Genomic DNA, 72,089 nt, shown 5'->3' with positions numbered 1-72,089 from the left:
GTTGTTATTCTCTAATCATCTTCCACTCCAGTGAGCTTTTAACTGGTGAACCACTGCAATCGGATCATTAAGTTGAACCGGATCAACTGATTCTGTGAAAAAGATTTGCTAAAAAATAATGTGTTCACGAATAGGGCATCACTACTTTTCTCATGAACATTCCAAGGGTTTAGGATTGATGCCATGATTTTCAGTAAATAACGACTTAAATTTTGGTCTGTTCGTCAAACAAAAATATCATATGACTACAGAGGACTTGGCATATACCACACAAATCATATGGACTACATTCATGGTACTTTTTTTGTGCTTTTGCATCCTTTTTGAGACTTGAAAGCTCCAGTCCCCATTCACTGTTATTGCATGGAAAAGAGCAACTAGAACATTATTCAAAATTAATTTTTTTGTGTTCCACAGAGGAAAGCCAATCAGGTTTGGTATGAAATGAGGACGAGTAACTAATGACAGAATTTTCATTTTTGGGTAAACTATCCCTGTAATGCATTAAGAGTGTTTTGCAGGAAATGCTGTATGTATTGCATTTGTGCTCGTCATGTTTTATAATAGCACACATTTCTGATTCCTTATTTGAAACTGACTCCAGTGTTTGTTTGTGCTGCACCTGCCATCTGGGCTGTTAAGCTCATGCTACCATCTTATCAAAATACAAATATTGCTACACCGCACGTGTACCTACATCTACGCTTTGCAGAATGTAGCGAAAGAGTGTGAGAGAGAGAAAGACAAAGATAGGTCTATAAGACAGAGAATAGGTAGAAATGATCCAACCTGACCTGCCACGTCCTTCCCTTGCCCAAACCTCTCACTCCGCCCCACCCTGTCGCACACCACACCAGAACCAGCGAGTGAGAAATTACCGTTATCAAGCTTCTTACATAAGCAGCCAGGGACACAGTCAATTGTTGCATAACCAGAAAAAACAGGGGAGGATCTAAAGTTGATTCAGACCACTGGAATCTAGCCAAAAGAGTTCTGAAATCATATTTATCTCTTCTAACCATCATGACACCATTTCACCACCATGACACTGTTCACAAACCAACCATACACATGTACAATTGATTCAACAACCTACAGTATATAGTGGAGCAACTGGTGATTCTGCAGTTCAATGAACCCAGAGTAAAACTAATGACTCAGAGCATGAATATTCCTTAAAATGGTCAGATGAAATCAGTCATTCTTTTTTTATATAATTTTTTCCCCCATATTTTGTTTAAGAGAGCAGTCTTAGTTAGCACCATATTGGGAAGTTTAAATCAAGACTCGATTATTGGCCAGAAAAACAGACGTGCAATTTTCCCTGGTGTGTGGCAAGCAACATAAAACAATGATCACAATCACACTGACCACTCTCTCAACCATGTCAGGTTTGTGAAAATCACTGTTATTCTTACAAAAGAAAGTTTTGCTAGAAGAAAAAAGAAAGATTGGTAAATGTGGTTTCTTATGGGGACTATTCCAGTACACAGTTTGAAATGCACACCATTAGCTTGTGTTAAGGACACATAATTTTAATCAAGAACTATTAAAATACTAAACAGCACACTACCAAGATAATGCCAAGATATCTAACATGCAACAACAAAATCCTTCAACTTCTGTCATAAATAGTCTTCTGCTTATATCGAACAATTAAATCGCTATGGACAAACTTACCATTTAGCAATGAAACAGTGAAGTTTGTCATAGTTCACCCATAGTTCATAGGAAACTTCACCCAAAAATGAAAATTATGTCATTATTTATTCACCCCCTTGTAGTTCCAAGTAACATGCTGTTATTGTTTTCCAAGGAACATGAAAGAAAAAATTCTGAAGAATCTTCATGCAGGTCATTTCCATATAATGGAAGTTAACTGTGACTATGGACTGTCAATTTCCAAAAAGGTAAAAAAAACAAAAAAAAAACAAGCTGTGGTAAAGTACCATAAAAGTCATCGATATGACTCATGTGCTATATTCCAAGTCTTCTGAATACATTCAGAGGTTATTTTGTTGTTTTTTCATTATATTTGGAGCTTAAGAGATGTGAAGATTTTTCACAACTTATTTATTTATTTATTTTTTTTTTGTTTCACAGAAAAATAGCATAGGCTGAATAAATAATGACACAATTTTCACTTTTGGGTGAACTAACTCCTTAAAGGTGCCCTAAGTAATTTTTCCCCATTAAAAAAAAATTACTTCTAAAGAAATTAATTGTAATTTTGAAATATATGTATAAAATCATGACCACCCACATGAGATGAGGACTCTAGTCATATTAGTAACCTTATAAAAGCTGTTTTATTCTAAATGGGAGAAGGGCGCCCTCATGGGGGCTGCCATTTTAGAATTTTAGAATACTGCTCACTTAGTCTCAGTAACCGTCTTGTTATTGGACACTTTCACTCTTGGATTAAATTAATCATGGCTCACTGTGAATAGTGAATTTCTACAATGGCATCTGTAACTGAAAACTATTGATTTTGAATGATGCTGCATCCACACCACTAGGTGTCATGGTCCAAGCAAAAAGTTACTGAGTTCACCTTTAAAAGATAAGATTCATAAAGTCTCATAAACTATGCAGTTCTTGTTGTCAGCTTTTGCTGTGTTCATACAAACGAATGAGAGCATGTAAAGTGACATACACAGCATGAGTTATGCAATGTCCTTGTTGAGAATCCTATTGACATGCTAAGAAGCGCAAGAGACTTGCAATTTTCTGAAGGTCTCCATGTATTAATTCTATAGGACCCTGAAGTCTGAGGTTCTCTCCCAGTCGGTAGCTGAAGAGCCTGGATACGGTATGTAGATTGAACAAACAAAGCAGGCCCAGTTCCAAGGCAGCCTGCCAACAGAGGGGGAAGGGACGGCTCATACACAGATGCAGCCTTTACAAACACACACATACAAAACTGCCCACAGACCCTGCCCTCTCCCTTGCCCGTGAAACTCTGTCTGAGAGCCACTCGTAGAACATTCTAAGGCTGAACAGAACTAGCTGTTAGAAATTACCAGCTGTAGGTTAAATGTTGAGCTGTTTCTCTCTTCTAATCACTTGCTTGTTGCTTCCAAAGAACTTCCATTAAAGTTCCTCATCAGTGGTGCTTGCTTAGGCAAACATCACTATTACAATCTGTCATACTTTTTACATTACCCAGACAAAACTTTTGGTGTGTGACCTGTCCCACACCGTTTGAGCTATGGCTGCGAATATGATCTTAAATCGTGCAACTTATTGAGGCAGAAAAATGCTTTCACTTTTCCAAGCAACCTGACTTCAAGGGATGGTTCACCAAAAAAAGAAATGTATTATTTACTTACCCTCATGTTTTTCCAAACCTGTATGACATTCTTTCTTCTGTATAAAAAATATTTTTGCCACATAATTAAAATGTACAGTGTGTGTCCATAAAGGACAATAAAACCATAGCAGAAGTAGTCGATATGACTCGGCACTATTTAACAACTCTTCTGAAGGCATACCTTCACTTTGTGTGTGTGAGAGAGACTGAAATTTAAGTTAAATCAAATCAAATCTTTGAACAACTCCTGTATACAGATCCCAAATCAAATATGGCGACTACTTCAATATCATCAATCCTCACTGTTTCTTGCATCATGACATCATCATGTTTAGTCACAAGGTGCACAAGAACCAACAAGGTTTGATGTTAATGTAGTTGCCACAATGATTTGACCTAATAGTGAATAAAGACTTAAAGCTGCACTCTGTAGTTTTAATAAAAAAATAAAAATAAAAAAAAGAACTGTAATTTTAAAACATATGTATATAATTATTACCACTCAAGTGAGAAGAAGACCACAGTCATATAAGTAACCTTATAAAAGCTGTTTTATTCTACACGGAGAGGGTCCCCTCATGGGGGCAGCCATGTACGGATCACATGACCAGCCAAATACTACTCGCTTAATCACAGTAACCACCCTGTTATTGGACACTTTTACTCAAGTATTAAATGAATCATGGCTGACTGTAAATAATTAGTGAATATCTATAATTGCATCTAAAAACTATTGTGTTTGAATGATGCTGCATCCACCCCACTAGATGTCACTCTAAGTCCAAGATGATATGTGTGTGTATATATACATATAAAGTGCACCTTTAAATTTTGGTCTGTTCATCACACAAAGATGTATGTATGCCTTCAGAAGATTTGTAATATAGTGCAAAAATTTTATGGACATTTGGGTGCTCTTTTAAGCTTTAAAGTGAGTCACTTTTAACTGCCATTGTATTTCAAACACTGATTTCGACAATATTTAAAATATATCCCTTTGAGTTCCACAGAAGAGAGAAAGTCATATGGGTTTAGACAACATGAGGGTGAGGAAAATATTACAGAATTTTCACTTTTGGATGAACTATCCCTTTTAGATTTTCTCATTGTAAATGAAAAAACAGGTAAAGAAATCCCATAGACTTCTATTGAAAAGAGTAACACCCAAGCAACCATCCAGTACACCCCAGCAACCGCTTACCAACAGCATTGCAACCACCCAGTAGCAAACCCCTAGCAAACCCCAAACAATGCCATAACAACCCCAAACAGCCTTGCAGCCACCTTGCAACCACCTGGCAACTCCCTAGCAACCAACCAGTGCAATGAGGGTTTTGTCAAAAATGGATCAAAAACTATATGGCAAACTCACCATCAGGGCATTGGATGCACATACACTGTGAAAACCTTGATAGAAAGCAGCAAACTGTCTGTAGATGGCCTTATTAAGCAGGAAATCAATGTAGAGCTGGACATATTCTGTACAGGAACAAACAGATCGATCATTCAGCAGTGGGAATAAGACAATGAGGCAATTCATGTTAAAAGGGAAAGTCCTGTCTCGCTCACCTTTTCTGTTTAGGTTGGTTACAGGTATCTTGTCCCCTGCTGGTTTCAGGTTATATGACTTGACCACTCCGAGTTCTTCCTGAAAAACCTAGAAACAAAACTTCCAGAAATAACCTCAATTTCCACCCTCTGCAAGATTTATCTTCTAGTTCAATAAGACAAACCTTCCTATCTATGAGATAATATAGAATGAGCGAGAAATCTGACAAGGCAAACATTGAACAGTTCAAGTTTAGTGTAGAAAGTAGTCTGAGAGAGCCCCACACCTGAAAGGTGGTATAGAAGTCCTCTTCAACATTTCCTTCATAATTGAGGAGCTCCCCAAGTCCATGAGCAAGATCCTGAAAAGTACACAGAAGTGTTAACATCTAACAACAATTTATAGCTTTGTATATGCTGCATGCTTTACATTTGTAATTAAGACTACACAGCAGTATCAGGGACTCTTTTAAATGTGAGTCATAATAAAACTACATTCATGAAGCAGAAAAAGTATACAGTTTTTTGAAAAAAGTATACAGTGGAGTGCAAAATCTTTAAAATCCCAGTCAAACCTGGAAATAAACAGAAAGTTTTAAGATTTTAATAATTTAAAACAGAAACTTTATGTTGTAAAAATTATAAGTAATATGTTATAATTATCTAATAAACATTTTTAATAAAATATAATAACATTTATTAATATAATACCTATAATATTATAAATATTCTAATTATATTTAATAAAATATTGTAATATTTTATTACACATTATCCCAAAAATAAGTAAAACTTTAACCTTTACTTTGCTGTGCAACATAATTAGTAATGAAAAAAATATACTAAATTAGAAAAATTCAAAATAGAAGCATTTTTACTTGTGGTCTCAGACTTTTCAACCACAATCCCCCAAGTAGGTTACAAGTGTCCCAAGATATGTAAATAAACATTGGTGATGAGAGAGCATCAAATTGCTCTTCTGACTTACCACTGTTTTATGATATAGGGCTGCACTTTACAGACAGCATTTCATTTTTGTGCAAATATTTGTGCTTCTGAATTGGTTATTTTGAAATGTTGCTATACATAGGCAATACATATATATATATATATTGTTTGTTTTTGTCTCTCCCCCCTCCCTTATATATATATACTTAGTTCTAGATTGAATAGAGTTGTACATACCCATTCAACACACCCTCACACACACACCATACACAATCATGTAAAACCACCTGTATATTCTACTGTTATTTTGTAAATGTTCTGTATCCTTGGCTTTGTATCCATGTCTTGTCCTATTATGTGTCTTGTCCTATGTAAAAATAATAATAATGCCTTAGGAGGGCACTTCGAAGGGAGAACAATTGTGACAGTCACGCTGTAAGATTGTTTCAAACTGAATTTCCAATCAAAATGACTTTGAGCACCAAAATAATAATAAGAAGAAGAATATCTGTGCTTCTGCTAAAATAATAACAGATGAGATTTGAAAAGATGTTTGGGCTGTTTTGCTTTTCCATTTTGAGAAAGTAGCTTAGAGCTTCCATGTTCACATTACCTTTGGAAAAGGTTTGAAACAAGGAAGCAAACAATGCCCAGAGGCAGTTATGTAAAGTCTGGAGAAAGCCAGAGACTATTAAAACAAAACATCTGGCTCATTTAAATCTGACTCTGCAGTAACAGGAGAAAGAAAGGAAATAAACAAGAAAGCTGATCTCAACTAGATAAAGATGTATTTCAGAAATACACTCAAGCTAATGAACATTATATTCCAGCATACATATTGCCTGTCTCTTTATGACAGTGTGTTACAGAGTGACAGAGAGAAGAAACAGCTAATCTTGGGCGGCCTCTGTTGGACAAAAGAGGAAAAGTGCAGACAGATCTTGGAACAAGCAACTACATGAACAATTATAATTTTCTTAAATGTCCACAATAAACATATAAAGCAAATAAACAATAATACCTGGGTCTTATTCATGCATTTAAATCAATCTATCATGATTATGCCATAGGTTTTTAAAAGGTATCTCTTTCTGTGATCTTACTAAGCTTAATAAAATTGCATTTTGAAATTGAACCATTATAATAAATGGGCAGTTGTAGTGATGTGTAATTTTCTGTCTACTAAACAAAACAAAAAAAGCAATTTGTTTTTATCTCTTTTATTTTCAACATTTGACCAGACAGGAAAAGAACAGATTCTGTCTATTAAAAAAATGATAAATTCACATCGTCCTGCAGTGTGACTGGCCTCATCGTGAACTGTAATATACAGAAATGTTTAAAAATGAAGAAATATAATTTAAATATAATGACATTATCTAATGCCAGAACATCCATATCGTTTTGTCTATTCAACCACTACCCAAATAGTAAAAGTAATGAGAAACACTATTGGGACATTTTGTACCAGATTTTTACTGGAAGCAGGGCATGAAAAACAAGCATTTGAAGGGTTAAGGAGTTCAAATGAAACAAAATCACACTACTTCAAAAGCCACAGTGAGATTCACAGGACAGTTTTATCAGCAAAGCTCAAGGCCAGTAAAACACTATTGCTGCTGTCCACAGAACAATTCACCATCATTAATCTCAAAGATGACAAGACAACAGGAAAGTGTGAGCCAATGATGGCTGGGTGACACCCTGGAAGAGCAAACAATAATCCATGCGCTATTTTTAACCCCAGTGACTCAGCTTATTATATGGCTAACTAAACTACAATTCAATGTGTCACAATTCAATGTGCTTCATTGACTGATGCTCAGACAATTCTGTAAAACACACTGAGGATAAATGACGCTGCACAGAACAAGCATTAGTTTACCATATGTTAGAGTAAAATGATCAGTATTTCACACACATCACTGCAAACAGGTTTTTATCATCTGTATGTGGTAGATATACAGTATCCTGCAGTGTGACAACCTATACTCCATCTAAAACTATATTAAACAGCATGTTTGCAACTAAACATTTCAATATTTTCGTCTTAATTTCCAGTCCTTAAAACAAGATAAATTTACTTGAAAAGCAAAATTGTCTAAGATAATAAGAATTTTTTTTTTCTCCAGAAAATGTCTTCAATTAAGTTCATTTTTCTTACCCATTACAAAGTTGTTTTACTTTAAGCATAAGCCTCACAATTGTTTTTAGATTCATGATAAAAAAGAAAAAGAAAAGAAAAAACAATCTGTCAATGAGGTAAGGAAATTAAACTTAATACGAGACTTATATTCTCAGGATATTCTGGGTTGTATCTTGTTTTAAGGATGTTTAGATATTTTTACTAGAAGATGAGACAAAAATACTGATAAAAAAATAAATTAATTCTGCAGTGTATGGGCATAATATGTTGCCAAATGACAGCTGGTGGTTTGCCTATCAATGGTCTTAGTGACTGACAAAAGCATAAGCATAAAGATGTAAGAAAGTGAAGGAATATTACGCCATGTAGTGTGTCACAGCTTGTGTACATACAGGCATTATCTGCTGGAGGTCGTCCAGGGTGAGGGTCGCCATGCCGACGGGGGTGTCGAGTTCACATGGCATAATGGGCGGGGTCAGCAGCTTCTTGTAGACGCAGGGAGGGAAGCGGATGTCCAGTGTGATGCTGTTGTACACAGCCAAGCCCATGAGCTGACAGAAGAGTTAAGTGTACACAGCTGTGGAGATTCACTGTCTATACACAGACCAAACGCACACGTCCAACCTGTTACTAAACGACCTTGTCCAAAACTGAAGCCAGCTGCCTTGTTGCCCAGACAATCAGTCAATTACTTCACAGGGAGTGTTTTTGTATAAAAGCACCTTTTAGGAAAACTCATTTTGGATAGCCTTCAAAGGCATCCCATCATCACATCTATTGATAAAAAATATTAAATGTTAATTTAAAGTTCACTTATTTCAACTTCCATTCCTTGCCATTTTAATTCTTTCAAACATTTACCAATTAGGAACGTGGGATATCATAGGCAGCATCTACAGTATGCTGCCTTCAGAAATCTACCAGTAGACAGTATGCTATGCAAACACAGGAATTAAACATGCTGTGATGCCTTCCTATCTCTGTATACTTCCTGCAAAGGCAGCATTTTTTCACGTTTTAGAGAGACAAGTATAACTGAGAACATAAAACTCTCATGTTCATCTGCTTCTATATTCTAATTTTTCAAATAAATGGTCTCTGGAATTCTATACATCCTCTCACCCTAAAACCATATATTTCTGGCTAGCAAGAGTACCACAGGTTCCTGAAGTAAAAATTCCATTCATTTTCTCTATTGGGAAATTTTTAATGATAACTTATAAACCTTTACAGACAGACCTACCAAGAGCTCCAGGGTTATTAATCAACGTTATATTCTTCTGTTGAAGACACAAGTCTGTGTTTCCATTTTCATTTTTTTTTTTTTTTTTTTTTTATATTGTTCAATAGAAGAATTTCTGGTGAAGAACATCGGTTACACATGTAACCTCGGTTCCCTGAGATGAAGGGAACGAGACATTGCTGTAAGCACTATGGGGAGTCCTTCTTAGATGACCTTGTTGAAACTCTTATTCAATCACGGCAATCCTGTGATTGGCAATGGTGTCAGAGCACTGCCCCGCCCCTTCGGGCGCACAGTTGGCCTATATGCGGGTGCTCATTCACCATTTCTTCAGAATTTTCTGACTGAGGGACAAGAGTGAGTCACTCGTATTATGAAACTCTGAAGTAGTAGCACGGCCAGCTTTCGCAATGTCTCGTAACCTCGGTTCCCTGAGATGAAGGGAACATGTGTAAACGGAGACGTTCCCTTTCGATTCAGTTCACTCAACATTGCTGTAAGCACTATGGGGAACGATATCCCATCACACCACACTACCTGACATTACACTCCCAGAGTTATAACACTAAATACTGTAGATACATTCATAAGGAGTCACAGGCCACAGGCCAAGGACTTATAAGTCATATTAAAATGTATATGAATAGTCCCACATGGCAGACACCAGATGGAAACTAATGTAGTCTGGGATCTATATGAACCATATAGATATACACAGTATGGATTATTAACCCTCTCACAACAAGGTTGGAAAAGTAGGTTTTATTTCTTATGGAAGTGCTTATGACTTAAAAAGAAGCAGTTCAACAGCATATAATTAGATGGCTGTGCTGATTATAGTTGGTAGCCCACCCGTAATAAGGGCTTGGGCTCACCTGCTTGAAAGAAGAAGTGCTCTATACAGAGAAGACTTGTGAGGAGATGGTGCCACGCCCAGGTTATAAAACCTTGCGAACGTGTTTTGTGAGGACCATCCTGCTGCCAAACATATGTCCTGTAAGGACACACCATTTGTCCATGCCCATGAAGAGGCCATGCCTCTGGTTGAATGCGCTTTGACACCAATAGGGCAATTCTTGCCATGTGATTCATAAGCAAGGGCGATCGCATCAACGATCCAGTGAGAGGGCCTTTGTTTGGAGATGGACATTCCTTTTGTGCATCCTCCATAACAAATAAAGAGCTATTCCGACAGCCTAAAATGACGGGTGTGCTCAACATATGTATGCAATGCCCTCACCGGGCATAACATATGCATAGATTGCTCTTCATCTGAATTAAATGGTGGCAGAAAGAAGGCTTGCTAATGAACCATCTGAGCCCTGAAGGGCATTGATAAAACCTTAGGCACATAGCCTTTTCTAGATTTAATGGTGTCTTTTGACAGATCTGGACCAAACTCCAGGCATGAGCTGTCAGTCGACAGCGCCTGCATATCACCCACCCGTTTAAATGAGGCCAAAGCCAATAGGAGTGCGGTCTTTAAGAAAAGCACTCGCAGCTCAACACATTCCAGTGGCCTAATGGGGAGTTTGTGAGTGCCTTCAGCACCAGATTCAAGTTCCAAGTCTGCACCATAGCAGGGCGAGGGGGGTTCAAACACCTTGCTCCCCTAAGGAACTTTATGACAAGATTATGTTTGCCTATCGAAGAGCCAGCATCCAGGAAGTGGTATGTTGAGATAGTCGCTACATAAACCTTGAGCATTGATGGGGTAAAACCAGCATCCAACTGCTCTTGAAGGAATATAAAATTCACCGGGTCTTTACCTCGTAAAGAGCACAAATTTGCAAACACGTGCCATTTAAGTGCAAAGAGGCATATCGTGGATGGTGCTTTAGCCAGTAAAATGGTATTCATCACCGACTGAGCCAATTCTGGCTCATCCGATGTGCTCCGTTCAGGGGCCACACATGTAGGTTCCACAGCTCTGGCTGGGGATGCCAAATCATGCCTTGTGCTTGAGAGAGAAGGTCTCTCCTCAGCGGTATTTCCCATGGAGGGCCGTCTATTTCTATCATCTCCGGAAACCAGGACTGATTGGGATATTTTGGCGCAATTAACAGAACTGATTCCATGTCCTCTCAGACTTTGCTGATGACAGAATGAAGGAGGCGCACCAGAGGAAACACATATTTGCATTTTGCCGGCCATTTGTGAAACAGCACCTCCCCGCCCAGCAGGGCCTGGGACATGGAGTACCAGAGGGGATAGTGGGCATTCTCCGTGGTGGTGAATAGGTTGAATTCCGCTCTGCCAAATATTTCCCAAATCCTCATCATTGTCTGAGGATGAAGTCTCCATTCCCCTGGTAATACTCCCTGGTGTGACTATGGATCCACTCCAAAATTCAGACGGTCCGGGACATGTGTCGCAAGCAATGAGAGGAGATGACACCTGTTCCATTGGAGGAGGAGTTGTGTCATGCTCCTTAATTGTGGCAATCAGACTCTGCCCTGGCGATTTATGTATGCCACTACTGTTGTGTTGTCCAAATGAATCAGAATGGGGAGATTCATAATGTCTAAATGAAAAGCTCTCAAAGCTAGAAAGACAGCCAGAAGTTCTACGCGGTTGATGTGCCACACCCGTTTCGCACCTGTTCAGGTGCTAAAAGTCGGGCATCCATCACACACACCACCCCAACCTGTGTTGGATGCCTCTGTGGTCACCACTTTTCTTCTGAAAATTTGACCCAGAATAACACCATGTTGGTAGAAGGCCGGCACTGTCGATGATGCTAGAGCAGCCAGACAGCGGCGAGTCACTGCGATGCACATGCACCCGAGGCTCCAGGCACGATGTGGAATGTGTCACTTGAGCCAGTACTGGAGAGGTCTCATGTCTAACAGACCTAACGGTATGACGGCGGATGCTGCCGCAATAAAACCCAGTATTCTCTGAAATGACTTCAGTGGCAATGTTTTCCCCAGTTTGAACTGAGACAGACACCGAAGAATGGTCTGTACGCACTCGTTCGTGAGGTGTGCACTCATGCTCAGGGAGTCGAGATGAACCCCTTAAGGAGATTTGCTGGCTAGGGAAAAGTGTGTTTTTCGCCCAGTTGACATTAAGACCCAGATTTTTCAGATGGCAAAGCAGTAAGTCTCTGTGTTCGCTTAGTAGTGCCTCTGATTGGACTAGTAATAACCAATCGTCAAGGTAATTCAAAACATGCAGAATGAGGCGAGCACCGCATCGATACATTTCATGAATATGCGGGGAGCCAGAGACAGAGCGAAAGAAAGGACTTTGAATTGATACGCAGTTCCCTCGAACGGGAATCTCAAAAACCGCCTGTGGCACGGTGCAGTTGGTACATGAAAGTACGCATCCTTCAGATCTACTGAAGCAAACCAGTCCTGAGGATGGATGTTCGATAAGATCTGTTTTTGAGTTAACATTTTGAATGGGCACTTCGCAATTACGTAAATCATTTTGTGAGAACGATCTTTGTTTGTGTAATACACACAGAAGCAACATTTTGTCAACAATGTCCTGTTCCCAATGAACAGTATTGGGAGGAGGTGAGAAACACTGTGTGCCTCGAATCGAGCCTTCTTCGGCTCTAGGCCATGAATAATGGCAAGCTCTGGGCTCCTCTTCACTGGGCTGGGCATGTCGGGAACGTTTCTGCTGCCCGGCCATGGTTTTTCCATCCGGCGTGTTTTTCACGCTGAGACGGCGGATACTTACGCTTGGGCCACGGTTTGCGTGGCTTCACTGACAGCTCAATTGTATCTTTTGGCTGCGCTGGGGTAGCGAGGGATGGATTCTTTCGCTGACCAGAATTAGATCGGGAGTGTGCCGGGAAAGGGGAAGTGCTACTTCTCTTTGGCAGAAAGTGTTTCATTGCTTGAGACTGCTTTTGCGCCGCAATGAAGCACTCTGAAAAGCCTTCCATGGCACTGCCAAAGAGACCGTCAAGCTTTCTCTGCGTCACGCGTCTCCGTGAGAGTTAGCCAAATATGCCGATCCAGAACCAAAAGGTTTCTCATCACTTTGCTGATGGCCTGAGTGGTAGCTTTCGTGGCTTGCAGCGTAAATCTGTAGAGGTGCGGAGCACTTTGAACAGCTCTGAATTGGAGCCTTGCTCATTCATTTGTTTAAGGAGCTTAGCTTGAAAAACCTGGAGCACTGACATGCTGTGGAGTGCTGAACCAGCTTGGCCCACTGCTGTATAGGCTCTTCCAGCCAGTGCAGACATCAGTTGACATGGCTTGGAGGGGTGGGCAGGTGGGATTTCAATCCCATGGCAGTATTATGGCAGAGGTGAGCTGTGACTGCCTGTTCCATAGGAGGAAGCTTTAAGTAGCCTTTTTCATCAGCGTGGTCCACTTTAGTGAGGACGGCAGCACCTCTGACCTGAATGCGCGAAGAGTAAGGTGCATACCAAGTCTTTGTGAGCTCCACATGGCCCTCAGGGAAGACTGGTGCGCTCATCCGGACCGCGGTCTGTTGACGACGGCCGGTTTAAAAAAACATTCATGCAGGCGAGACTTTTCTGGCTCTTCTGGAGGGGACCACTGAAGACCGAGCTCTTCAACCGCTCTCATGAGAATGCAAAGAAGCTCCTTGTCCATGGCATGTGCACGTTCTTCACCCTCGCTGGGGGTAGAGGCGGCAACATCATCTGTGAACCACTCGCCTGAAGCTGTGAGTGACACAGCATCATCCCCATCATCAGAGCCACCAAACGTAACGAGGCAGTGCGCTCAGATACAGGGCAGGAGCTCATCACGTGCATATTGCACAGGTGAGGACGTTAGATCAGAAGTTTGAGGGGCTTGCAGGGCTTGCGCTGGCACGAGATCCTTCTCTAATTCTTCGACAGCGATGTGGAGAACTCTTCACTGGAACACACAGGGGAGCGAAAAGCCTCTTGGTGCAGGCACTGAGTACAGGCGACAAGTCATCCTGTTCGCGTCTTGCTGAAAAGTTCCGTCCGCTTTAAGTGTATATTGACGGCAAAGCAGAAGGGGTTCCAAGACGAAGACGAAGTTCGTAGTCTTGAAAGAAGAAAATTCTGAAGAAATGGTGACTGAGCGCCCGTTTATATAGGCCAACTGCGCACCCGAAGGGGCAGGGCTCAGACACCATTGCCAATCACAGGATTGGCGTGACTGAATAAGGGTTTCAACAAGTTTCTAAGAAGGACTCCCCATAGTGCTTACAGCATTGTCGAGTGAACTGAATCGAAAGGGAACTACACTACATGATCGTGAAGGGAAACGATCCACCAATCAGATATTTGCGGTTAACAAAGCGCGCCAAACAAGTTCTTCAGCGATTTCCCATGCACTTCCAAGACCCACTGTGAATGATGCAATCAAGTCGGTCTTCCTACACTCTCAAACTACTTTTATATTTGCATATATCTGAATATTTCACACTAAAATTAAAATGTATTGTTTATACACTTATAGTCAACAATTTCAATCAATAGTTTTTTATTAAAATTTAATTACATCATTCGCAAAGCACAATGGAATTGTAGTTCATGCCCTCATCTTTTTGTCTAATTGTCAAATACTTTTTTGCTTCAAATCAAAGTATGTAATGTTTAAATTCACCTCGGAGATGATTAGTTTGGTTCATGGCTTAAAACTCTTTTATGAAGGATTTTATTAAATCTAAATGGTAAAAAATTGATGGGAAAAATATTCTGGAACCAACATGGCTGAAAAAGGGCACTGTTGAACTCTATAATAAGTAGCAAATGATCATTCTGTGACAAACTTAAATTTATTGGCTATTTATAAAAGGGTGCCCTTTGATATGCCCCGCACCAACTTTCTATTTTAATAGGAAATACAACAACACAGGAAGGAAAACTGTGCTTATCAAGCCAACCCACTTCATGGGGTCTTTAATGTTCTTCCAATTTGATATGCCCTTCAATATTTGCTAGTATCTTGACAATATTGCTACAGTATCCCCTATTAAGCTTATTACGCAACCTGTAGCCTACAGTAGCACTCTAAAATGCATGGAAGAACACCCAACAGGTGTACAATTCATTTAGAGGAAAATGTGAAGAGCCCTGCTCTTAAGTGCTTTCAGTTGAAGCCAACAACTCAGCTCCATGTGCTCTCCATATGTGTATTGAGGGCGATGGAAAAAGTCCTCTGAACAGGGGGGAGAGAGAGAGAGAGAGAGAGAGAGAGAGAGAGAGAGAGAGAGAGAGAGAGAGGAGACAGAGCAGACAGTTTCCATGAGGACTGCAGCAGTGAAACAACACAAACCGGGCCCAGGCTGTTTCTAACTAGACAAAATAAAAGAATCTTTATTTCATAATTTTTTGCTGATGTGACACAGCACTTCTGTGCTGCAGAGCTGGAAAGAAGGGAAGAGCAGAGTGCTCAGGCAAAGGGCTCTCAGTGTTTAAGGCAGAGGGCGTACACAGTGGCCAAGTGCTGGACTGGCACCCAAATGCGTTGAGAAGTCCGAGCCAGAGGGGACAATTAGAGGGGTAACGGCAGGACATGGCAGGTTTTGGCTGCCACTGTGTCTCTCCCCACACATCCCCAAGAGCACCAAATGGAGCAGTTTACGGCTGACATGGAGCGGTTTTACTGTTAACGAAGAATACGTTTTTGTTAACTGAAATAAAATAACAAATAAAATCATTGGAAAAAATGAAACAAAACCAAAATAAAAATTACCAAAAATGTGTTTTCGTTTTTAATCCACAATATATAAAGCCTTTGCAAAACCATCTTTATAGAGCGCAACAATGCTCGCCCACTTTTTCAGCAATGTGGGCATGAACTACAATTCCATTGTGCTTTGCGAATGATGTAATTAAATTTTATTAAATATATATATATATATATATATATATAGTGACACTAGACAGCCCAGGAACATTTCATACAGTTAAGCGTATTTAAATTATATCAGTTAACACATTAACTTTGGCAGCCCTAAAATACAAAAACTAAAATAAAAACTTAATGTACTAAATAAATAAAAACTAAACTAAAACTAGAAAACACTGATAAAAACTGAATTTTAAACTAAACTGAAAAGACAAATTAAAAATAAGACAGAAATAAAAGACATATTAAAAAGTAAAACCTATAATAACCCTGCTGACACATGCCCACTCACAACGCCAAGTCTTGCACACTAATCACCAAGTGACACTGAAAACCACATAGAAGCAAGAACTATATCTTTGCATCTTTCATTAGTGTCATATTGCATTATAAGCCTGCGTACTTGACATTTGCAAATGACATAGCATGAAAAATAGCCCATGCTCCATTTCGGATCATCAGTGATACAAATAGCACAGATTGGTAGCAGAAAATCCATTTCTCACCACTGTTTAGAAACGGGAGGACGAGAATGAACCAAATGGGAGCTGGCTATATATTTATAAGTTATTTTAAGTTTGTCACACCCACACGTGACCACCTATACTGTAAAACATGCAGGCAAATTAAAGGATACAGCTCCAACCAATCGGAACTCAGAGTAGTTGTCACATTTCCAGCTGCTGAACCAATGACACTGGGACTCTTTCACATATGTGAACATGCCTGCAAATGAAACATAGACACATACAGACAGTTAAATCAGTGCAAGATCAATGGTTGAATCTAAATAAATAACCTGTATACTGTACATCAGGGGCATAACCACAGGGAGGACAGGGTGGGCAGCCCGCCCTAGGGCCTGGGGTGAGAGGGGGCCCGCAACAGTCAACCAAAAGGAACCATAAAAAAGACTGCAGGCCTGACAGGCGATGAAAAATTATGAGGTCCCCCAAGGAAGAGGCCTGACAGGTTCTTTGCACTAGGGCCCGTAAGATCCAAGTTACGCCACTGCGGTACATACTGTATATAGGGTAACATATTTGTAATATCATGATGGAAGTACCAATAACTGTCTGTACCAATGAGTATATAAACTAAAGAACAGTATAGAAACAATAAAAAGAAACTTAAGTTACATTATTAGATTATAACATTATTAGAAGCAAATTCAATACCCAGCGTGACGCCTCAGAAATACAAACCAAGTGATCGACAAAATGTCCAAAAAATTTTGTAAGGCAACAGTAATCATGGCTTTGTTCTTACAGCAGCTATATATTGAGAAAGCCCTGGCACAAGACTGCAGAGACTTGCACTATTTGTCCTGTTGGTTCTTACCATAGTCAGTGTGAAAAATCTGTCGAATCAGGAGAAGAAACCACTCTTTTGTGAGTCCACCCATGTCCAATCCCGCTTCCCCAACAAACGTCACTTTCAGTTTTTTCTTCAGGTCTGCTCGCTTTCTCGAAAGCTATTACAAAAAAGGAACACATTTATGGTGGGGCCATTTTTCCAAATTATGCCTTAGCCAGACTTAGAACTTTCCAGAACAAATAGTACATGCTTTTTGGCTGAAAGCACTCTCAGCATAAGAAAACAAGAAGTAGATGGTACTACTTTGTTCAGAGCACTGTAGTGCCAAAAATCCCTACACATTCCATCCAAATAGATCTCCTATGTTTCCAAGGAGTGCTTGGTAACATCTCCAGGAACAGACAGTGTTCAACATACACAGATTTGGACTGCACTGTTACCTCATCCAGTGAGTCACTGACCAGCTGCAGACGCCTAACTTTAATGTTGAGAAACAGCAGACTCATATCAACCCTCTGCCTGCGAGAGACCTTGTCCACCAGGGTTTGCTGCATCAAAAATGGAGAGGAATGCGTTTGTCAATCAACATTCCCATGCTACAAATGCATTTATATAACACAGCCGTGTCTAAGTTTTAGTCTGTGCCTCTAGAGTTTTTAATTTTAAGTCACATTTCTTACTGTTTTAACATCTTAGATAGACCTAGATGTCCGTCTATTTGAGTATATGATGAAAACTCAGACAGCAAACTCTTTCCCAGTGCTTTCAGGACACTACATTTATTCACCAGCCACGTGTCTGTTCATTCTACAGTCTAGACACATATGTTTGGGAGAGAGCCATAGGAATGACCGATTAATGCTGCTCCACCCATCCAAGGATTGCTATCAGAACATACTCCCAGACGAGATGACATAATCTCGCACACAGAGACATTCTGATTAAACTTGATGAATCTGAAAGTGGGTTTAGTCTTTAGTAAGAGGCAAATAATGTGATTGTGTTTAATTTTGGGGCAGGTGAATTCTCACCCTTGCCATGCTAATCATCTGCTGCTCAGAGTCTCTCTGGATGATGGCCTTCTTCACCACCGTGGACAGGATGAAGGGGAACTGACAGAAGGTGAACCTGAGAAGATTAAAGTCAGAAATGCTTTGGACTTTGTTCAGAAAGGAAGCAAGAAACTATTTATTTAACATATCCAACTCAAACTGTTCATTGTCTGTAGTCCGAACAGCAAAATAAATTATAAATAAATAAGTAAATAAAACACGTTAAAATATTAATTTCCAAGATACAAGATACATCCATATGTGGTTTGATGTCCAATTAAAATCGTTTATTTTTTTTTTGGAATGGAATCTGAATGATCAAACTTTTGTTTGATTTAGGAGTTGTTGTTTTGTTTTTTTCATTTGGCACACCCCAAACGCATATGTAGCATCAGACAAAGTATAATATTGTTTCAGGCACAATAAAATGCCTCTGTTACTGCCTCATGAGTTCAGCAACCCAGTGAGATGTAATTTTTCCGTTATCTCTTTCCACATTAACAGCTAATCTCAGTTGTTGTATGAGGAAGTATCTTGGCATTAACCTGATGCTTACATCATTACTAAAGCAACCAGCATAGATATATCAGATTTTGATGAAACTGTCTGAAAACATCAGATCAGATTCCATTGCTTGCTAAGTGAGTGTGAACAGTCAGTCGATACAATTGGGTTTGTGTGCAGTGTGAACTAAGCCTAAGTATTTCTTTGAGTTGGTATCACAGCCAAAATGTTCAGAATCATATTTTGGCTGTCGTACCTGTTTGAATTTCCATGAGCTTGCCATGTATGGTAATCCTCCATAAAATCAATGTGGTCCAGCGTCAGGTTGTAGAAATCAGAGAAAGGAACGATAGGGGAAGAGGAAATGCTGTTTGCCGCATCTGTTAAAATTAAGGACACACCAAAATCTATGTAAGAATATTTTTTCAGAATCTGTTTGAAAGGACTACAGGAAAGTATTCTCTAGTGGTCTCACAGTCCAACACAGTTTTACTCACTGAGCAGGGAGAGGACTTTAGTGGCTGAGGGAATCCACCAGGAACATTTGGCCATGGGCGGCAACTCTTCTGGCTTGGAAGGAAATAGGCGGTTTGTGATGAAGAGCTGCAAGCGCTCCACCAACTGTTTGAAACGCTTCTGAGGCAGCCTGAAAGATTAAACATCTCATAAGCAAAAAAAATAAAAAATCATCTGTATTCACTTCTTATTGTGAGAAACCAGCACTTTCCTTTTACTCTTACTGTATTTTGTGTAAAGTCCCTTTCAATTATTGTTGTGTGTTGGTAACCAGTTAATAACCGGTTAATTTCATTCCGATTATTTTTTTATGAAACCAAAGTCTAAATGGTTTATCACAAGAAACTTTCATTATTACACCACTTCCTAAAAAAATTAGGCTTCTCTCTTCTTTCTTTTGATTTTGAAGGAAACTGCATATCTGCAAAACTGCATATAATCACATATTTCTTTGCCTTTTTGCATGTTGTGGATGTAGCCTTCTAACATGCTGAAGACCTTTTAGACCACTATATATAATGACTACATATACATGCATGGTTAATCCAGAAATAAGGAAAAATACTGAGGAAAAAGTACATTTAACAGTTGTTTCAGAGTCTCTGCTGAATTATTGTTAAATATGATGCATTAATACAGATATGATGCTGCCTGGTTTGGTTCTTACCGAGAAGTAGATCTGTAATTAAAACAAATAATTAAATAATTATTAAAAGTTTAAAATCAAATAATTCGGCCCGCATAAGATGACATTTAGTGCAAACACGCCCAAGCATTGTGTGCATGCATGCAGGAGATTTAGGTGGCCAGAAGTATTTTTTAAATATTTTAAATATTTTTGAGGGATATCCTTAATATTAACAATTCATTTATAAAAATATATTATTTTATATACTGTAGGCTATGATGTCTATGCTAAAAATTCCAGAGGAACCAGAACGAAAAAAATACAGTTTCTGCTCAGAACATTTCGTTCTTAGTCCCTGGTTTTAATACAGCGAATAAAAGAAATAAAAAGATCAACCTTAAAAATCTAACATTTAAAATTATTATTATTATTATTATTTATGAATGATATTTAATAAGCCAATAATTCAATGCACTAAACACATTGTGGTCGGTACAAACTATGTTGATCCTTGTTGCAAGTGAACCGGAATTTAATGTAGTCTGTGTAAGCTTCTTTTACCTTGCATAGTTTTCTTTATAGTTTTTGTTGCATGTTACGCACCTAGTCCATTCTGACATCAGTTTAATTTGGCTAGCTTCCACCAAGTGACAAATGAATATGTGCCAAAATACTGTAGCATTTCATTGGACACATAACATTTGATGTCAGCAACAAAAGATATGGGACACTTTTTATCCTCCCTCTAAACCCTAGTTATTTTGCTACCTTAACTACGCATGATTATATGGTTAACTGCATTTATTTATTTGCATTTAGCATTGTTTTCTTCCCTGATGTCTGACCTTTTTGGGAAAGATCTGAGAACCCCCAGTTAAGAGCTATTGTTTTAAAATACAAAAAGCCAAAAATCCAAATATAATAATAAATAAATAAATAAATAAATAATAAATGTATGACATCTTTCAAAAGAAATACAAAAAAAAAAAAGGCTAAATAAAGTTAACATTTTTCTTTTGTGAATTGCACTGCAATGCAGCCAGACTCACTTTTTAAACCAGTGCATCAGGAAATGGTGGTCCGCTTCAGCCAGGGCTGCTATTTGCCTCAGTAAGTGTGCATAGATAACATATGTGGCTGAGCTGGTGTACTGAGGGTTCTGCGACACAGAGAAACATTTCAGCATACTTCAAAAAGGAAATATAACTTTTTGCTTAGAAGCAGAGAAAGAAGTCTGGCTTTTAATAAAAAGTGGCATTGCAGCGGAAACCAGCTCTTTTCCTCTCCAGTATGACCTCATCCCTTCCTTTAGGCACAGCGAAGGCAAATAATCCAGAGGCTGCCTGACATTAGTGGCAGGCAGATCAACCCAAAAATTGCCTCAGCTTTTTAATTTCACCATATCCTCCAGAGAAATGCCTGAACATGAATAACATTAAATGCTAACCTTGGAGAAGAACGACCTCAGTACATGCTTCTGTTTATGAAAATGTCTGATCCCCACCGCCACAGAAAAAAAAAAATACATTTCTTAAAGCTGAAAACCATAAACGAGCCAGAATCCCACCACCCAACTCAGTTAAAAGAAGAGTTTACCCAAAAATGAAAATTCTGTCATCATTTACTCAACCATGTCATTCCAAACCCCTATGACTTTCTTTCTTCCATAAAACACAAAAGGAGGTTTTTTAAAGAATATTCTGGCCACTCTTTTCCATAAAGTGAATGAGGATTGGGGCTGTCAAGCTCCAAAATGACAACAAAAAGCACCTTAAAAGTATCATTAAAGTGGTCCATACAACTTGTGCGTTGTATACCAAGTCATCTAAGGCCATGCGATAGGAACTGTGTGAGTAAAAGACCGAAATAAAGTCAATTGGACTATTTTTATTATACTTTTATGGTGTTTTTGTTGTCATTTTGGAGTTTAATAATCCCAGCTCTCATTCACTTTCATTACATGAAAAAGAGTAGCAGGGATATTCTTAAAAAAGCCTTGTGTTCAACAGGTTAGAGTGACATAGGGTGAGTAAATAAGGACAGAATTTTCATTTTATACACCCCCTGCCCAAGGCTTCCCAGACTTAAATCCAGTGGCTGTGCCCCTATTTGGACAGTTCCGGGCCAGTCTGCACTGGTCATGAGAGAGGTAAACACTTAGCTCACAATCTGTCTGCAACAGAACAGAGCTACGGCTGGAGTCAATGGGCCATGTGGTGAGAGAGGAGATCTAGAGTTTCTTGTAACTCTGAATCGCCTCTTAATCAGCCTAGGGTGTTTAACATGACTGCCAACGCAAAGGGCAACTCGAAGACAGATTAGAGCAATTTTACTGTGTAACTGCACATCTATAGGCTCGCATGCAGATAACCGCCATGGTTTGAGAAGGGAAATTACAGGTATTACCGAAAAGTATCACATGAATTTGGGTTCCGTATAATGAAGGTAGTTTTGTATTAATGGCCTGGGTTTGGTCATTAGTAAGGGGAGTAGTAGTTAAGTTGTTTTAGTAAAAGAGAACTTTGGTTCCTTAGAGGATAAACAAAAGAATACAAATAATCATGCACTTCTTTAATAATAATTATAATAATAAAAATAACATTACCTGCACAAGAACAAAATACGCTCTAAGGTCATCCTTTGTGCGAGGTCTAAAAATACATAAACAAAGCTGACAATTTAAACACAGTTTCCTCCAAAGACTTAATGTTCACTGAGAGAATACAATACAGTACTCACCCTTTCCATTCTCTTAATAAGCTATTAATGATTCCCTTCAGGACTGATTTCTGTGTGTCCGCGGGCTGTAAATTAGCCAGATTAAACAGATTTTCTTAAAACCAAAATCCAAAACTACAGACAGTGCACAATGGCTTAATGTGTAATTTCATTGCAAGAGGACTTTGGTAGTTTCTTGCAGTGGGGTGTTACATACCGTGTGGAGTAAGGCATCATAAACAATGTTGACAAATTTGATGTTTATTCCTGAGTCTTCAATCGTATTGAAGGGAGCATTTGCTTCTTTCTGAGGAGAATATATTGACACAAAACCAATGATGCACGTACAGTATCAAGCACACTTTTTACCGCTCATTTTCAATGGTCTGTTTTATATGCACCTCCATATAAAATGGATGGTAAAACATTAACCTCATATAAGAGTAAAATTTTCTGATGAAACCATATGCAGATGTTGTTTTTAACAACTCCCTGAATGAGCTCATTGATTCATTAAGAGATTGAAATGTTCAGTTTTCCTCTTTTCCAGACGTTTATGGTTACTTTTTGCACAGTATTCAAAGAGTTCTCATTAAAAAACATTGGCTTCAATTGAAACAATTCTTCACTCATAAAATTAACATTATTAAACAACAAATAAAAAAAACCGTGTAGACAAGCATTATATGTGATTATCAATTGCGTAACTACTGAAATATTCAAAACACAATTACATTATAACTGATTGCTGTAAAATTTTACACACGCTAAATGAACTGATAATTTACAGAGGGTTGTGGTAAGGCAAAATAAGCTTTTGCTTATAACGGAGACTTCAAGCAATACGAAAGCAATCAACAGCTGTTTTAAATAAACAAACAATACACTGTATTGTTAGTAAGTAATTAAAACTGCATTAGGAGTGTCAACACACCTTAAAGGCAGCATTGACTTCCAAAAAGGAGTCAAATGTGGTCAAGTAGAATTCATGGACCAGCTTCCAATCCCCTGAGATAGTTGCCCTTTCAACATCGTCCCTATAGCCAGACAAAGATGCTGTTAAACATAATGTAATTGGCATGGAAAGACTATACTGCAGTGTAACTGAGTGAAACAGCAGTGCGTACTGAAACTCTTTGGCAGTTTTGGTCCGAATGGGAATAATGGGTTCTGAGACGAACCGAGCCTTTACTTCTGGAGGGAGAACATCAATAGAGATACGATGCTTCTGTCTCACATCTGGACATATTGGGGGAAGCTCTCTCACTGAAAACAGAGTCAAACACACATACAGAATGGGAGTGTTGGGTTGGAGTCCAAGTCAAGTCCGAGTCTTTAAACAACTGAGTCTGAGTTGAGTCCGAGTCCAAAAGTGGCCGAGTCGGACTCAAGACCGAGTCCATAACAGGCCGAGTCAGAGTCGAGTCAGAGTCTGAATGAATCTGTTAACCAATTTACGGTTACAATTAAAATTGTAACCGTAAATTCAACATCAATATTTTAAGCTTATTTTAAACTTCACAACTAAGAAAAACAGCTTGTCAATATAAATGTAACAAAACCACCTCTGTTGCATTTCATATATACATTTTATGATTTGTGTCCTGCTGAACAAACTTCAAAGTGGATTCAGAATGAAAGTATATGCTTTAGGTGTATGAAGACAAAACTGTCCTTCAGCACACTTCTTATTGAGTTCTGTTGACATTTCAATTATTTGTTGCTTTTTCCCCTCCACTCAAACATAGACTAAAGAAAGTAAAAGCTGTGTTAGTCATTACAACCAAGGTTATTACTGTTTCGAAAGTTAATTTCGAATTATTTCTACTTCATGTTCAATTTGTCAATTCAATGTAATTTAGTTTTATTTAAAATGATCCCTATCTAAAGAAATAATAGTTTATACAGAGATTTCTGTCTTAATCTTTTTTCTCTATCTGCCGTCTGATTTGGAAAAATACAGTACATACAAATGAGTCAACACAGTAGTAATTAGCAGTCGCTGAGAAGTTACATCTCACAACTGGACTGCAAATGCTACATCCAAAAACACTGGAAAAGCCCACTGATAATATTAGGGCCATGTCGTCACGGACACGATTTTCTAGTTAATTAACAGTGCAGGGCAGTTCTGCGTGCTGCTCGTGTACCTAAATCACTGATGCATCCATGTACATCTCGCAGCAGCTGCCGCAGAAGATAAAAACTAATAATAATAAATAATATTTGCTTGAGCGGCAGCTGCGTTGGTCTGCAATCAGTCTGAAATCTTTAAATACCAACCAAAGAAAATTTCATTGAGCACTTCTTTAACCGCAAAAACATGGAGAATAATAATTTTGAGTCATACATTTAACAGAATTGTCCTTCAAATGTGTCAGAGATAGGTTAAAAAGAGATGCGCATAAGTTACCCAGTGGTTTACAATAAAAATAAAATAAACATTTAAAATAAAAACGTCATAACCAACTAAATTCATCTCGTAACATGAAGTTTAGCTTCATACACAAACTCTGTCATCGAATAATACATTTATTTTATAGTCTATAATTAAATTATAAACAAAACATTCCACTGCCCAAAATATCCTAATATTTTATTTTATTGTGCATGGTTGAATGTCGTGAATGGTGGACAAATGCTGTAAAAGAATGTATTTTAAGCAGCTCGTCAGTGCTTTGAAAATAGTAAATCAATAATAAATAGGTGCTGTTTATCTGTTTAGAGTTGCTGTCTGCTTTAGCAATAACGCTTTTTCCCCCGACTATTTAACAAGTTACACAGTTAATTCATCAAGCTATTATGGACCAGTTCAAGCTGACAACACTGCGTATACCACAAGAGACTACAGAAGCCTACATGTGTAGATACATTAAGCCTAAAAATATTTAATATCCAATATTAATTCTATTTTTATAGAATTAATGAAAATGCGTGCACCGTCTTGGCTGCACCGCATGCAGTTTTACCAGTTGTCAGGTCCTGTGTTGTGTGAAACTGCCTTGTTTAGTTTCTATTACATTGGATACATACCCGTCTTTATGTTTTCTTCATGCCAGCCACCTCGGTAGTCGATGTTATACAGTAGTCTCTGTATTAACATTCAAGCGTATTGGTTGACTGATAAGTGTGCCTGCTGTGCACATGCGTATGTGTGTGTGCGTGTGTTTGCTTAAACACAGTGAAACCACTATGGCTACATCTATGACTTCAGGGGCTAATACAGCTGCATACAGACAGAGATGTGTTCATTAATTTCTTTTTTGTTATTTTTTTATTTATATTTTTTTTTTTTATTGCATCACAAATGTCATGGACTCGGCTGGACTCGGAAAAAAATCCAGAGTCCCAAAGGCTCGAGTCTGTGACAAGTCCAAGCCCATTACAATTGGACTCGTGACTCGGACTCTAGTCCGAGTCCAAACTCGAGTACCCCAACACTACAGAATGGATTAGATAGCAGCTACAATCATGGGCGTAGATTTGGGTATGGACGGTACATGTTCCCATCACCAAAGTTAAGAAACTACTGAATAATCCCAACCAAAATTTCTAGCGATCGCAGTTGTGACTGAATGTAAAATAAGTACTGATTGTAATATAAGTATTGTGTGTTTCTAATGTTTCCATTCATAAAAATTAAAGTCTTTTATTTCCCTTTATAAAATAAATAAACAAGTTACTATCTAGCATGCGACTAGACTACAGGAAACTCTTGCGCACAAGCTATGCCATGTTTATGCTTAATGCATTTGCTCACGCGCGAACCACCACAGATTGACTGAACTCCATATAATTTTTTTTTTTTAAATCTTCTTTGCATTGTTTGGACAATTTTATCCAGTGTTCAAAAGGAGCACACTAATAAAACACTTATATACATGAGCAACTGATCAGCTGTAAGAGGCACACATTTCACAGTGTAGATGAAAACATGGTGCATCCGAATAGTTTGATTGATTTTAAAACGTCCCCACCCTTAAAATGTCACTACCAAACGAAAGCTACACCCTTTACTGTAATATAAGATTTAGGGTGTGCCGTTCATCATGTTTTCCAGGGTGATTTTAGCAGTCACTCTACAGCTAACAATCACTTGCCATTATCTTATCAGAAACAACTCTCTAAAGATTGACTCTCATCATCCAAACAACTACTGGTAACAGGCAATCACCATCATCTTAAGATCCTGCCAAATACCACGGGCATATTTATTTTTAAAGATAGCACCGTTGTGCTCTAATTCTCAATACAATAAGTGATTAGGGCTGATTAGTTAAGCTTCACAGAGACTTGTGGCCTAGTGTAGGAACAACTAACATTTTCACTGTTAGACCTCTGAGTTTACAAGGAAAAGTGAGAACATTTAATGAGCTTTGAAGCAGCGTCAGGCCTCAGCCCATATAGTATCTTCATTACAAGTTCCCAACTCATCTCTGCTAAAGACATGCTGGGCGTAAACAATCCTCTGCCTTGTCTTTGTGAGTATTCATCTTCTGACAAAATCTTTGATCTCCACGACAAAGAAAGGAAAACACATCTGCTCGAAACAGTGAAGTGGTTATTAATTTAAAGCAGCCGGACGGACTGCTTTGAAATGCAATGAGTTTTTTGCCCTTAATTTAAAAGGAATTTACTTTCAAATCACCAACTAATATTATTTTAAGGCCATAGTAACCTTTTGGGGATTTGCTTGGGTTACCTGCTTGTAGACCTAAAGCACAGACTGCGGATGGATGTATCTCAATAAGCAAGTTATTCACATCTAACAAGAATTAGCCAAAAGTGGCAGCAGTGGAAGGGGCCTGACCTTTAACTGAAGGTAACAGGAGTGGAGAGGAGAAACTGTGGCTGCCAGATTCTCTCTTGTGATTCAGGGTGGAGATGAAGCTTCCATAAGAGGGAAAAGGGAGCTTCGGAACACGATCCAAGCCCTGTCAATGAAACAACCCATGTCACCATTCACAGAAACGCTTATTCCAACATTTCTATAAAAAATACACTATGTCTGAAGCAATATACCTGTGTGCAGCTGGAAAATTGTGTTCCAATTATACATTGGAGAAGAGATAATAAATTATAATATACTACAATAAACAAATAAACGATATTTACAAAACTAAACTGAAAACTTAAAATAAATTGCTTCATAGTAGATTAGCATCTAATGGAACAATAACAAAAAATAAAATCATATAAAAAAAAACAAAAAAAACAAACAATAGATGTAAAGCAGACTGAAATATGTTTAACAGATCATAAATAAATAAATTTAAAAAAAAAACATAAAAAAAAAAACATAAAATCTGTTTTGTCTTCAACAGAAGCAGATAATATGAGGTTAATTAAAGGGATAGTACACCCAAAACTGAAAATTCTCTCATCATTTACTCATGATACCATCTCATCTCAGATGTGTATGACTTTCTTTCTTCAGCAGAACACAAACAAAGATTTTTAGAAGAATATCTCTGCTCTGTAGGTCCATACAATGCAAGTGAATGGTGACCAGAACTTTGAAGCTCCAAAAAGCACATAAAGGAAGCATAAAAGTAATCCATACAACTCCAGTGGTTAAATCCATATATTTAGAATATCTACAAATTCTCCTCCCTGCCCAGTAGGTGACAATATGCACAAAGAATGTGAATCATAAACAAATAAAAGAAGAAGAATGTGAAAGTGAAAGTGTAGATTTATAGTAACAATTGACAAATACTGATTTGTTTCTCATCCACATCTATCATATCGTTTCTGAAGACATGGATTAAACCACTGGAGTCTTTTGAATTACTTTTATGCTGCCTTTATGTGCTTTTTCCAGCTTCAAAGTTCTGGCCACTATTCACTTTCATTGTATGGGCCTACAGAGCTGAGATATTCCTCTAGAAATCTTTGTATGTGTTCTGAAGAAGAAAAAAATACACATCTGGGATGGCATGAGGGTGAGTAAATGCTGAGAGAATTTTTGGGTGAACTATCCCGGTCGTCTCACTCATTGCGTAATCAGTAACATGTTTTGTTTTGAAGAAACAGCATCGATGGCTGATGTATGTTGTGTGCTTTACCTCAACACAAACAAATTAAAGGTCACCATAGAGCAAAATGTAGGCTTTGTGCAGTGATTTGAGCTAAATATTCCATGACTCACATATAGAGCTTGCACTGTGACTTAGACAGTTATTTTAAACACGAAAATGTGTGTTGTCTCAGCAGAGGGTTAATGCCATAACCACTCTGAATAATATCCATTAGATTAATCACACAGGTAGCCAAATGCAAAGCAAAAATTAATGAAAAAATAACCAAAAAAAGCAACCATCCAATAAACAATACATTATTTATATATATATATATATATATATATATATATATATATATATATATATATATATATATATATATATAATAAAAAAAAACGCAAATATCTATATCTATGCGTATATCCAACAATAACAACAATGTACATTCTTTTTTGCATAGTATATAAAACGTAGAAGGAGAACAAAATACGTACATGACTTATTATGGGAGGAAGTCTGTCTCTATCTCTTTCTTCCAGCGGACAGTTATTTTCACTCATGTTTAGAAGCATCTCCTCTGAAAAACAACTTTTGAGCAGTTACATGACTTATTTCTCTGGAAAAAGCACTTTCCCCGTCTGCGTAATCTCGGTTTTCACTTTCCTTTCGCTTTGAGAAATACAGCAACAGTGTCCAGTGAAGAACGGACTGTTCTTTCTGCAAGCAGGTGAGTTTGGTGACCAAAGATGACAAAAAACTGACGATTTCTGCATTCAAAGACAGAAAACTAACTAGGTAACATGAAGAGTAAAAAGAAAGACAAGAACAAATCTTCGCGATGCTGCGTTTAGTTAGTTTACTAACTTCGTGGAAAAAAACCCTGGCGTGTATGTGCGATCCAGCTGTACGCTGGCGCCATGTTGTTGAGGATGATGATGATGATGATGATGATGTTGATGAGATCTGTAGTTACGGACTTGGATACGGCCGCTGCCTCTACGTAAGAGAAGATCCGTGCTGTGCTGAGTCAGATTTTTTGCACACTCTAATTAAGATCTTTCCTGTAATTAAACATACACACAGAAAAACTCTGTTCGTATGTTGCATCACAAGCACATTTGTTTGTCGTAGCGCGTGCTAAGATGAGAAAGACGCATTTACTGTATGAGACTTTATTGTACTGTATGTTTTGTGTGTTATGCCCTAGTGTAGGACATTCTGAGCTATTTCTGTTATATTCTGTTATACCAAAACTGGGGGTGTGGCCAAAATGTAATATCTACAGTATAATAATACAACATGATGTCATGTAATATGAATATAAAATAGGCTATACTGTTACTTTTATATTTCAAATGAAATGAAAGTTATATTTAAATAAAATGTCGGCTATATAGTATAGAAATAAACAAATTATAACTTTACTTTGGCTTAGTGCAAATATGAAAATCAATAAAACCCCATCTACTATGAGATTTTTTTTTTAAGAAAACTGAATAAAATCATATATAAAATCATATAGTCATCATATGCATTGAAAAATAAAATAAATAATCAATAATGATTATGTGCATATGTATGTCTGTCACCATATGCAAATACTTGTGATTTAGCTTACTGTATCTTTTGAACTTATCAAGTTTTGAGCAACATTTAAGTAAATAATCGAAATACCATTTAAAATACACTTTACCATATAAATTACACAAATTAACCACTGTGGCATATAGGGTATAACATTTCCTCATTTCCTATTTAAGGTACTTTTGGCATTTCTGTCAAGTGTTTTATAACAATTTCTGTAGTATTCTGCATTATTATTGTATTTAGTAAACAAACAGTGTACATTTCATCTTGGGCATTGTTGTAGAGGCTTATTTCACAAATGAATCTCCATTGTCATTGGGCTCACTCTGCACATCCTTCACAACATGAATATAATATACAGTATATCTATCTATATATATATATATATAAACCATTAAAAAAAATTACATGTTAAATCAACTTACCTCAACTTACCATTAACCCTGTTACTCTATTAAACAAAACAAGTGGAACTTTTTCAGAATGAACTCTGTAGGCTTTATTACACTTCATATTGTACTGATTATTTAAACCTTCAGCCAGTAGGTGGAGAGAGAGATCTGTCTAAGGAAAATGTGAAAATGCAAATTGTCAGTAATGAACTTGAAGTGCACAGTACTGTGCAAGGAAATATTATGTCTATTAATGTAGTATTACATGTAATGTTATTAATATGGAGTGAAAAATCTACCTTGAAAATACCCATAAAATTAATTAAAATTATTAATTAAAATAGAAACAAAATTTTTTGACATTATTACTGTTTCATTCTTTCCAAAGACTGGTTGAAAATCATGAGGTTAATTGTGATTATTTTGTTCTGTTGACACAGTCGTAGATTTTAACAGTAATAAATTAAAACAAATCTACATATAATTTTGTGCAAATAACATCTCTTTTTTCTAAGTGTTTATCTCACCTTCCTTGCAATGAACATTCTTTCAAGAATAGATTGTACTTGAGTTGTGATTGTACTTGTAAAATGTAATGCGCTGTACAAACACATTTGAATTGAAAATGTTTCACTTCGGGTTTATATTTAATATTATAATTATTTATTTTCAATATAAAACCCAGTTGTTCAATTTTGCAAACAACATGTCTTTATAATATCACACTTACTACTTGTATTTTTGTCACACAGCAGAAATGTGACTTTATACATTAAAATAAATAGTTGGGGCCTTCACAAGGGAATCATCAAATTTGTGGGTCCTTAGCATTGGAAAGTTAGAAAACCCCTGTTCTAAAGGGATTTTCTTTAATGTCTGTAATTCTTGCTTTGTATAACACTGGCAGGTTAAGGAATTTGAATGTTTGTTTTTTTCTTGTTTTTTTTTTTTTTTTTTTTTCAGTAAATCTCAACAGGCTATTCAATTAAAAAAGGATTCAGACAAGGACAAAAAAAAAGTATATATTTTTGTTGGAGAAATATTTACAAAAGACACATTCTTTACAACTAAAATTTAAGCTCTCTAAATGTATTGATGGCCTAAATAGCCTTTACAGGGCAACATTTTCTCAGTGGTTACAGTTATCTATTTCAAAGTAAAAGCAAGGTCCCTTTCTCATTACTCAAACTATACAAGGGTAAATTATGTTGCAAGAACTCCTTTTTAACTGATTTCCAATATTCAGCTTACACTAAACGATCACAGAATTCCTACATGTGATAGAAATCCGCTGCCTGTTTTGACCAAATCAGGCACCATGCCTACACTGTCTCCCGCCACTCATATAAACATTCCTGTACAGTAACATGAGCATTTGAGTACACGTCTTGGATTCTGCGGTTGGCATTGACAAATATGGCTCAGGTGCCATTGGCAACTCTTAGAACTGGATAGACACCCTGTCGTACAGCTGACCCTGTCAGCAAGACATTAAGCCATAGACTAACACAGTGCTTTACTGTTTGATCTGTTTATGTCTTCAGATTACCATATTTTAAAAGACCTCTTTTTAATGATGGAAGAGACTCTGTAACAAGATCGTAACATCTTAATGAACAAGACAGGTTTTGACAAGCTTTTCCATGAAGACACCAACCATGCAGAATAAGAAAAGCAATCTTTAGGAGTTTGCCTTTCCCTCAAAGTCCAATTTTACAGTAATCGGATTAATCACTTATGACGCAATTTATTTGGATCGATAAGCATGTCCTTTAGCATTCCTGAGAAACTCAAATACACAAGTAAATAGGTAACACAATAATAATGGTAACATCATATATTTGAGATGCAGGATGAGCCTGCTGTACAAAAACATTAGTCCTTCTCATAGTTATTATTTTGCTAATTCCTGACCACTCCTAACTGTAACTATACATTCTGAATGGCAGTATGATTCACCATGGTGATGTAACATGCATAAGTGTTTGGAAGGACCTGTTTGAAAGGTGATGATTTACTCTTGTATGTCTCAGGGAGCATCAGTTTCTAACTGTATGCCATGTACTACCAAAACCATTTTCAGTAACTTCTTCCATTACACCACCTCCACTATGCATCTCCAGCATGTTTCAGTAATCCATGTGACTCAACTGTGAGAGGGAAGGAACATACATTATATATCACTTCCACTATCCTAAGAAACTCACTGTTCTTTGAAGTTCATGCCACTTCTTTTAGGGACAACTGTTAAAGAAATATATGGATGGAAATGATTTTTGAAAGATTCCTGGTGTTGTATTTGATAAGAAGTCTTAAGAACAAGAAAAACAAATGAACAGAGATGATCCTGGGCTAAAATAAATCAAGAAGTGAATGGGCAAGTAAGAGTGAAGACTTCAAATCCTCTCAGCTGCTATTTGTCTAAAGAGTCATCAAAAATCCAGAATTCCTGAAGTCTTTTCCAAATCTCCATTGTGGCATTAGTCTATCAGATAGACATGTCAGATAAGCATTCTTTTAAATCAGTATTTAATGACCTTTCCTTTGAAGCTTCTTCTCAGGTGATCTGGATTCTATAAATAATCCTTCTGTAATGTGGCTGTCAGTTACACATGGTGCTTTGCTGCAATACAAATCACCCAAATTTGCTATGCTGTCCCAGATCAGTTTAAAAACACAACAAAGCTGTGCATGGCTTTGATTAAACCTTGATGTTTAATATAACTTATTATGATAACTTTGTAAAAAAAAAATAAAAAATTCCCAAATCCAAATAGTTTGCAGCCTATAATGCAGGGTTTGACATTTTCTGAACCAAGGAACCCTTTTTCATGATGTCACAGTGTTTGTGGGTCCTGGTAAAATACTTTTATCTTTGTCTTTTTGTTGTTGTTGATGATGATGATGTTGTTGTTCAAAACAATTGTACTTTTTTTTTTTACTGGGTGGGGTAGGGGGGTTACATTCCATAAAATATGTATTCCTCTTCACTGCATTACACCCTGTACAGCTGAAAAGAACTTTCAACTCGCTTTTGGTGACCTCTCCTGGACATAAATGGAGCTAACACGTGCCTATACACCCTACAACACTTCCTGCTTTGGCCACTGGAGGCAGTGTTTTAAATTTCAGTCAGCATATACTGATTATTACTAAAGGAAAGTTGACCTATTTTGTCCGATTTCTCTGTGAGATCAGGCAGGGGCATATGGAAGCCCGGGAGTGTCATTTACAAAAGAAAAAAATAAATAAATTATTAATTTATATGTTTATTTAATTCATGTTTTAAGATGTACTTATATTTAGCAATAAAACAGCACATTAATAAGTCATTTTTAAATGCACCTTAAATTGCGTTTCAAAAAGCATTTTGCAGTTGCTTTTCATCATCCATTTGCCAGTTGCATTCACTGTTGCTGTGAAATGCTGAACGCGGCCCTACCTGAGCATGGCCAGTGATAGGTGTCCAGGATGGGAGCTGGTAATCGTGATGCTGTCAACAGAACCAGCCTCCCGACCCGCAACCCGAACTGAAACACGCAACAGAGGTGAGTAAGGGCTTGAGTTGCTGGAGAAAGCCGATGGACTTTCCAGAATTATACTGAAGAAAATGCACTTCCCGTTTCAGTTATATCACATTCATTTTAAAAACACTGTATGATCATCTTTAAATATTGTATTTTTATTAAAATAATTGCCTGTGTATGATCGAGAAAATGCGGACTCTCAGAATGACGGTCAGCTAATGATACAGAGAAGGCAAGCAAGCACACTTTTGTGGAACAAATGGCAGTGTTTAAACTAATGTTGTGTATTACGAAAATGTCTCTTTCAAATGAAAATGAAATATATATATATTTTCCACGCCAACCTGCTGTGTATATCTGTTTATAATGTTGCAAATAAAGTTTGTGCTTAAACTTTTGTTGTGCTCATCTTCTTAAAGATGTTTATTGACTAACAGTAGCTATACACACAGTAAACACAATGTATACATTCTTTTATCACATTCCTCTTTTACAATTGTAGTCTGGATCTTATGGATTTAACTATTTGAATATGAATTTTGAATGAATTTACATTTTAATTGTACCTGAGTCTATTATTTTATATGCACAATGACACAGATATTGGCAATTAACATGTCAAAGATGTTTGAGGTAAAATGTCCAAGATTTAGGCCAGACATTTTCAGAGAGAAAAAAAAGCAATAACCAACAAGCGTTTTACCCCTTCACTGCTAGAATTGGGTGAAATGAAACAGTCACTTAACAGACCTTCTGGTTGTGTAAACAAAAGGTAACACTTTATTAAGCTTTATAAACAGAAACAGTTTAGCAAAGTTTCATCGTGTCCCAGTGCTTGTGGTCGATGATCTCACAGTGCATAAAAGGTAGAATTTGTTCCCAAATATGGCAGAGAGAGCAGTCATACAGTAATGAAACAGGTGAATAGCTGTAAGATCAGGCATTGCAGCGAAGCAATTGCTTTAGTAACCTCTGTGAAGTTGACACCCCATATAATTAAATCATTACTAAATCTATACCATTCGTTTGTGCCGCAAAAATTAATGTTTGTGCTGGTCGAGATATTACACATTATTTCTTTGACTATGTGACGTCACTTTCCACCTCCTGTGGTCCAAATCGCTCCAAACTGGTGCCATTTGTTTGTGCTAATTTATGCCATTAAAATGAATCTTGTATCTATTTCCCTACCTTAGAAATAACAGCTTGTATTCGGGAGCAGTGACGTCACTCTCCAAATCACTCCGAACCTTTTGGGAGCCATGAAATCGCACAGGCTAAACCCCATGTCAATCACTCTCACCTGTCTCCAGCCTACACGATTTCACGGCTCCCAAAAGCTGTCTTGTTAAATACAAAGAAAGGAATATGTTATGATGTTTCCTTTAATGGCACAAATTGAGCACAAACGAACGACACCGGTTTGGAGCAATTTGTAACTCATGGATCTGAACTCAAGATGGCGACGAGTATGGCTGCTGCGTTGCGAGCTCCGACACAACACTGTAGTGTTTTGTTTGTTTTGTTTACGATTCTTATGTTTTTTGTACTGGATGTTGTCTGCCTTATTGTCTATGACAGACAAACACTTTTGGACATTGGTTCAGCAATTATACACCGCAAACCGGACTTCAAATTCCTCAATGCCGACCCGCTGTTTACAAACACACCAGTGGAGCCCTTTGTCTGGGATGCCCGGCCGCGGAAACGCAGGAGTAAAAGGGGAAACAGAGCCAGCGTTCTCATCAGAGTAAGATGTCGCGCAAATCGACCCCCGCTACCCAGTATCCTACTGGCAAATGTTCAGTCTCTGGATAACAAGCTCTGCGAGCTGAAAGCGCAGATCTCTTTCCAACAAGAGACGAGGGACTGCTGCATTACCTGCCTAACAGAAACTTGGATGTCTGCTGAGATTCCAGATTCAGCCATTGAACTCGCGGGGTTCTCCGTGCACTGAGCGGACAGAGCGAAAGACCTCTCAGGTAAAAGCAGAGGTGGTGGTGTATGTTTTATGATCAACAAATCCTGGTGTGATCAGAGAAACTCTATCAAGTCTTTCTACTCTCCTGATCTGGAATTTCTCATGCTTTTGTGTCAACCATTCTGGCTACCGAGAGAATTCACAGTGGTCATTATCACTGCTGTGTACATCCCGCCACAAGCCGACACAGACCGGGCACTCAAGGAACTGTATGGGATTATAAGCAAGCAGGAAACCGCGCACCCTGAGGCCGTGTTCATTGTGATCGGGGACTTTAATAAAGCCAGTTTAAAATCAGTCGCACCAAAATACCACCAACATATTAGTTTTAACACATGAGGGGACCGGGTTTTGGACCATTGCTACTCTCCCTTCCGGGACGGCTACAAATCCCTCTCCCGCCCACCATTTGGCAAATCTCACAACTCTCCCATTCTGCTTCTGCCCGCTTACAGGCAGAAACTGAAACAGGAAGCACCCACCCTCAGAACAATCCAGTGCTGGTCGGACCAATCAGACTCTACGCTACAAGACTGTTTTGATCACGCGGACTGGGAGTTGTTCCGGTCCGCCTCTGATGACAACATCGAGCTTTACGCTGATAGCGTAACGTGTTTCATCAGAAAGTGCGTAGAGGATGTCTTTCCGACCAGAACAATACGGATCTATCCGAACCAGAAACCTTGGATTAATAGCAATGTTCGTGCGGCACTTGATGCGCGGACCACTGCTTTTAATTCCGGGAACGCGGAGGAGCATAAACAAGCCAGTTATGCCCTCCGAAAAACTATCAGATCAGCAAAACGTCAGTACAGGAACAAGATTGAAGGACAGTTTAACACCACCAACTCTAGAAGCGTGTGGCAGGGAATTAACATAATCACGGACTTTGAAGGGTAAAAAACTCTGCCACGAACACCGCTGCCTCTCTCCCGGATGAGCTAAATATTTGTATGCTCGTTTTGAGGGAAATAACACCGCCCTCGCGGAGAGAGCTCTCACGGCCGAAGCTACAGAGGTTAGTTCACTCTCCGTCTCTGTAGCGGATGTAACCCGATCCTTCCGACGGATGAATATCCGCAAAGCCGCGGGTCAGGCAGCATTCCGGGCCGCATCATCAGAGCGTGCGCGAACCAACTGGCTGGTGTTTTTATGGACATTTTCAACCTTTCCCTCTCTTTGTCTGTAGTCCCCACATGCTTTAAAATGTCCACCATTGTGCCTGTTCCAAAGCAATCCAAAATAACTTGCTTAAATGACTGATGTCATGTTGCTCTGACCCCCATCATCAGCAAATGCTTTGAGAGACTAATCAGAGATTACATCTGCTCTGTGCTGCCTCCCTTACTTGACCCATTGCAGTTTGCTTACCGCAACATCCGCTCCACTGATGATGCCATTGCATCTAATATACACACTGCTCTCTCCTACCTGGAAAAAAAGGACACTTATGTGAGAATGCTGTTTGTAGACTACAGCTCAGCATTCAACACCATAGTGCCCTCCAAGCTTGATGAGAAACTCCGGGCTTAAACAGCTCGCTGTGCAGCAGACGCCAGGTGGTTAGAATAAGCAGCAACATCTCCTCATCACTGACCCTCAACACTGGAGCCCCGCAGGGCTGTGTTCTCAGCCCACTCCTGTATTCCCTGTACACACATGACTGTGTGGCAACACACAGCTCCAATGCCATCAAGTTTGCTGATGATACGACGGTGGTAGGTCTGATCACTGACAATGATGAAACAGGTTACAGAGAGGAGGTGCACACTCTGACACACTGGTGTCAGGAGCATAACCTCTCCCTCAACGTCAGTAAGACAAAGGAGCTTGTGGTGGACTTCAGGAGAAGAGACAGAGAACACAGTCCCATCACCATCAATGGAGCACCAGTGGAGAGTGTCAGCAGCTTCAAGTTCCGGGGTGTCCACATCACTGAAGAATTAACATGGTTCATCCACACTGAAGCCATTGTGAAGAAGGCTCATCAGTGCTGAGACGGCTGAGGAAGTTTGGATGAACCGACACACCCTCACACGGTTCTACACCTGCACTGTAGAGAGCATCCTGACTGGCTGCATCTCCGCCTGGTACGGCAATAGCACCGCCCACAACCGCAAAGCACTGCAAAGGGTGGTGCGAACTGCCAGACACATCACCGGAGGTGAGCTTCCCTCCCTCCAGGACATATATTCCAGGCGGTGTGTGAAAAAAGCTCGGAAGATCATCAGAGACTCCAGCCACCCGAGTCATGGGCTGTTCTCACTGCTACCATCAGGCAGGCAGTATCGCAGCATCAGGACCCGCACCAGCCGACTTCATGACAGCTTCTTCCCCCAAGCAATCAGACTTTTGAACTCTTGATCTCCCACGATCAAATACATCAGCACTGCACTTTATTAGTCTTATATCTCACACCGGACTGTCATAAATTATATTATTATTATATCATATTCTCTCTTTAACAACTTACTATCAACCGACAGCCTAAATGTCAATACAGTACAATACAACCTTCTGTACATTCTATATATACTATATATACTTTTTTATTGTATAATGTGTATTCTATATTGTGTGTATTGTATACTGTACATTGTATGTTATTATTTGTATATTGTGTTGTGTGTAATTATGTGTATATTAGATATGTAAATTATGTTGTGTAAATCTGATGTTTATTGTAAATTGTCTCATCACTGTCACGACTACTATGTTGCTCAGAACTGCACACAAGAATTTCACACACTATTGCACTTGTGTATATGGTTGTGTGACAATAAAAGTGATTTGATTTGATTTGATGGGGTGGAAAGTGACATCACACAGCCAAAAAAATAATGTCTAATATCACAAACACCGAACCAGCACAAATGTTCATTTTTTAATGGTATAGATTTGGTAAAGATTTCATTATATGGGGTGCCAACTTCACGGAGGTGCTTTAGTACAGGATCTGTATTAACAGATATATAGTACTATGTTTAGTACATTATTCTTCATCGGCTTGGTACCTCAAGTGGTGAAGTAGGGTGATGCAAATGGCGGTTGCTGAGCGTTTCAGTTCGGGGCGCAAGTCGGGAGGCTGGTTCTGTTGATAGCATCATGATTACCAGCTCCCATCCTGGACACGTATCACTGAGCATGCTCAGGTAGGGCCACGTTCAGCATTTCACAGCAACAGTGAACAAGCCACCATTAACTTCTGATATGCTTTGCATCCGTTTCTTATGCATGGGATTTGCAGATCCAATAATATCACGTAAACTGCTCATACCGTCGTCCAATGACAGGACGTCTTACATACTCTTGGCATGTGGGAGAGGGGGTGTGTCTTAAAACTGAGTCGAAAGTTCACTGGTTGCTCTCACGAGTCAACAGTCCAATGGCATTTTTTTAACTCGATTCTCAATTGGAGATTGAGAAGGAAAAGCAATTGGCAGATGAATTAAGAAAAGCAATTGCCAAATACCTTTTTAAAATGCTATTTAAAAGGTGCTTTTAAAGTGTAGTAAAAAGTGCATTTAAAAGACTCAATAATGTACTCATTTATTGCTACATTTAATGACATTTTAAACATGAAATAAATATGATTTATTAATGTACAATTTTATTGTTAGTATAATGACATTTTAAACATTAATTAATTAAACACATTTAAATGTGTCTTTTTATTTTTCCATTTATAAATTGATTTATTTATTCAAGTTTTTATTTTCAAATTAATAGATTGATAATTTATTCCTTCATTCTTTTTAACTGGCACTCCTGGGCTTCTGCTGACAAATGGTAAAAGAAAAGTGAAAGTCAAACAAAAAGAAAAGCAATTGGCAAATGGGATGAAGAAAATCAATTGCCAAATGCTTATTAAAATGCAATTTAAAGGTGCATTTAAAAATGACTTATTAATGTGCTGTTTTATTGCTAAATATAGGTACATTTTAAAACATTAATTAAATAAACACATTTGAATGTGTCTATTTATTTGTTCATTTTCAAATTGGTTTATTTATTCACATTTAAATGTGTGTATTTATTTATCCATTTATAAATTGGTTTATTTATTCACATTTTTATTTTCAAATTAATAGTTTGATAATTTATTCCTTCTTTCTTTTGTAAATGGCACTCATGGGCTTCTATATGGGCATATGTGAGCTCTGTGAGTTGTCATTCCCATCCATAAAGATGGCACTAATTTGAATAAGGTCCATGTTCATAGAGTTGCACCAAAAGTGAGTTTGTTTTTTGTTTTTGTTTTGTTGTAAATGGCATAATACAGTCAACAATGATGCATATTTATTAACTCTACCCCCTAAACCAAATCCCAGCCCTAAACCTAAACTTCAGAAGAGTAAAAATTGTATTTTAGAGCAAAAGTTCCTCCAATTGCAAAACCTCCAAATTGCACTCACCATTGTTTATGTGAACGTAATTACTTCCTGGATCTCATAGGACCAGAACCCATGTCTCAGAAGTTGCTCGTGCAACATCCTGTTAGAAGGGCCAGAGGAAAATATAAACTTTGAATTGCTGCAAAATTGTGTGATGAGGGGTGGCGCTTGTCAGTAATTCAGTTAAATCGGGTTGATTTCAGGGAACATGAACTTTCATGTTGCAACATGTTGATTTTCCATGTGATCATGTTGTCTGGAACCCAGGTCACTGAAAAAGTGAGCTGTCACTGTTGCGCAACATTTTGTATCTAAATATCTGAAAACAGCACCAAACAGGACAGCTGTATGGCCTTGGCATATATGAACCGACACAATGCATGATGCCACACAGCTGTTTCACACTATCCCTGTGAACATGCCTTAACATGACACAATGGGCATGTCATAAGGGCCAGAGAGTGACCAGGGGCCTCATTCAACATCAACTTAAAGAACATTTATCTGGTCTATTGCAATTTTTATTATACTCAAACTGTGAACTTTTCTGTGAACTGTGAACAGCTGTGAACAGTGAACATTTGCACATTCTATGGTTCATATTCTGCACATATCTGCACATATTTTGCACAACTGTTCAGCTCCTTTATTAAAACCAGTCAGTTTACTTTTTCTATATATAGTATCTTAAATATAGTTTATTATTCATCTTACTATGTTTATTGTTTATTGTTATTGTATGCATCAAACACCAAGGCAAATTCCTTGTATGTGAAAACGTACTTGGCAATAAAGTCAATTCTGATTCTGATATCTGATTCATTGACTGCATCACATGAGGTGTACTGCTTGGCTGGATGCCATTCCAAAGTCACAGTGGACCCTGGCTGAGTGAGCAAAACCCAGCAGGAGGCTCCTGTCCAGAGCACATGCTGATAACTATCAATTGCCTGGAGGTTGTAATGTTATGGCTGAGCTGGTCAGTTCAGGGATCACTCTTTTTGACACTTACATTAATGGGTTTTGTTTGTGTAACTGTTTGGCCAGTTTAGCATAGCAGACACTATACTGATATTTTACTCAATTTGTGAGCATGTACTGTACACACTGAGCTATGTTGCACAACATGTGCTCTGCATTAATAGAATCCATTTAATTCTTCTAAAAGCCTCAAAATAACACAATGCTGAGTTACTGAGAAAACGCTCAGTACACGCTGTGTATTGTGACAAAATAATTTTTTCTCTTATTTTAATGTAGACGTTTTATTTATGGAAAAAATTGTTGTGGAAGACTCTTAAAGTGTGAAATGGACTTTACCCTGACTGTCTTTTTTATATTACAGCTCAAGATAGCCTCTAATGAATGGCTTGAAACTGTGAATGTTTTTGTGGTACCACCATCAGCATTGTCCAACATGATCACGTGGGAAATTGATATGTTACTTTCAAATGTTCCGGTACCCTGAAATCGACTCCATTCTGCCAAATTACTAACAAGTGCCATCGCCATCAGTCATCTTTGCATCAATTCAAATGTATTTACCTTTGCCTGTGTCGCTACTTGAGTCACCTCCGAGTCACAGTTCTGGTCCCATAGAAACCAAGATGTAATCGCGTTTACATAATCAATGATGAGCTTGATTCAGAGGTTGCATTTTTCCTCTAACATTAAATCTTTACTCCACTGACGGTTAGGTTTAGGGTTGGGGACTGTGTTCAGACTGATCTCAAAGTGAAATCTGAAAGATTATTTTAACTTTTCATTAGTTACAATCGGTCTGAGCTTACTGAAATTCGAAACACTGCCCCTAGAGGCCAAAGGGGTAAGTGTTGTTGGACGTATGGGCACATGCGAGCTGTATTTTACGGGTTTAATGTTCATGGAGGGGCGCCAAAAACGAGTTGTGGAGCAAGTTGTTTTCATCTGTACATGCAGTAATACAGTGAAGAGGAATGTATATTTTATAAATTGTACCCCCCAACCCAAACCCCAAACATAAACCTAACCATCAGTGGAGTAAAAATGTAATATTAGAGGGAAAAATGCAACCTCCAAATCACGCTCATCACTGCTTATGCAAACACGATTATGTTTTTGCGCCGTGACCGCGGAGGCGGAAACCTTTATGACGTAGCCATGCACACTTACTAGACCATCTCATTCTAGCACTGAATGCTGAGGAGGAGGCTAACCTACAGCCTCAGAAGGACTGGTCTAAGAAAGACAGCCTAACTAGGCTGCAGCCTTCCAATTGAGAAGCACCCCATGTTGCACTTTGAACAAGTCAGCAAAGTCTCCCTTCCTACAGCCATGTTTCCGTCTCTACCTGGGGCTACTAACAGCGGGATATGTCCCGCTACAGGCAGAGCAAGAAGTCTAAAATCCGTGGAAGTTTTACAGCGAACACTCTAAATGAAATTATTTTCTTCAAACGAACTGACAAATTGACAACTTCCCTGCGCAGTGTGCAATTTAATGCCAAAGAAACTTTGTTCTCACAATCGCAATATCAACAGCCTCCGTTGAGTGCAGCTAAAAAGTGTTACTGAAAATACTCCTATGTTGACAACACTTGTCTACACTGGACACGAGCAGCGTGTCACGTCAAAAGCAAAAAGATTCTATAAAAATCAATGAAGCTGTCAACACTGGAAGCATCCATTGCGGCATCGTGTCGACAGTAAATGGATGCCCCATTCCGTTTTGCATTGCATGCGCTGGTGTTACTCCTGTCAACCAGACAAATGGAGGATTAAGAACATTCCCTTTGAAGCTATAGCGGCAAGTGAGGTAATATTATGGTGTGTTTTTGTTTGTGTGTGTGGGGGTGGGGTTAAGGATTGAAGGAGTACCCAGTTTGTGCACCGCATGCCACTGGTTTAAGTATGTTTTAATATTCTGGTAATTGATGCCCTTTTTTTTTTTTTTTTTTGTATATAATACCCATGATAATAAAGCCTTACATTTAAAGTTAACAAAATAACTTAAACTTCCTTAAAGTTCCTTTTAACTCATTACTATCAACTATCAATGCTTAAAGGAATATTTCACACTTGCCTATCATGATTCAACATTAAATAATCATTTTAAACAGTCCCAGTCCCACATTCCTGTTTTTAATGACCTGTGAATCTGTACCCTGCTGGAAAAGGATCATTCAGATTTGTTTCCACATCTATCATACTAAAGTCTTGTTAGTACAATGCCAAGGGTTTTGTGATCTTTCTTAATAAATGAACAATTTTAAATCCATTGTACCATTGTAATATTTTTGTAAAGTTGTTTGTAAATTGTTCTGAATCATTCAGTCAATGCCATATTTTATGCTACAATTATGTGAACCATTATCTTAAAAGTCTGCAAACAGAACTGATCTGAGATCCATGTTGCAGCTTCCGGCATTTTTATGAAATGCTCTGTTGTCCTCTGTCACAAGCCTGCAATGAATACCTACTAAGTGCATGATGAGACACTGACAGCCAGTACAAAATGTCCTTTCCTTCTGGTCATCTGCTCACCAGTGCCACCACAAGAAAGATATGAGCCCTTTTTTTCTGACAAGTGCACTGACATTTCACAGAGTGACTCTTGACAGAATGGAAAGTTCATTGAGGCTCACAGGGCATCAAACCAAGTAATCAGCTCTCAATCACATAAAGTTCATGCAAATGGAAGATTGTACAAACAGCTTCCATTGATTTGCATCCCTTGGGCTTGCCACTTGTTTTCTTAATGGACTAAACTACACTGCTGATGACAGTCAACATTATCATGATTATCTACCCATGACAAGAAACATGGTGAATGAGACCACTGAAGGCTCTGAGGGAGTGGATATACGCTCATATTTTAAAGTGCCAATGGGTAAGATGGATCTACATGCAGTATGCATACATGTTACCGTTCGCTGGTAATGAAAACTGACAAGAAGATACATAACACTGAACCCTAATGATAGATTACACAGTACATCTTGGAGACACACTGCTGTTGCACAATATATCTGGCTCTGTACATGTAAGTTGATATTTTTCAGACCCGTCCCACCTTGAGAAATTTTCCCAAATGTTTATTCAATGCAGTCAAATGCTGAAAAGAGCCTCAGTTAAAAGTGTGACACAAATGTTTGGTTAAACGTTTGGAGAGCCAGCACTGACATATAAATGTAGACAGCTAAGAAAATAAAGACACTAATTAGGCCAATTTGAGATGCCAAACTACTTGCAGAGTACATGGTGCAGCGTTGTCCCTCAGGGCATGGAATTGTGTTTTTAGTTACTGGTGCCCTGAAGTCACTATTCCTTTATGGAAAAAGGGAGTCTTGAGGAGTAAAGACACAAAGATTACAGTAATTCTCTATTGTCCAGATTTAAAATTAATTTGGCACAGGTAGGAGAGACACTTTCCTACACCAGTAGCTGGAAGGAATAGAGTGCTTTTGGAAAAAACTCACTGCCTGGCTGAGGCAGAGAGAGTGGAAATCCAGGGGTGATGTGACCGAGGTGTTTTAAAAACAGGGCGAAATATACAAGGCGAAATCTAAAGGACTCGATATACTTCCGTAGAAGTTCTTCTTCATTCTTCGTTTAGGGGTAAAAAGAAGTTCTAAAGAGACGAGCAGCAGTATACTGTTACTGAACATTCAGACTACCGCCACACCGATGTGGGAGATGTTTAGAAGTACATTTAAATATGAGGACGCTACAAGAAAAACCTTACAAATGTGTTATCAATGACTTTATGCCTCATTCTGAGTAGAATTCACATGAGGTCAGTAAAAGAAGCTGTTTAACCACTCGATGATGATTTAAAGTACTATATATGCAGTAGAATTTTTTTTATTTGTCTTATTTACATTATGAATTAATGACGCTAATGCGCTAACATGCAACACGCGGCCATAGTATGCGCCGGTTACGCTCTGTTATTGTAATTTATTATGACACTGATACCATTGCAAAGATGAGTGTTTAAAATGTTCAGAACAAAGATAAAACAATGATGATAGAGGCATATCTTACTTCAGACAGATGTGTGAATGGCTTTTGCTGCAGATGGCACATGAGTGAATGGGCACTTGAGAGTAATTGAGAAGATCACATGACTTGGTCTTGGAAAATGTCTCTAAGCAAATGATCGTACAGATTTAGGTACATTTGCACAAGCTCACTAATAACTGAGTCAAAATCAGTCAACATGAACATCGATGTGTTCATGTTGACTGATATTGACTCAGCAAGCAAGGTAAACAATATTAACCATTAGCCTCAATGTAGGTGGAGCTCCAGGTCACACATACCAATGGCATTGACCAATGGCAGTAAGGTTCGCCCAAGCGAGCTGTAATGATCCACTGAAACGTAAGGAAAAACACCATATTTTTGGCCAGATTTTGTTCTAAATTACATCACATCCATACGTATTCGATTTCGTAGGCAGTATATCAAGGCCTTAAAGCCCAGGCAGTGCTTCTTTCAAAGGATTAACTGACACAAAGCACAGCTAACCAGCATAACCTTCCCATTTATGAGAGACAATGATGGACACACACATACACCACTCGATGGTCACATTCCCTCATCAACCTTCAACACAGAATGTGTGTGTGTGTGGGTGGGTTTGTGTGGTTTACGAGGAAATATTTTTAAGTTACAAACTGGTAATTACAAGGGTATTATGCTATAAATGTGATTTATGAGGACATTTCTAGTGTCCCCATAAAGCGCTTAAAAAGCACACTAAATGATGTTTTTTTGAAAATGTAAAAATGCAGAAAGTTTTTTGTGAGGGTTAGGTTTAGGGGTATGGTTAGGGGAGAGAATCTATAGTTCATACAGTATAAAAATCATTATGTCTATGAAGAGTCCTTATAAGGATAGCCACACCAATGTGTGTGTGTGTGTGTGTGTGTGTGTGAGAGAGAGAGAAAGAGAGAGAGAGAGAGAGAGAGAGAGAGAGAGCGAGAGCGAGAGAGAGCGAGAGAGAGAGAGAGAGAGAGAGAGAGATATGTCTAATTTTTCCAATAAAATTTGGTAGCATTTTCTCCTCACCAAAGGCAGTGAAACCTGAATCATTTCAAAAGGAGGATGGATTTTAGCAGAGGACAAATTTTATCCTTGGCAGATGAATCTTAGATGAAATCACAGAGAAAATATGAGGCAGTGTTGCCGAGCCCAGAGAACCACAAACCACAGTGCAACGACACCATTTTTAGGAGGGAGAGAGAACTGAGGTGTCTGTAACAAATGTAATGTAACAAACATTGCTGTTTGGTTTTAAATACTGTACCATGAGATGGAATAATAATAATTTTAAAAAAAATTCACAAACAGAGATTATCAAAATTCTGAGTGCATTTATTTATTTATTTTTCTGAACAAAGACACACAAATACAATAACTGGCATGTGCTATATACACAGTACATGACTAATCTCTATAGAAATCTCCTTTGCAACATTACACTGAAAAATAGAATAGATTATTCTAAGCAGCATTTTATTGTTTGTTAAAGAAACAACATACATTTCCATTTTTAAAGATAAAATATCTACAATGGCTTCTTATAAAAATACATGGCGATCATTGCAGCACAAGGACATTCTCTAATCTAAACACATATAATTCAGCTTCGTTCTTGTCCCCTTTTTTGCAAACACAATCCAAAAATTCAAGATTTTTTTTTTTTTAAACAGGTTTCCATCAAATGTCATGTGATTGTTTTCACTTGGTAACACTTTACAATAAGGTTCTATTTGTTAACATTAGTAAATGCATTAGGTATCGTGAACTAACAATATACTATATTTTTTTTTTACAGCATTTATTAATCTTGGTTAATGTTAATTTGTAAAAAAAAAACATTGTTTGTTCATGTTAGTTTAAAATGCATTAACCGATTTTAATGTTAAAATGTATATGTTGAAATTAACATTAACCAAGAATAATACATGCTGTAAAAGTAGTGTTTATTGCTTGTTCATGTTAACTAATACAGCCTAAACAAACTTTTTGTAAAGTGTTATGACTTGAAACATTCACAATAACAAAATAAAAAAAATACAGCTGAATATTGGCTAAGCATTGTCTATTTTGCACGCCATTCGAGAGGTTAGCTTCAAGCTTTATTTTGTCCATGTGGCTTCTGTTTAGTGAGCGTTGTAGTAGTAAGGAAACAGCTTTTAGCCTATTTTCCCCATGTGTTCAGATGCTGTAGAGTGTCTTTGGTGTAATATGACAAGACTAATATACAGTTTGGATGTATTTTTATGTGGTCAAACAAATCCCTTATTTCTACTTTTCAAGAGAAAACTATGACTATTTCCAATGTTCAGTTTGACATTTACTTAAACACAGAGGATTTGTTTTGACCTGTTACAGGCAAGAATGACTCATTAAAAGCTTAGATTCAAGACAGCAATTTTGAACATTATACCGATGTTTAAAAAAAAAAAAGAAATGAAAAAATTATCCAAAGAATTACAGATTGAGAGGAACTTTAACTTTTAGGCTGCCAACCACAAACCTCACAATGACACAATGACAAAGAATTTAGCTTCATTCTCAATCAGGGTCCCAGGGAAGCATACTCATATCACAGAATTCTAAGTTAGTTTCACCAGTGAACTTTGATTTGATAAAATGAGGCACAAGTGGAGGTAAGTCACCGAAAGCCTCAAAAGAAAAAAAGGATTTTGTATGAGCACAGAGATATGGCCTATAATAAATAATAATAATAAAAAAATTTAAGTGGGCAATATCAAAAACAGACGATCTTTTAAAACTCTTGTGGACTGGTTTTATATCAGTTCAGGACCTTCAACATCATGAGATTAATGCTAAAACTCTTAAAGGTACACTACAGAATTCTGGGCTCTCTATCAACCTCTGTGGTTAAAGCATAAAAATGCAAGTTACTTGCAGAGAAACATAGTTTTGTTTTGTACGTTAGTTGTGCTCCAGCACTGCTTCTCTGCATAGATGAATCTAATGGTTTGAGGTATACATGGTTGTCTATTATGACACACTGATTACACTGAATTCGGAGACAGTAGGTCAAAATCTTTGCTGCTGAAATCGGTCTGTGGTTACTGAAATTCAAATCATAGAACCCGTGTCTCTGAGGCTGGTCATGCAACGTGCTATCAGTAGTGCTAGAGGGAATGTGTTCACACTTGAATTGATGCAAAAATGTCTAAAGGGAAATGCCGCTTGTCAGTACTTTGGTTGAATGGGGTTGATTTCAGGATACATGTACTTTAGGAAGCAACATGTCGATTTCTATAAGAAAGACTCTAGATTATTGGAATTAATACAAATGAAAAGATACTTATATAATTTGGCGTTAGCCCCGTCCTACGGTTCAGCGCTCCGATGCTGCTTGAACTGTCAGATCCTGCCGGAGGCAGGGGAGCGGAGATTACCCTCACCCAGGACCAAGTATGCAAACATTCAGAGGCAGCTGGCAGGCTTATAGAGCGGAGGATGTATTGTGATTGGATGAGTTGCCTGATAGAATGAATTCCAAGATCTTCCTGCTAGAACTACACTTTAATTTCCAGTGTGATCATTTTGGATCACCATGTCAAACCAAGAGTCACTGATAGTAAGAAGAAAGTCCTACAAGATGTTTATATCCCAAAAAAATATGTCATCTATGCAAGCAGCATTTTCACAGACATAGCTGGACCTTCTTTTCATGTTTACAGACATGAAGTGAACTTACAAGGGTGAATGTTAGAAGCCAAACATTTTCTGTGAAATCAAACCAAACAACTTTGAATGTAAATTGTTATTGTATGCTTTCCGCAGTGACTCTTGGGTACCCAAGAACGTGGTTTTGCACACAAATTTTTTATGTACTGGCAACAAAATTGTATTTATTTCCAACCAAAAAAATTAATAAATGACAAATCCTCCATAGTGTACCTTAATGACTTCTTGTATTGTTAAAAATCTGTGCTGAGATTGCACAGCTAAAACACAGTTACAGTTCCTATCCAGACAAAGGGAAGCTACAATATAACAACATACTTTATTCCGAAACAGGAGAGCCAGTAAAAAGAAATTTGACCTGGAAGCAAAGAGCTTACGTTGACTAAAGAAGCCTGACATGACAGGATACCTTTAAACACATTTTACTTTGGAAAAACTATTCTTTGTATGCTCAAATCTGTCTCCAAATACTCTTAATTAGTCAGAGCTGTGCCGCAGTGGGTAGTGCTTTTGACATATACTGTAAAGGCCCATACACACATGCAGTGACTTCCAACGACAAAGTGACACTATACCATTCATTTTTAATGAGAGCTGGCGAATTCCGGCGACATGAGTGACAGCAACCTCTGGCGACTAGATGTGGGCATGGCGAGCGACAGAAAAGTTTAACTTTATGCTAATGGAGAGCGACTTTCGGGAGCGACAACCAATAGGAGTGAAGGCGGTGTTCAGTGGAGCTCACGTCATTCGTCCTTTGAGATAATGGAGATGAGTGCAGACAAGACAAGACAGAGGAGAAATTAACATTTCTGGAAGCATTTTCACTGTTCTATATGAGTGGCCTGTAACCATATACAGTCCATGGAAATAATACAAAATGATGCGTGGAAAGGAAAATGTTGGCAGTCTGAGTGAGTTTGATTCGTACATTGATAGTTCGTTCATCTTGTTAGTGATCTGATGCAATGAGCACTGTTGCAGTTCATATTAAAACACTCTCCCCTGCAGAATGTTTATTTTTAAGGACAAGATAACTGATTATTTGTCAAATTAGAATGACATTTTAGAAATTATTGTCAGTTTGAGTGGGTTTGAGTTGTAGATTTTGTACATTGATAGATCGCTAATCTGATTAATGATTAAATGCATTGAGCTTTGCTGTAGTTTATGTAACAACACTCTACACAGCAGAATGTAATTTTTTAGAGACAAGAAAACAAATTCCTTGTCAATTAGAATTATATCTTGGTTTTACTGGCAGTCTATCTTATCTGTGGTCACAATTTTTAAAGATACGGCCAGACGTGCAGTCCACCAAAAAAGTAAGAGCAACAGCAGTAGGAACGCCCAGGAGCGACTTCATAGTACAGAGACTAGCGACGATAAAGTCGCTGCATGTGTGTACGAGGCTTAAGAGCCACTGGCTCACAGGGACCGAGGTTTGAGTCCGGCCTTGGTCATGTGCTTATCTAACTCCACCTCTCTACTTCAACTTTCTGTCTCTCTTATCTGTCCTATAAAAATAAAGGCTAAAAAGCCAACTCAAAAAATGCACTTAAGACAATGTATGTACAAGAAAAGGCACTAAAATCCTGTTGTCGTCATATGCATATTGATTAAGGCCCTCAAAAATGACTGCTGTGCCAACTTGGTAAATAAACTACAGCATGGAATAAGACACATATCACTGACTGACATCCCCGTGGTGTGTGAAAATCTTTTCACAGACCGCATTAAGCTAACAGATCTTTCTAACAGTATCTGTCTCTGTGTTAGAAAATGAGAAGGTTGTCAGATATCCCAATAAAGAGAGCAACTATAAGATACTTAACACAAGAGACTAAAAGAGTACATCTTCCAAACTGGATAAGTCCATTCAGTTTGCTGTCTGTTGATGGGCTGAAATTAGTGCAGGGTATTTCAGCCTAGCCAAAGTCAATGCGTGGTCGATATTCAAGTACCATTGGGTAGGCCTGGAGAAAAGGACACATTGTTGATTCTTTTTGTCAGTATTAGGGTAACAATTACACACCAAAGTCTTTAATGACATGGTTCACAATTTAACATTTTACAATTAGGAACCTATTAATGTGATATTCTATGTATTAGGCTTCCCACACTTTTTGATCAATACATTTTCATGACTTTTCCAGTCATCTGTGACTTATTAAAATACATTTATAGAGATTTAGCTCACAAAGAGCAATTTCTAGCCAGGGCAATATTTTAGAGCTTAGCCTAACTAGAAAATACTGAGGAACATCCATTACTTTTCCATTATTTTCATAATTTCTATTACTTTTTCAGGGCTGGAAACCACAATATTTATGTTACCTGATTTTTCAAGGTTTTCCATGATTGTGGGATCCCTGACATTACGTTTTTTATATATGTTTCATTGAGAAAGCGGGGTTCAAAGAGTGCTGATATTTATTAGTATAATAGCAGTGTTTATATTGGCAGAAAATAACTGGCCATTTTGTTTCTAAAATGTAATTTGTTCTACATTAACTCTATGTTTACATAATTTTTGTACAAAAGCAATATTGCAATCAAGCTGTACTGAATATTAGCACTCTTGCACCTGTGATATTGCTTAATTATATAATAAATAAATATTTGTTTTGTTTTTTTAAAAATGTAAAAATCAGAGGGGCAAAAAAGGTTTGAACTCTATCGGCCCAGATGTAAAGGTGTCATGTGGGTGAATTGCTACATGAACTCACACAGATACGGTCAGGTTTGGCTACTTTTACTTAAATAGAGCCTGAGGGGTGGCTGTATTGTACAACTGGAAAACAAATGAAACAAACGTTTATGACAAACCTTTGAACTTTAAGCATTAGAATGTAATAATATTTGACAAAATGATTATAAATTATTATACTGTGCTATTGAGAAAATCTAGCATTTTACATTATGGCGTCCCTGGATTGGGGGCTCCTGGGTTGAAAAAAAAAAAAAAAACCCTGATTGCGAACATACAAAGTAAACATTTATTTATTTTTTTTTCACAGAGAAAGAATATAAAATACATTAATAAAAACTGTTAAATGGTCAACTGGCAGTTACCTTACCATAAATGGTGAAAATTTTGATTTGACTTAATAAGACAGTACATGAAAAATATGGCAAACATTTTTTTTAAAGTTAAAAGTATGATTTATGTTTAACAAGACAATACATGTACTGTAACGGTAAACTATTGTTAAAATTATGGGGAAGTCCAGGAATTTCCAGGAAGTCCCATCACATTTGATTATATTTTATTGAAATATGTATATTACTTCTTATTTTTGTTATCAGGTATGTAAAGTACATTGGGGCGTTTTATCTTCATATTCTTTATATTCATTTTGTGTTGTGTAGTTAAATTGCATTACAGTATTTTAGTGTCACTGATGGTGCACTGTCTATACATATTTACAGTATTGGCCATTGCTCCTGGACGGGCTACTCTTGATGAAATTTGAGTCATCATGTGGCCTTTTGTTTTACCACCTGTGTTACTATGGTGGTTAACAGTACATTAAAAAGTGCAAATAAAAATGATATCGTTTAATGATACTGTATATACGGTAGAGAACTCTAAAATATACAGGCACCAAAATTAAATCCCGTAATGCGTGAAACATGGACACTGTATTTTCCATTGTTTTACCGTAAATGCATCTAGATATTTTTTACAGTATATTTGGGGTGGTCAGTGTTGAGTGCAGTGCTTGCATGCTTCATGTGCCATGTATCTGAGGCAGGACCATAGCTTTGCCAGGCTATAACAGAATGACAACACTTGAGAGTCAACAGCATTGTAACAGACCACTCAGTTAATCAGCCTTCAAGCAACAAGTTCTGCTATACTGCTTATATCGCAGTGGTAAAGTTGAGAGGCTTTAGATTAAACACATTAGTGAAGAGGGGGACATACTGGTATTCTCATGGCTTACATTTTCTCCCCGAAGCCTCCAGCGGGTCATGTAGATGAACTCCATGGTGTGGTCTTTCCCCATGATCTCACCATTGCATAGAACGTCTAGCTGCAGAAAGAGTTGGCGACTGTCAGATCAACTTTATTGTAGAGTAGACTAAAACTGCCGAAGAACACTCATACAACCCAAACATAAGCACGAGCCCAACTCTACAGATCAGCATGCACAAGTAAGCTAAAGGGATGTTAACAAAATAAAAAAGTAAAATCTGAGGGGGCCTGGGTAGCTCAGTGGTAAAAGACGCTGGCTACCACCCCTGGAGTTCGCTAGCTCGCTAGTTTGAATCCCAGGGCGTACAGAGTGACTCCAGCCAGGTCTCCTAAGCAACCAAATTGGCCCAGTTGCTAGGGAGGGTAGAGTCACATGGGGTAACCTCCTCGTGGTCACTGTAACGTGGTTCGTTCTCAGTGGGGTGCGTGGTGAGTTGAGCGCAGATACCACGGTGGATGTTGTGAAGCCTCCACACGTGCTATGTCTCTGTGGCAACACGCTCAACAAGCCACGTGATAAGATGTGAGGGTTGATGGTCTCAGACACGGAGGCAACTGGGATTCATCCTCCGCCACCCATATTGAGGCGAATCACTACACGACCACAAGGACTTAAAAGCACACTGGGAATTGGGCATTCCAAATTGGGTGAAAAAGAGAGAAAAAAAAAAAACATCTGATATCCTAGTTGTGCTTTTTATGTAAATGAATAGTGGTCACCGAAATAGATGTTCAAAAGATGTTGAAGTGTTACCTCATAAGAACTCGGAAGCTTTAACTTCAGACTTAGAAACTTTTTGATTGTTCCAACAGTCACTCTAGATGAGCAGCGAATAAATTTTTTCATTAAGCCCTAGAAAACACAGCAAAAAGAAAAAGTGTCAAATGTTTTTGGCCTGCTTAACAACAGTCAACCATTAGTTAGTAGTCAAACATACATTTTTCATACAACTAATGGAGTTCAAAGGTTGATTCAACGGTATTCAGAATAAATTAGATGGAAATGTTTAGTGCCATCACGTTTATTAATTGCAGTTTAATAAAGACAGGAGGAGGAGAGATATATAATTCAACATGGCATCAACATGGCTGACCTTAACAATGTTCTCTCCCATCAGGCCATTGTTCCGCAAGCAGTCTAGACAGATGGCTATCTGCGGATCACTCCTGTGGTAGTCTCCATCACCTTTATCATCCTCCTCATCATCTAGTTTGGCTCTCTTACATATAGGGTCATCCTCTGGAATAAAAATAAGACAAAACCAGTGGTGCAAATGCTAAAGAAATGTAATATTTTTAAAAATCTGAAAGTTCATTTCAGACACGATTGGACATTTGCCAACCAATCATACTTTGTTTCAGTAATCTGAATTTACTGACTCAATCTACAGTGATATGCTGATATGCAAGCAGCACAGAAGTCACCATAATTTGAACTGTATATTTACTTTGCTGCTAGCCTGCTAAATGTAAAAATATTTGTGGATTTAAATACAACTTATTCAATTAAACTTTGTGAAAGTACTAGGTGCCCAGATATCAAATTAACTGATATTATATAAAAAATTATCATATTTTTATACTGTATGTCATTTTTTTTCCTGACTTTTAAGGCATGGTCACACATAGCTTCTCATTGCGAAATCCCACAGCCAAAATGCAGTCATCTCAATGGGAATCCACTAGATTGTGATTTTCGTGTGACCTGTGTACTTACCGTTTTTTACGAGGGCACGAATTACAATCCCATGAAGCATTATGAATGGTGTAATTGAATAAAAAATGAAGGTAATATATAAAACAATTGATTGTAGGTTGTTGAATACAAGTCTAGAAACAATATATTTTACATGTATTGCAAAATATTCTGATATGTATGATTAAATAAGTAGTTTAAGTGTAAAGGGAGACTCGATTACATCACTCACAGTGTGTCATGGGATTGGGTGGTCACTCCTAGGCAAATTTTGTGGGCTTTGTTGGCCGCGGTTCTCTGATTGGTGAACCGTTATCTGCTGTACCATGGGTAATGTAGTTGTTTACGATGTAATGTAGTTGTCATGAATCCCATTATCATACATGACTGCTAAGCAATGAATTTGAAATAATGCAGTGGGATGTCTTCAAAAGAAGCATATACCATCGATGAACAGCCTCGGAGCTAAAAGGTCTGTCTTTAAATTATTATAAGTTATCGTTGAAAATTAATAAATCCATGGAATAATTCACAGTATGCCAACATCTTCAGTCACTACTATACTACTGACTCCTTCCAAAATGTGTCAAAGCGTAAAATCTCTTTAACCACCATGTAAACTAAAGAATATAAATGTGTAGCACATCATAATAATATCATCTAAAAAGCTGAACAGACATCAACTGGACTTCCAGTAAAAATTGCATAAAAATATAATTCTGTGCTAAATTATGTGCTCTTCACACAATGCGGGTAGAAAAACATTTGACACAAAGCCTAATAGATATGCTAATGCAAAACAGCATCTGCATCTTTCACCAGTCCTTCTTTTATACAAAATAGATTATAAAATGTGGTAATTATCTCATCATTAAGAATTGCTTACAGCTGCAAACACTTACAATTTGCCTCGTTGACTCCAGCCATTATGAAAGTCATTCATGTTGGCTTATATATTGAGCACAAGAGCTGTAGATTGAGAAGTTTACAAGTTTACTGAATCACTGTCTAATGCCAACATAGGCAGCTGCTTTCTAAGAATGCATCCTAACTATCAAGGAATCTCCTAAATGACTTATATGAAGCATTCTACATAGGCAGCACCTATGTTAATGGTCACTCACATGAAGCAAACATAATACGTGACTACACTCACAGTTCCGGATACCAATATATTGTAGTTTTGTATTAGCACATGCTGTTGAGTTTAGGCCATCTTGTATTAATTCAACAGATTGCACACACAAAAATTGGGTGAACTAGAAAAGTTTGATTAGATGGAACTAATTTTCAAAGAAATAATCACACCTATGATGCCTTAAAATCTTGTTTATGTAGGCTTCTCACTAGGGTTTGGAACAGAGCTACAGACTGTGGTAGATTTACAGTATATTAGTTGTGAAGACATTATTTCAAAGGGAACAAAAGTGACACTAGAAGTCTATTGACATCAAAAGTGTAAATGCTGATACGGCAAAGTAACCTGGCCCATTATGGAGTTATAAATGTGCCAAAATTCTGCACGTACAAAATTATATTTTGAGCGTGTAAAATTATATTTTGAGTCCACAGAAATGTTCTGTGTGCGCAAGATGATATTTGAGCGTGCAAGCTGATTTTTTGAGCGTACAAAAAGTTATTTTGTACGCGTTTAAACTTTTTTGTATGCGTTTTGTAAAGCAATATATCTTCTTGTAAACATTAATACATTTTTTTGTGTGTGCAAGATCTCATTCGTACTCTCTCCTTGTATGCTCCCTGCGTGCACCCGGAACTTTAGACTGCTCATTTGCTTTTCCAACCTTATTCCGACTAGTTCTGCCTCCTATGTCAAGATTAGCTATTAGAAGCTGCTTACAAATGCTCTGTGTTTGGACAGTTGAGGCAGCGACAGCAACCATGAACATCTCAGTGTAAATGTAGCAGAAGAGCCAACAGGCACAATGCTCCAAGTTCAGTACACACTTTATATTCTGTATGCAGTTATCATTACAAAAGATATTTACCCCATGGATTATAGACATACCAGGAATAATGTAAGGCTTAACTTACTGTAATGTACGTTTTTCAAAATATAGTAGCCTGGGATCATGCAATGCTAAGGATTTCTTTCTATTTTTATTTTTTTTTACTTAAAAAAAAATTTGTACATGGATTCGCAGTCTCAGACAATTGAGGTTCAATATACTGTACATTTAATTTGCCCCAAACTATGACAGGAGCCATAATTAGCCTCTTTTCTTCCATTTCTTCTCATTAATCAATTTTGCCAGAAGGGTTGTGGTAGAAAATAATATTTAATATAATAATAACAAAAAGAAGAAGGTTCAGTGGTTGCTGATTCATGGTAGACTGTAATATGGTCACATTTATTTTAATAAACTGATCTCTCAGAATATCCTTTGGGAAAGATAGAAGTCAAATTAAGTTCCACCCAAAACGACACTATAGCGTTAGTCTTAAAGAGTTTTACACATGGGAGAGATTAAATTAATATAATTTCAGTTGAAAGTGGTAACTAACATGGCCAAGCTAGTTGCTATGTAAGTGTAACTTGGTAACTAAGATAACCAAATACTAGCCAAGAGAACCATACTGAGCTAGCCAGATAGTTAGCTAGCTAGTAAGCCTTTTGGCAGTGTACAGACTAAAGATATCTATTTCATAAAGGTTAAATAAAAAGAGTTAAGTCAACAAAACAGTTGCTTTTATGTGGTCATAATATTTTACACATTTCCTTTCTTGAAAACAAACTATCCACTTCTCCTCTTCCTCTTGTTTTTATTAGCAGAATGATCTGTGGTGTAGACAGCCAGTAAAAATGTACCACCTCATCTATGATTGGCTGAAATTCTGGCACATTATAATGTTGTGACCTTGCAAACAAGCAGTCAAAGCTATGAGCGCTGGCAAATTGGGTATGAGGAGAGAGCGAGTGAGATCTTGCACATGCAAAAAAAAGTGTTACGTAAATTTCAGAATTCTGTGCAAATTCACATTCAAATAAACTTTATTCAAGTGCAAAATTGATTTTTTGTTTCCTCAAATTGAATTCATCTTTGCAAGAAGATAAATTGCTTTACAAAACTGAGTTCAAGCACGTGCAAAATATCTTTTTGTGCGCTCAAAATATCATCTTGCGAGCGCAGAACATTTTTTGTGTGCTCAAAAAAAAACCTTGCATGCAAAGTGTCACGGTCCTGTCGCCTTGTCATGTTGGGTTTCTGTCTGACAGGACCGTGGCATTATTGTCCTGTCTCATGTTTTGCGTACCTTCTTTGTGTGAGCACACGGGTCCGGTTGTTAGTGACCGCTGTGCACGAGTTACTGCCGTGTGCCCTCCAGTGATGTCACGGTCCTGTCACCTCGTCAGGTTGGGTTTTTGTCTGACGAGGACCGTGGCATCATCGTTCCCTGTTTGTTTTGGTCAAAGCATATTTACGTTTTGCCATCATGTGTTTCAGGTGCTGCTGGCATGCAGATTCAGCGTTTCCATGGGAACCCTGATTGTTTCCATGGGAACGCTGATCATGCCAACTTTCAGCTGCGAGCAGCACCTGCCCCTTGTTTGTTTCCTGCTTATTTAAATCCCCTCATGTGTCATGTCCGGGGCTGGATCGTTCAATGTGGTAGTTTAATGTTGTTTAATGTTAAATGTAGTTGATTGCTGAACATAGCCAAGCTTATGCTGTTTGTGCTGTCAAGCAGCTAACCTTGCTTTCTTTGTCTAGTTGGTGCAGTCTCATGTATCTGTTGGTTACCTGTCTCTGCCCACATGTTGGAAAGTGTGGTTACCTTCCAGTTTGCTGTACGCCTGTCCTCGCCACCCACGAGTCACCAGTGGAGGATTCCTAATCTCTGCCCACATGTTGGGAATACGACTACCCTCCTCTGCCCAGGCTTTGTTCTCTGCACCACACCACACTTCAACAGACACTTCCTACAGATCTGCTCCTGACTTCCACAACGCATACACCTGTCTACGAACACTCTCCTCCTTTGCCCACTGCACGGCTACTACATGCACTAAGACTCGTTCTTCGCCTCCTGCTACTGCAGCTGGTGCTGGGATCGCCAGCCTTCGCCAGTTCAGTTTACTGACATTTTCTTTTGTTAATAAATCCTTTGAACTGTTCTTCTGCTTTTGGGTCCCTTTGTCTCACTCTTGCTCTGACACAAAGTATAAATTTGCGCACACAGAACATTTTTGTGTTCTCAAAATATCATATTTTGTATATAAAATTATATAAAATATAATTTTGCGTGTGCAGAATTGTGGCACACATATATCTCCATAGCCCATGAGTTCACTCACACAGGACTGACTCAAAGCCAGGAGAGCCAAATGCTTAAAAAATAAGACATTAACTTAGCAGGTAGTATGGTTAGCATGTCACATACCATCAACATTTTCTTTTGACTTGTTTCTCCTCCAGAATTCAATCTCTTGCTGCAATTCCTCTGGATGGAAGACAAACAGGAGAAGAAAAAAAATAACGAATTTAAATGCTTGTTGATATTTGGTATTTGTGTATGAGACAAAGGTTACTTGACTGAGAATGTGTTATATCAAGCAAATGCTTACTTTCTCTAAGACCAGGCACAAGTTTGAATATGATTTCTTCTAAAGTGTTATCCAGCCTTTTAAGAAAAAGTACGAGTTAGTATACAAGGAGAGAAAAGACGGTCATGGTATTACAGTAGAGTGCAGAAATGTGAGCTACCAAAGCCCTAACATGTGAGCCATGCTAATGTCCTTTCAACACTGTTAGATTATGTTCTTGTTATCATGTTTTCATTCTGTATGGTGTTGGGGTGGAGATGCATCACAGGTGTGGAGAAGCAATACTGCGCTGAGTCAGTCTCACAACTGACATTCTGGCTCCAACTAACAGTCTGGCTGTTCCCAGGAATGCTTCCCAACCAGGATAAAATTCACTGTCACTTTACGACTCCACAATACCCAAAACCAGACAAATGTGGGTCTTACTGCAAAATTCACTTTCTTGATCTGATATTTTTTCTTTATCTAAACATCCTTAAAGGGATAGTTCACCCAAAAATTATCATTCTCTTATCATTTACTAATCCTCATGCAATCCCAGATGTGTATGACTTTCTTTCTTCTGCTGAACACCAATGAAGAATTTTAGAAGAATATCTCAGCTCTGTAGGTCCATTTAATGCAACTTAATGGTGGCCAGAACTTTGAATCTTCAAAAAGCACATAAAGGCATCACAAAGTAATCCATATGACTCCAGTGGTTAAATCCATACTGTATCTTCTGAAGCGATATGATAGGTGTGGGCGAGAAACAGATCAATATTTAAGTCCTTTTTTAATATAAATCTCTACCTTTGACTATCTCCGACCAATATAGCGATATGCACGAGTAATCCAAATCACCAAAAAACAAAAGAAGAAGAACGTGGTAGTGAAAGTGGAGATTTATAGTAAAAAAGGACTTAAATATTGATCTGTTTCTCACCCACAGCTAATATATCACTTCTGAAGTCATGGATTTAATAGCTGGAGTCTTACAGATTACTTTTATGCTGCCCTTATGTGATTTTTTTTTTAATTAAAATTTCTGGCCACCATTCATTGCATTGAATCAATCTGAGCTGAGATATTCTTCTAAAAATCTTCATTTGTGTTCTGCAAAAAAAAAAGAAAAAAGCCATACACATCTGGGATGGTATGGTGGTGAGTAAATGATGAGAGAATTTTCATTTTTGGATGAACTATCCATTTAAAACAAGAAAAAAATCCTCAAGAAGCAAAATTGTGCAAAATAATGAGACTTGATTTCAGAGAATATTTCTAGAAGTTTATTTTTTCCCCCATTTTCTTGTTTTAAGCATATAACACCAAACTAAATGTTTTTAGATTTATACTTAAAACAAGAAAAACTGGGGTATGACAATGGAGTAAAAACATAAATAAAATTTAAGATGTTTTCTCTGAAAAAAATATAGAAATAAAAATCCTACATTTTATGTCATTTTGCTTCACGGGTAAATGTATCTTGTTTTTAAAATGCTCAGATATTTTTTTACAGGAAAACAAGACAAAAATTCTGTTAAAGAAATTATTATTTTTATTATAATTATTTATTTATTTTGGCAGTGTACTGATCTACTGTATGTAAAGTATGAGTTGTGTTCTGGCCTAACACTTTACTTGATCTTAGATTGTATTGTGACTTTCTGAAGAGGTTTTGTCTTAGTAGTAGGCTGTAATGGATCAATGTGGTTTACCTTAACATCTCCAGAGGATTTGTTTCATGAACCTGGATACCACATTTTGGACACTCATTGCTGTCCTCAAAATGTTGGACTATACAGCTTTTACAAACTGTTCAGAAGTGAGAAAGAGGGACAGAGATCAAGAGAGAAAGAAAGGAGAAATTATTTTGAAGTGTAGTGAAGAAGCATACAAACTTCACTGTTCAATGAACATTTTAAACTTATCATTGTAAGATAAAAAGCTACAGCTTTTTAAAAAGCTGCATCTGTGCAGTAATTAAATAATGACGGGCTCTGTCTAACCCTTTCAGGGCTCAGCCACTTTGGTTAGTTTTGGTTAGATGATTTTATCATCTTTGTGGCTGAGCTCTGACATTCATGTTTAGTGTCTTGTCAAGTCTGTGTCTTGTGTGAGAATGCATGGCTTGCCTTATTGGCATCGTCATGCGTTCTCGTGTCTTGTCTGTTATTGGTATGAGTGCATTGCTCTTTTTGTCATCTTGGCAGCATGCAATCGCGTCAATGATTCGTGTCTGTCTCTCACGACCTTAGGGGGTCCTTTGCGTTGCGCTAGCTTTGTGCTGCGTGTCTGGGTCGCAATCTGTCTTCACGTTGTGCTGAGGTTTAGTCACTTCGGTTTGCACATTTTGCCTTGTAGTTTCTGGCGATATGCACTTGTGTCTTTTCTGTGTTTGTTTCTGTGAGAGCGTGTGGCTTTGTTTTGTTTCCGTATTGCCATATATCTCTCAGTCTTACGTCATGCCCCGCCTTATGTCTCTCTCTTTCTTTTGTTTTGCAGGTGCTGCAGTGATCTCAGCCCTGTTGCCCTGATTACTTCATTACCTTGTTAGCCGATCACTGCAACACCTGTTCTCCTCGTTTTACCTCCTGATTTCTCTCCCATATATTCTCCCTGTGTGCACTGTCTTGTGCCAGTTCGTTGTCTCTGTTTAGTCATATTGGTCACGTCATGTTTATCTCCAGTCTAGTCTTTTCGGTCATGTTTGTAATCTGTCTGTAGTTTTTGTATTTCTTTTGTTTCTCCCTTATGAGAGTTTTTATTTCTGGTTCCTGTTTTGTTTTGTTATCATATTGGTTTAGTTTCCTTGTGTCTCCACTGTGAGTTTTGTGTTCTGTTTAGTTTTTTTCTTTTAATAAAAGCCCATCTTGAACTCTTACTTCACTCTTTCAGCAATCTGTGACAGTACAAACTGGCCATTTCTGGACCCAGCAGAGACAAGATGGGCATCTTCCTTTTTCCATCTCCCTCCACTGGTTTTACCATCCGTCAATGCATGGTTCAGCTCATCCACCTGCGTAACGTCCGTCAGAAGGGAACTGATATGAGAGACTTTGCTTGCGACTTTTTGATTGCAGTGGACGAGCTGGACTATGATGAGGCTGACCTTAATGAGGTTTTTAACACCCGTCTCAACAAGCGTCTTAGTCATAGGGAGATGGAGAAGCTGGGGCATTTCCCAGAGCTGACTGCCAGGATGGGGCGACCATTCCTGCCGCTGACCGCCAGGAGGTGGTGACCATTCCCGCAGCGGTGCTACTGACCTTCTGGAGGAGGAGGTGGAGGAGGAGAAGGATCCCTGCTTCCCAGTCGCTGCCAGTGCTCACGGCCACGGAGGCTGTTTCCCAGACGCTGCCAGCTCTCCTGACCACAGAGGCTGTCGACGAACCTGTCCTGTTCCCTGTGGTCGTCGACGAGCCTGTCCAGTTCCCTGTGGTCAATGAGCCCATCCAGTTCACTGAGGCTGTCGACGAACTTGTCCAGTTCCCTGTGGTCATCGAGCACGTCTAGTCTGTGTCTTGTGTGAGAATGCATGGCTTGCCTTATTGGCATTGTCATGTGTTCTCGTGTCTTGTCTGTTATTGGCATGAGTGCATTGCTCTTTTTGTCATCTTGGCAGCATGCACTCGCGTCAGTGGTTTGTGTCTGTCTCTCACGAACTCGGGGGTGCTTTGCGTTGCGATCGCTTTGCGTTGCACGTCGGGGTCACGATCTGTCTTCACGTTGTGCTGAGGTTTGGTCACTTTGGTCTGAGATGTTGGGTTTACTTGTGGCTGAACTCTCGCACAGGTGTCTTGTCTTGTTTGTTGCCTGCTGCGTGCATCGCGTGGTGGTTGCTTCACGATGCGTACTCAGGTTTTGTCTAGTGTAAGAGTGCATGACATCACTTTGCATTTGTCTCTGTTTAGTCATATCGGTCACGTCATGTTTATCTCCAGTCTAGTCTTTTCGGTCGTGTTTGATATCTGTCTGTAATTTTTCTTTTGTTTCTCCCCTGTGAGAGTTTTTATTTCTGGTTCCTGTTTTGTTTTGTTATCATATTGGTTTGTTTCCTTTTCTCTCCACCGTGAGAGTTTTGTGTTCTGTTAAATTTTTCTTTTATTAAAAGCCCATCTTGTACTCTTGCGTTTGGGTCCTCCTCACTTCACATTTTCAGCGATCCTTGACAAACCCAACCTGCTGCTCAAATGGTACCAGTAGCGATGCCAAGGTCATGGGATCGATTATCAGGGAACACACATACTGATGTATTTTATGCGTTGATTGACAGCACTGATGTAAGCTGCTTCGGAAAAAATAAAGTGTCTGCCAAATACATACATGTAAATGTAACCACACTCTGTTAACTCTCTGCCTTTATGGACATTTGAATGACTTCCAGGGTGAGGTACATTTGTATCCCACAATCTCTCTGATACCCTTCTACATTGTGCAGTTTACTGAAACTTCCGGCAAGAATGACCATAGACTAAAATTAAAACCAAAGTCTACAAATTGCCATTTAGATAAAACTTTAGCTGAAGCTGTCTGGCCAGAGAAACACCTATCAAATTCCAACAGCAAAACCGCAGCAGTGACAGTGATGGAGACAAATAGGTGAAAATGTAATTTAAAATAAAAATACAAAATACCTCAGTTTAAATGTATCAAAATAAAATACAGAATACTGTACAGAATTTGTTTTTTGTTTTTTTTTGTTTTTTTCCAAATAAAATACATTATTTTGTATCTTAAAAATACACAAAATACATGTACTGTAAAATTGGCCATTCAATGAAGTATCATTATTAGACTGAAATATATCTATTCTGAATGCAAAGAACATTTTGGTGTACAACTGCACAGAAACCTTTGTTTTCATTTCACCTACAGTACCTCTTCAATCAGTTAAAGACATTTACAGTTGTGCTCAAATGTTTGCACACCCTGGCAGAAATTGTGAAATTTTGGCATTGATTTTAAAAATATGACTGATCATGCAAAATAAAACTGTATTTTATTTAAGGATAGTGATCATATGAAGCCATTTATCATCACATAGTTGTTTGGATCCTTTTTAAATCATAATGATAACAGAAATCACCCAAATGGCCCTGATCAAAAGTTTACATACCCTTGAATGTTTGGCCTTATTACAGACACACAAGGTGACACACACAGGTTTAAATGGCAATTAAAGGTTAATTTCCCACACCTGTGGCTTTTTAAATTGCAATTAGTGTCTGTGTATAAATAGTCAATGAGTTTGTTAGCTCTCACGTGGATGCACTGAGCAGGCTAGATACTGAGCCATGGGGAGCAGAAAAGAACTGTCAAAAGACCTGCGTAACAAGGTAATGGAACTTTATAAAGATGGAAAAGGATATAAAAAGATATCCAAAGCCTTGAAAATGCCAGTCAGTACTGTTCAATCACTTATTAAGAAGTGGAAAATTTGGGGATCTCTTGATACCAAGCCAAGGTCAGGTAGACCAAGAAAGATTTCAGCCACAACTGCCAGAAGAATTGTTTGGGATACAAAGAAAAACCCACAGGTAACCTCAGGAGAAATACAGGCTGCTCTGGAAAAAGACGGTGTGGTTGTTTTAAGGAGCACAATACGACGATACTTGAACAAAAATGAGCTGCATGGTCGAGTTGCCAGAAAGAAGCCTTTACTGCGCCAATGCCACAAAAAACCCGGTTACAATATGCCCGACAACACCTTGACATGCCTCACAGCTTCTGGCACACTGTAATTTGGAGTGACGAGACCAAAATAGAGCTTTATGGTCACAACCATAAGTTCTATGTTTGGAGAGGGGTCAACAAGGCCTATAGTGAAAAGAATACCTTCCCCACTGTGAAGCATGGTAGTGGCTCACTGATGTTTTGGGGGTGTGTGAGCTCTAAAGGCACAGGGAATCTTGTGAAAATTGATGGCAAGATGAATGCAGCATGTTATCAGAAAATATTGGCAGACAATTTGCATTCTTCTGCACGAAAGCTGCGCATGAGACACTCTTGGACTTTACAGCACGACAATGACCCTAAGCACAAGGCCAAGTTGACCCTCCAGTGGTTACAGCAGAAAAAGGTGAAGGTTCTGGAGTGGCCATCACAGTCTCCTGACCTTAATATCATCGAACCGTTCAGGGGAGATCTCAAACGTGCGGTTCATGCAAGACGACCAAAGACTTTGCATGACCTGGAGGCATTTTGCCAAGACGAATGGGCAGCTATACCTCCTGCAAGAATTCGGGGCCTCATAGACAACTATTACAAAAGACTGCACGCTGTCATTGATGCTAAAGGGGGCAATACACAGTCTTAAGAACAAAGGGTATGCAGACTTTTGAACAGGGATCATTTAATTTTTTTCTTTGTTTTGTTTTATGATTGTACCATTCTGTTATAACCTACAGTTGAATATGAATCCCATAAGAAATAAAAGAAATGTGTTATGCCTGCTCACTCATGTTTTCTTTAAAAATGGTACATATATTACCAATTCTCCAAGGGTATGCAAACTTTTGAGCACAAATGTATATATAAACAGGTACACTACATGATTACAAACTTACTTGGTGGAAAATGCCAAATAGCAGCCATTTCTATATTTATTTCTGTCCAGGTTACACTGCAGCCACCTATTACTTGTGGTGAACCCTATTAAATAAATCATGTGTAAAATATTGGGTACTTTTCTTGCACTCTAGCAAGGAGTAATGCTTTACACACTTTACTGGCTAGTAAATACACAAGCAGTTGCTATAACCAACAACTGATTAGCTAGCAAGACTGACTAGCTAGCGCTAGTGCTAACGCTATTTTCCACTTGCCAGTGCTCTTTTATTCCTTCATGTTAACTGAAGGCAAATCTGAATGATGTTCCATTTTAGCTTGCTAATTTCTTCACTGTTGACACACATTGCATTGGCTGGCGAGAAGTATAATAGCTACCTTACTATTTTAATGTAAATTACAGTAAAAAAAATTTAAAAAAACAATTGACAGCGATTATTATGTTTTTGCAACAAGTAGATTTGACCTTCACATCCTCATCTCATCTCATACTGCATTCCATTCATCTCGGTAAGTCAGATTTTCCAAATGCCTACTAGGAAAAGTGCACTGGAATGCCACTTCATGTAGGAATTCTAACTGGGAAACTCATTTCGGAAATATCATAATAACACATGAATGACCCCGCAAAGTCGTATTAACGAGTGGGAAACTCTGAATTCTAGATAAGAGTTTCTGAGTTGGGATGTTGGAAGGGGCGTGTCAACATGAAAGGTGATGAAAAGCAATGATTTTGCAAAATTATTTTATATTCTGTAATTTATTTCAATAATACTAATTTGTTATATGACAGTCAACTAATGACTCATCCTTCACAGTTTGTTTTAAGCAAATTAATTAATAATATGTTAGATACCATGCATTAATAAAACATATGTCATTTGTAAGTAATGCAGGTTTATTCACTTTTGTTTATTCACTGGTACAACCGAAAAAAGGGCTTATGCCGTCATTCATTGCGTAATTGTTTAAATTTTGCTTCTTCCGTATTTTGTTTCCCATATAAATGTGTGACATGTTGCTATAATGAATGCCCGACTTGGAGGTACAAGCGTCCTTGGTGCACTTGAAGGCAGCATCCGATTTCGCCGAGATACAGGTGCGTGACATCACACAAACATGTTGGCACCAGGGGAGATATACAAAGTGATAAACATTCACTTTTATTTAGCAATATCGATAAATGAGTCAAAATTCCTACATTACATGATATTAAAGCTTGTTTAAAAACACCTGCAGAAACAAGTGTATAAAACACGTTATTTTAAACTCTCTTTTCATAATAGTACACCTGAAGCAGAAATGCTAGCGTTGCAGCATTGTTTATCAATTGGGTTGCTAGGAAACGTCTCTAGTGACAGTCAAACACCTGCTAAGCTAACGGAAGCATTGCAGTTTTGTTTCCTTAGATGTCATCTTCCGAGCATCTGGCAATAGAATGCCTTTATTGCCAGAGATCGGAGATTTCAAGTAGGAATATCCCACATCCGACTTGAATGGAACGCAGCATGACTCTATATTTCCTTGCAGGAATGCAGAAAATTTGCTCACCCAATGAATGAAAGTTGGGGTTGGGGGAATTCCTGAACTAGTTGATACAGGAAATCAGCAGCATAACAAAGAGGTTGACTGGTTTTGAAAATACACAAATACCAAACTTAAATGTATTTAAATACAAATTACATTTTATTTTTTTCAAAGTCTTTAAAATACAAAGTGCAAAATAGTATTTTGTATTTCAAACACATATTTCAAATACATGTATCTGAAATACTGCCCATCCCTGAGCAGTGAACATTACCTTATTGCTCTGCACACACACAGAGTTGTCAACACACAAACTGTTTTTACAGCTGACTTACCTCATTGCTGATCTGCTGTTATGAGTGTATTGCTGAAAAGTATATGTAAAACTCTAGTGCATAGAGTCCTCTATAACAAATACCATTCTGAATTAATTAAAATCAATATTGTTTTTATGCCATGATGAGTACACTCAAAACAGCATTAAAGGGATAGTTCACCCAAAAATGAAAATTCTCTCATCATTTACTCACCTTCATGCCATCCCAGATGTGTATGAATTTCTTTCTTCTGCAGAACATAAATTAAGATTTTTAGAAGAATATCTCAGCTCTGTAGGTCCATACAATGCAAGTGAATGGTGACCTGAACTTTGAATCTCCAAAAAAGGGATTCACATAAAGGCAGTTTAAATTTAATCCATATGACTCATCCATGTCTTCAGAAGCGATATAGTAGGTGTGGGTGAGAAACAGATCAAAACTTAAGTCTTAATGTCTTAAGCTTTTTTTTTTTACTATCAATCTCCGCTTTTACTTCCACATTCTTTCTTCCATTTCTTTTTTTTTTTGGCTGATTAGCATTCTTCGTGCATATCGCAAACAACTGGTGGAGATTTATAGTAAAAAAAAAAAAAAAAAAATGGACTTCAATATTGGTCTGTTTCTCACCCACACCGTACACTGTAAAATCTAATTAGCTGACCTTAGATTTTTCAAGGCAATCGGTTTGCATGCTTTTTCTAAGTAAACATACTTATTTGGCTTAAGTAAACCGAACTTAATTTTTTTAAATAACATTAACTAGTTACAAGTAAGCTTAACTCATCTATGATTAAAGTATCATTGTTCTGATTTAATTATTTAAATTTGGTTATACAGTATAAGGGAAATTATGACTAGACTCTAAGTTAGCCATATAGCACACTGGACTCTACTCAGTACTTCTTGGTGCACATAAATCTGCACTTTTGTAAAGTACAATTGAATAAAGAAGAATGGCTTAAACTTAACAGGCTCCAAGTTCACCAGAGGTAACACTAATCACCCTGATGGTGATTTAACAAAAAATCTCAATTATCAACCAACTACAACAAAACAACAACAATAGTCAAAAGAATTAAAACAAAATAGATTTTTAAATTAAAAAAAATATTGTTTTACTACATAAGTTCCCTTGTTTTTACCAAACAAACATAATTTATTCAAGCGCAAGGGTTTATGGGTATTCCACACTTGTACTTGGTAATTTTGAGTTAGTAGTACTCTAAGCCAAAGTTTAAAGAACTTATGTATTTGAGTTATGATTCCAAAATGTGACATTTCAAATAATGTTTAATTAGAACCACTTAAATGTTTTTATTAATGTCAACTTAAGGATTTAGAGAGTAATGGTAACTTAATTAAAACTAGTAAAAATATTACAAATGTAAGATTAAGTTGAGTAAACTATTTTTTATAATTTGAGATTACTATTAGTATTTACAATGTATCGCTTCTGAAGTGTACTTTTTGGAGCTTCGAAGTTCTGGCCACCACTTGCATTGTATGAACCTACAGAGCTGAGAAAAAAATCTTTGTTTGTGTTCAGCAGAAGAAAGTAAGTCATACACATCCTGGGATGGCATGAGGATGAGTAAATGATGAGAGAATTTTTATTTTTGGGTGAACTATCCCTTTAAGAGTTCAGCAGCAAGTCCGTCTACCATATTCTCCAAATCAGATATTTTAAAAGATAATAATACGGAAGCATAATCAATTTTACATATATATCACATATTTTATGCCATAATTAGATAATAAATAACAGATACAAAACTGACTTAATCAAGAAAAGACTTTGAGTGCAAATAGCTTATGCATTGAGGAGGATATCTGTTGTCATGGTGACTGATGTACAGCTGACAGGGTGAACTATAAATGAAAGTGTGGGAGTTTTCAGATATGGCATGTCCCAATAACACAGCATTTTTTAAAATATATATGTTTTTTATTTATGTATATATATGTATTTATTTATTTTTATATAAATTAAATAAATTTACTTACATCTGAATGTAAAAAATCTATGCCGTCCTTAAATCATTACACCCCTGCTTTGACACCAAAATTTCACCGACTCTCAAGATACTCACAGGTGTGCAGGCACTCTGTCACGGTGGTGGGTTTGATCAGGTACCCTTTACAGACATAACAGGTGATGAAATGGTTGAAGTCCCTCACCAGGTGTTTCCTCTGTGATGTCATCGTCACAAAGGGGTAATGGAGGAGCTTTTGATGTAAGGATGAAGTGGATGGCAGATCCAAGCACTTTATGGCTCAAAGTTCAACTCTGCTGAACAGCCCAGGGTCAGAAATGAAGGAGGGCTCGGGGCAAAAATGCCACCAAAAGTGACAAAAATGCACCTGCAATTCAAAATGTGGGGGCAAAAAAGAAATGCTTATAAGTACCATTATTATAATTATTATTATTTCAATATCTGATATAGTTCTTATATCTAACTCTAAGCCTAGTTTTACACATTATCACATAAAACATGATTTGATGTTGATTTATTTTATGGGTAGGAGGTAATACATTATATGTTAATGAATTTATTAAATTGAATAATTTGAATAAAAGGATGACACAATATATTTTTACATGTTTAGGAAAAAAATGCCCTCATAAACGTAAAAAAAAAAAAAAAAAACTACATGTCTTTAAGACAGACCTGTCAATGTAGATTAAAAAATTATGGTTTGAAAAATCATGAGCATATAATTTGATATAATTTACAGAAGTAAAAAAAATAAAAAAATAAAATCATTTTAATAAAATGTTTAAATAATTAAACAATAATGTATTTTTTGCTTTTTGAGCAGGAAATGTTTGTGTCTAGCTTTTGATGCTTTTTAATGCCTGAGAAACTGAATGTACTTGGATTTGTTTGAATAGTCAGCAGGTGCATCAGAATAAATGCGAATTAAGCCCCGCCCCTGATCAAATCGAAAGCGATGGGTCACAGTGCAGAAGCGCTAACGACATTTCCGACTTACTCAATAAATGTCTAATTACATAACTACTTGTGTCCTTCCATAACAACTTATTAAAAGTCATATGGAAAGTTGGGGAACCGAGCCATTTTGTGCCGTCTATATATAGGCATTTCGACACAACATGTAGGCCTTTGAACGTATAATTTTAATCATCTTATGTTGTGTAGAGGTATGACGACCCCTAGTAACTGTAGTATCTAGACTTACATTTAAGGTGTTGAGAAATAGAGGTAAGAAGCAGTAGCTACTTTGTTGAACCTTATCTGTCGAGACTATATATGTCTCCATTGATCCCCATTACGTTATTATAACACCCTCATGGAAATAATTGTTTATGAAGTCAACTACCAAAACTACCCATCGTCGGCGTCACTCTATACGTCGTCTTCCTGTAACATTGGCGTTGCGTTTACTGTACCTAGATAACGTGTGACAAGAAGCATCGTAACGCACTCGTTTCAAACTGACTTACAGCTCAACTTGCTGCCATTTGTTCATGTGTCACTTTCTGTGAAGGAGCGCGAGCGTTTTTATCGCTCACCAGTGCGCACTAAATAACCAGCACTACCCTGACCACTACAATCCTACAGAGACACAGACACGCTGACGGACTTGATATATGACACAAGACCGCATTCCCATCCCACCCGAAACTTTACGATGAAAGGAGAGCGTGAAACGATACGCAGCTGCATCGCGTGATCTGGCAGTAACGACCATCTCTTACCTGCTACATGTCATGGGTCCATGTTGATGATGCGCATTGATTTTTACAAACAGAGGCTTGAACGCATTTGGGCTGTTAGTAGCGGCACAGAACACGGAACTGGTTTCATTTGAGATGATATGGTGAAGGGGGCGGAGGACTTTCCGTGTTCTTGTTTACGCATTGCTGTTTTATTCATTCCACGGTATATGGTCCGGATAGTCTCTGATTGGACACAAACTAGGGCGCAGCCTTCAACAACTGTACCAACAAGTCCAGTAACATTGGTTTAAACGATGTGAATGATAGAGCCCAATAGAAGCATTTTTTATTATTTATTTATTTTCAGTGAAGACACGTACATGTGCCAGTCAAG

General features: G+C 37.9%; 2 protein-coding genes across 5 annotated transcripts in view; both read right to left on the bottom strand.

Annotated features, from left to right (window-relative positions):
• Positions 1-29,977, bottom strand: part of LOC127427194 (probable E3 ubiquitin-protein ligase HECTD2) — a 33,242-nt gene extending 3,265 nt beyond the window's left edge. The window contains exons 1-19 of one of the 2 annotated variants that reach the window (XR_007894914.1): positions 29,272-29,977; positions 27,565-27,688; positions 23,882-24,020; positions 23,689-23,791; positions 22,972-23,061; positions 22,776-22,840; positions 22,642-22,687; positions 21,086-21,195; positions 19,390-19,538; positions 19,149-19,272; positions 18,368-18,464; positions 17,777-17,884; positions 17,361-17,493; positions 16,657-16,745; positions 8,348-8,506; positions 5,149-5,223; positions 4,883-4,970; positions 4,686-4,792; positions 790-2,856 (exon numbers count right to left, since the gene is read on the bottom strand). Coding sequence is in view for 1 of the 2 variants with exons in the window: in XM_051674656.1 (XP_051530616.1) it covers positions 4,686-4,792; positions 4,883-4,970; positions 5,149-5,223; positions 8,348-8,506; positions 16,657-16,745; positions 17,361-17,493; positions 17,777-17,884; positions 18,368-18,464; positions 19,149-19,272; positions 19,390-19,538; positions 21,086-21,195; positions 22,642-22,687; positions 22,776-22,840; positions 22,972-23,061; positions 23,689-23,791; positions 23,882-24,020; positions 27,565-27,688; positions 29,272-29,349 (1,884 nt within the window). In the remaining variant the exon portion in view is untranslated. The remainder of the gene's footprint in view (positions 1-789; positions 2,857-4,685; positions 4,793-4,882; positions 4,971-5,148; positions 5,224-8,347; positions 8,507-16,656; positions 16,746-17,360; positions 17,494-17,776; positions 17,885-18,367; positions 18,465-19,148; positions 19,273-19,389; positions 19,539-21,085; positions 21,196-22,641; positions 22,688-22,775; positions 22,841-22,971; positions 23,062-23,688; positions 23,792-23,881; positions 24,021-27,564; positions 27,689-29,271) is intronic. The other variant, XM_051674656.1, reaches the window with a different exon arrangement.
• Positions 29,978-47,005: 17,028 nt separating this feature from the next.
• LOC127427029 (polycomb group RING finger protein 5-B-like) lies at positions 47,006-71,889 on the bottom strand. 3 transcript variants are annotated; one of them, XM_051674319.1, is made up of 9 exons: positions 71,735-71,889; positions 70,104-70,374; positions 61,315-61,411; positions 59,639-59,694; positions 59,455-59,514; positions 54,452-54,597; positions 54,112-54,210; positions 53,307-53,415; positions 47,006-51,351 (listed from the first exon to the last, which is right to left on the bottom strand). In XM_051674319.1, exons 2-9 carry the CDS (start codon positions 70,213-70,215, stop codon positions 51,332-51,334), a joined length of 699 nt encoding a protein of 232 aa, XP_051530279.1. In that variant the 5' UTR covers positions 70,216-70,374; positions 71,735-71,889; the 3' UTR covers positions 47,006-51,331. The 3 variants fall into 3 exon arrangements, with proteins under 3 accessions (XP_051530279.1, XP_051530278.1, XP_051530277.1); XM_051674318.1 differs by having other exon boundaries at positions 53,326-53,415; XM_051674317.1 differs by lacking the exon at positions 47,006-51,351 and adding an exon at positions 52,116-53,151.
• Positions 71,890-72,089: the final 200 nt, after the last annotated feature.

The sequence above is a fragment of the Myxocyprinus asiaticus genome, chromosome 36 (assembly GCF_019703515.2).
Source record: "Myxocyprinus asiaticus isolate MX2 ecotype Aquarium Trade chromosome 36, UBuf_Myxa_2, whole genome shotgun sequence".
NCBI lineage: Eukaryota > Metazoa > Chordata > Actinopteri > Cypriniformes > Catostomidae > Myxocyprinus > Myxocyprinus asiaticus.
The sequence above is the reverse complement of the archived record's forward strand: the minus strand, read 5'-3'. Positions and strand labels throughout refer to the sequence as shown.

Coding starts and splice junctions, on each gene's coding strand:
- LOC127427029 (XM_051674317.1), bottom strand. CDS start 70,215: ATGACATCACAGAGGAAACACCTGGTGAGGGACTTCAACCATTTCATC. Junction 54,598..59,454: donor GTCAAAAGAAAATGTTGATG/GTATGTGACATG, acceptor TTTTTATTCCAG/AGGATGACCCTATATGTAAG. Junction 54,211..54,451: donor TGGGAGAGAACATTGTTAAG/GTCAGCCATGTT, acceptor TGTGTTTTCTAG/GGCTTAATGAAAAAATTTAT.